Source organism: Vicia villosa, unplaced genomic scaffold (genome assembly GCF_029867415.1).
Source record: "Vicia villosa cultivar HV-30 ecotype Madison, WI unplaced genomic scaffold, Vvil1.0 ctg.000879F_1_1, whole genome shotgun sequence".
Classification (NCBI taxonomy): Eukaryota; Viridiplantae; Streptophyta; class Magnoliopsida; order Fabales; family Fabaceae; genus Vicia; species Vicia villosa.
Genome location: NW_026705396.1, coordinates 292,761 through 364,849, shown reverse-complemented (window position 1 = coordinate 364,849; position 72,089 = coordinate 292,761). Strand labels below are relative to the sequence as shown.

The 72,089-nt window shown below is 36.9% G+C and overlaps 3 protein-coding genes across 3 annotated transcripts; 1 reads left to right on the top strand and 2 right to left on the bottom strand.

The window, feature by feature from the left end:
• Positions 1–17,948: 17,948 nt before the first annotated feature.
• On the top strand, positions 17,949–22,659 carry LOC131631878 (homogentisate solanesyltransferase, chloroplastic-like). The gene is made up of 10 exons (XM_058902647.1): positions 17,949–18,282; positions 20,300–20,424; positions 20,524–20,670; positions 20,787–21,012; positions 21,173–21,246; positions 21,470–21,562; positions 21,661–21,778; positions 21,867–21,929; positions 22,012–22,044; positions 22,312–22,659. The coding sequence occupies exons 1-10, from the start codon at positions 18,052–18,054 to the stop codon at positions 22,384–22,386; spliced, it is 1,185 nt and encodes a 394-aa protein (XP_058758630.1). The 5' UTR covers positions 17,949–18,051; the 3' UTR covers positions 22,387–22,659.
• Positions 22,660–39,766: 17,107 nt separating this feature from the next.
• LOC131631876 (notchless protein homolog) lies at positions 39,767–45,743 on the bottom strand. Its single transcript, XM_058902646.1, has 13 exons — positions 45,471–45,743; positions 45,289–45,370; positions 45,095–45,184; positions 44,796–44,921; positions 43,920–44,047; positions 43,485–43,681; positions 43,099–43,162; positions 42,135–42,245; positions 41,369–41,506; positions 40,876–41,018; positions 40,724–40,778; positions 40,474–40,530; positions 39,767–40,378 (listed from the first exon to the last, which is right to left on the bottom strand). The coding sequence occupies exons 1-13, from the start codon at positions 45,633–45,635 to the stop codon at positions 40,295–40,297; spliced, it is 1,440 nt and encodes a 479-aa protein (XP_058758629.1). The 5' UTR covers positions 45,636–45,743; the 3' UTR covers positions 39,767–40,294.
• A 3,953-nt stretch (positions 45,744–49,696) lies between these two features.
• Positions 49,697–53,656, bottom strand: LOC131631874 (IQ domain-containing protein IQM6-like). Its single transcript, XM_058902645.1, has 9 exons — positions 53,508–53,656; positions 52,505–52,820; positions 52,167–52,281; positions 52,005–52,070; positions 51,788–51,876; positions 51,607–51,694; positions 51,121–51,351; positions 50,924–51,025; positions 49,697–50,832 (listed from the first exon to the last, which is right to left on the bottom strand). Exons 2-9 carry the CDS (start codon positions 52,807–52,809, stop codon positions 50,110–50,112), a joined length of 1,719 nt encoding a protein of 572 aa, XP_058758628.1. The 5' UTR covers positions 52,810–52,820; positions 53,508–53,656; the 3' UTR covers positions 49,697–50,109.
• Between the last annotated feature and the right edge of the window lie 18,433 nt (positions 53,657–72,089).

Sequence of the window (72,089 nt, the reverse complement as noted above, 5' to 3'; positions counted from 1 at the left end):
CAGGAAAATCTGCAGGTTGCTTGCGAATTTTCCTTTGAATTTTCCTACGGATTTTAATTTTAGAGACTAAAACCAAAAGGATTTTAACTTTCAGGGATCATTTTCAAAAAAAAAGATACAAGGACGAAAATCAAAAACACGTCAACTTACAGGGACCAAAAGACTATTTAAGCCTTTTAAAAATTTGATAAGAGTATCTTAAGTTTATACTTTAAAAAAATCAAAAGTAACTTTGAAAGTGTATAATTGAATTTAATGTGTTTGATTATTTTTGAAAATAGATTTGATTATTTGTTGTATAATTTGTTTTAATTATATTATATTTACCATTATTATTTTATTCAATATGTGTAACACCCGAGGCCGAAAAAGGAGAGGGGTGGTTGCACCACATGGAACACCTGAGGCCGAAGAAGACAATGGTGGTCGCCATATCGGAATGAGAGGAATCTTGAGGCCGTGCAGGTATGGGACTGCATGGTTGAAGGAAAGCATATAAGGATTGATGGGTACTACCTATACCAACAAGATGCATATTCTTTTCGGTAGCCCGTTCGATAAGAACTCCACAGTTAAGCGTGCTTGACTTGGAATAGTATTGGGATGAGTCACCTTCTGGGAAGTTTCCCGGAAAGCATGCGAGTGAGGTCAAAGCAAGCTGAAAAGACCCGTGTTGATTTGTGGGGTTAGTCGATCATCCCGAAAGCAGTTAGGGGTGTTACAATATGTTTAATTTGAAAATTTGATAAGAGTGTCTTTAGTTTCTTTTTTAAAAATCAAATATAATTTTAAAAATGTATAATTGAATTTAATTTGTTTGATTATTTTTGAAAATAGATTTGATTATGTCTCAAAAAAGAAATCTAAATTGAAATTTATATACGGAAACTACTGATTCAAATATATTTATAAATAATGTGAAACAAGAATAAGAAGCTCATTACAACACTTCCCGTCGTCACCTTTTCAATTTTCTTCCTCTCTCAAAACTTTCAATCCTTTCTGGTTCGCGTTTAATTCATCATATTCTTGATAGCTAATTTGTGAAAAATAATATCGATCTTTGTGTTGTGTTTCAGTTTTTGCCTAGTGATTCTAATATGAGATTTTTGGTAGCAAATTTGTGAAAAACAATATTGATTCTTTACAATTTTTGAACTAATCTGCTAAAATTTTGATAGAAAAGTCCTCTTATTGGACAACCATTGAGATTGACAATGCTTTATGTACTAAATGTTCTTTTAGATGAGAATGTTGCGTAATATAAGAATGTTGCGTAAAGTATAAAATTTGCAAGCAATGTATTTAAGTTAAACTAGTTAATGGTCGATGATTATTCTTTATGTTTATTATGCCTAATGCATTATTAAGAGTGTATAATTGAATTTAATGTGTTTGATTATTTTTGAAAATAGATTTGATTAAAAAATAGTTATATATATTAACAATCACATTTATATTTATTTGATATTTGCAATAATATTGGATAAATATTCATATTATGAATACAAATATATATGTCATTGAGATACATTAATTATATTTTAATATTATTATTTAAAGAACATACAAATATTTATTAAATAATTGTAAAATTTTATAATCAAGTAGAAATGTAACACCCCACACATATTTGTCTAGAATAATATGCATAAAGTACTATATATGGTTCATAAAGACAATGATTACATAATGTCGCAGCGGAAAGATAGAAATAAAAACGTCACAAGCACGAGGTACACGAGCCGAATGTATCATGGCCAAAATGATAATACATCCAGAATAATACAACATCCAACAAGGTACTACGAAAGCATAAAATGCGAACAAAAGATAATATCTAGCAATGACGCCAAAGAACTAATCCGCCTTGCCTTTGCCACGAACTTGCCTTGAACCACCTGAAAAAGATAGAATTGGAATGGGATGAGATTACTAAATCTCAGTGAGCCCGCCTATCCTATTAGTCCTCTCGGATCTAAAGGGTACATGCAAAACAAACGAATCCGCCATGGATTCGGGTAATCCTCACATCCGGTACAAGTACGGGGCAATCACATGATTTATCCACCATCGGACTCATCACATACAAACACACAAGTATAACACAAACAAGTATGCAAAACCCGTATCCTTATACGGGGAATCAAGAAGCGCGTTAATGCCTCGACTAGGTTATAGAACACACCCTCGATGAGTCACACCCACGTCTAATGTCAAGAGACTTGTACAAGCACACTGCAAGAATGGTTGAATGGGTTCGCACAAGCCTAATTGGCCGCGAGATGACCTTAGCCGAAAGGGCGTCATTGTCCCAATAGCCACCTTTACGCACGTGTGTTGACATCAAGTACAACACGCCATCTTAACACGTGAGCCCATCGGGCGAAAGCCTAGTGTGTAGTCTACTTGACCCCACTAGAGGTGAGTTACCGATTATGTGTTAACCTACGTGGTTACATAACCCCACCATACCGAGCACGCAAGTGTGTTAACACCAAGTGGGAAAGCCTCCAGACCCTCACAAGCACACTGCAACGGTAGCTCAGGTGTGAGCCCAAGATCGCACGATCGGGGCTGTCCCATTGATCACAAAGCCCGGGACGACTCATTGATCACAAAGCCCGAGTCATAAATCAACCTAGCCCCTGGCCCGCTTCGATTCATGCATACACACGCATAACAAGCATAAAGTCACACAAAGCAATTCAATCCGAATGTTTAACCGAAACATCGGACACCACACACATTGTATCATCTTATCATCATAATATTCATATCTAATCTCAAATGAATAAACAAAATTGTTGGGTAGCATATCTACGTTACGTATAATATTCATTCATGAGTAGCCAAACGGAAACAAGGTAAAAAGGTGCTATAAAATACTACTCATCAGACGTACGTATGCGTAATAATAATTAAGGAGGGGTCCGATTACGATTAGAATCAGAAACTGCCCTCAGGGGAAGGAAAAATAAAGTTCTGCCCAGCACTGGCCGCTTAGCGGCCTGTAAGCGGGCTTTCCAGTGGCGAACCACAATTGTTTTCCCGCTTAGCGGCCTCACGTCCGCTTAGCGGGCTCGCGATATTTATTTTTTTCTCACAACAGCATCCTCCGCTCAGCGGGAAGACTGGGCCCGCTCAGCGGAACCGCGAATTTCTGGAAAAAATGCCCAGTACCGCTTAGCGGTCTTAGCCCGTTTAGCGGCTCATAGCAGAAACAGAAAAATGCAGAACTCATCAGTTCTGTCCTGGGGTACTTTAACCCCTTGATTTCACCTGCATGTACAAATTAAGGGTATATCCAGCCAACATACAGTATAAACAAGCAATCAACAACATCAAAACATGTTATTAGCAAGGATCTAAGCCTAATTTCTCAAAACCCTTAAACCCCAAAAGTTCCCAAATGAGTCAAACCCCATTTTCTATCTATGGACTCACCTTAGATTGAGGAAAGACTGCGAAAATCAAGGTTCAGAGGTGGATTGAGCTTGATCAAGGTGCATGCAATGTTGAAGAATGACAAGCTTCTCTCTTCCTCCTTCTATTTCACGTTTCTTTGCCTTCCAACAACAAATTCTGGTTTTTTGCAAGAGTGGAGAGAGTGAGGGACCACAACCCAAGTCTTACATCTAATTTAGTGGGAAATGTCTAAACTACCCTCCCATGTCACTAATTGGCTCAATTATCATAACAAGCCTATTAGTAAGAATGTGTATTATGTTTATCCATCATTTATACCAAAACAAATTAGTAATAATAATAGGACAATTATAATACTGGGTATTACATTCTCCCCCCCTTAATTAGAATTCGTCCTCGAATTCGAAAACTTACCAGAACAAATGAGGATAGGATTCACGCATCTCTGACTCAAGCTCCCACGTAGCCTCCTCAGGACGCGCTTCGTCCCACAACACTTTCACGAGAGGTATCTCTTTGTTCCTTAGGGACTTGCTAGCATGCTCCAAAATACCGCAAGGTTGGGGATCATAGGAGAGATCTGGCTCTACTTCAACAGAATCTGGGAGGATAGGGTGAAAAACGTCAGGCACGAACCTTCGAAGTTGAGATACATGGAACACATCATGCAGCCCGGATAGTGAAGGTGGCAATGCCAACTGATAAGCCACTTCGCCCACCCGACTCAAAATCTGGTATGGTCCCACATATCTCGGACTAAGCTTACGCGTTCTGAACGGCCCTCCCAATCTCAATCTCGGGGTGACCTTCAAATACACGTGGTCTCCAACTTCAAATTCCAAAGGTCTTCTTCGTTTGTCCGCATAATTCTTCTGTCGGTCTTGGGCCTTCTTAAGGTTATCTTGAATCACTTTGACCTTCTCAGTGGTCTCTCGTATAATTTCCGGTCCAAGGATACCCTTTTCTCCCACTTCAGCCCAACACACCGGAGATCGACACTTTCTCCCATATAGAGCCTCATAGGGAGCCATACCCAAGCTGGCATGGTAACTGTTATTATATGCGAACTCTACCAAGGGTAAATGATCCTTCCAACTCCCACCTTCTTCCAGAATACAAGCTCTTAACATATCTTCTATCGTCTGAATGGTTCTTTCTGTTTTCCCGTCAGTTTGAGGATGGTTGGAAGTACTCATATCCAGTCTAGTCCCCATTTCCTTATGGAACGCCTTCCAGAATCTCGAAGTGAACTTTGGATCTCGATCAGACACTATACTGGATGGCACACCATGTAACCGCACAATCTCTGCTATGAAAAGTTTCACGAGATGTATCACCTTGTGGGTCGTCTTTACAGGCAAAAAGTGAGCAGACTTAGTCAATCTATCCACTATTACCCATATGGAGTCATATCCGCCTCGAGCACGAGGTAATCCCACAATGAAGTCCATAGAGATAGAATCCCACTTCCACACCGGTATCTCTAATGGTTGTAACATCCCGCCTGGTCGCTGATGTTCAATCTTAACCTGTTGGCAGATAGGACACCGTGCCACATATTCTGCAATCTCCTTCTTCATTCCTGACCACCAAAAGTCTTTCTTCAAATCTTGATACATTTTTGTCGATCCAGGATGAATAGAATATCTGCTCTTGTGCGCCTCATCGAGAATTAAGCGTTTCAGTTCATCATCATCCGGTATACACATTCTTCCCTTAAACAAAAGGATTCCGTCAGGTGCTCTAGTGATGTCGGGTAAGTTCTCACTTGCTTGTAATTGCTCGTCACATCCTTGAGTCACCCGAATCCTCTCTCTCAGTTCGTTCTGAATACTCAAGTTACTAATTAGTACACCATTGGGTGTCCAATCGAACTGGAGGTTGAGGTTCCGAAACTCCTCTAATAATCCATGTTCTAACATCATTAACTCTGCAACCCGAAATTCCTTCCTGCTTAAGGCATCCGCTACCTTATTAGCCTTTCCTGGATGGTATCTCAGTTCAAAGTCGAAATCTTTAAGATATTCCATCCATCTTCTTTGCCGCATGTTCAACTCCTTCTGATCGAAGAGGTACTTCAAGCTCTTATGATCACTGAACATCTCAAAGTGAACTCCATACAAGTAGTGACGCCATACCTTGAGTGCAAAGACTATTGCCGCAAGCTCAAGGTCATGAGTAGGGTAATTCTCTTCATGAGATTTCAACTGTCGAGACGCATAAGCCACGACTTTACCGTCTTGCATCAATACTCCGCCTAAACCTCTCTTAGAAGCATCACAGAACACTTCGTAAGATCGGTCCGGGTCTGGAATCACCAGTACAGGTGCAGTGGTCAACTTCTCCTTAAGTTTCTGAAAACTCTCCTCACATTCGGAGTCCCACTCAAATGCAACCTCCTTCCGGGTAAGTCTTGTCAATGGTAATGCTAATTTAGCGAATCCCATGATAAACCTCCGGTAATAACCTGCCAAACCCAGGAAACTTCTGACTTCTGTCACACTCTTCGGTCGATCTCAATTCACCACCGCTTCTACTTTAGAAGGATCCACTGCCACGCCTCCTCCTGAGATGACGTGACCAAGGAAACTTACTTCGGATAACCAAAACTCACACTTACTGAACTTGGCATACAATTGCTTCTCTCGAAGAGTAGACAACACAATCCGCAAATGCTCGACGTGTTCTTCCGGAGAACGTGAGTACACTAAGATGTCATCAATGAAGATCACTACAAACTGATCCAGGTACGGTTGAAAAATTCGATTCATATAATCCATGAAAACCGCCGGAGCATTAGTCACACTAAAAGGCATAACTAAAAACTCGTAATGACCATACCGAGTCCTGAATGCAGTCTTAGGTATATCTGAGCTCTTAACCCGAATCTGATGATATCCTGACCTGAGATCAATCTTCGAGAACACACTGGCTCCTTTCAACTGATCTAGGAGGTCATCAATCCGCGGTAAGGGGTATTTGTTCTTTATAGTGACCTTATTCAGCTGACGATAGTCGATGCACAAACGCATACTCCCATCCTTCTTTTTCACCAATAGAACAGGAGCTCCCCATGGAGAAACACTGGGCCGAATAAAATGCTTAGCTAGAAGTTCTTCCAGCTGGCTCTTCAGTTCTCTGAGTTCAATAGGAGACATCCTATATGGAGTGATAGAAACTGGGGCAGTGCCAGGAATAAGATCAATTGAGAATTCCGCTTCCCTTTCCGGAGGAAGAGAAGTGATATCCTCAGGAAAGACATCAGGATATTCGCACACTACAGGTATTTCCGACAATACCACCCTCACGGAGGGTTCTTCGGAAAGAATCAAAAGAAAAGATCTTTCTTGTGAAAAGAGATAATTGACCGCGCTGATCGTACCTTCAATCAACTTGGTAATTGCATCGTCGGAGGATGTTTCTTTAGCAGGAATGAATATGGCTTTTTCCTTGCAACCAATATACACCGAATTAGGAGACAACCAATCCATTCCAAGAATGACATCGAGTCTCTTAAGAGGTAAACAAATTAGATCAATCGGAAAGTCACGACCATTAAAAGATACTGAACAATCCTTACAAATCAGTCGAGCTTCCACTGTATCGTCCGTGGCTGAAGAAATGACCATAGGGTCGGGTAAGGGAGTAACCTCCAAACCAAGTCGGTAAGCACACTCGGTAGAGATAAAAGAATGCGTAGCTCCGCAATCAACTAACACACATAAGGGTTGATTGTTTACATAACAAGTACCTGCGATGAGATTGTTGTTCCCTTTGGCCTTTCTTGCATCCAAGGTATAGACGCGACCTGTGGTCTTCTCCTGAGTTTTCTTCTTGGGACAATACGTAGATATGTGACCTTGCTCGCCACACTCATAACAAGTCACTGAAGTGAGCTTGCAATCCCCAGGGTGTCTTCTTTTACACTTGTCACAATAAGGGTGTCGATTGGATTGGTCACCATAGCCTTGCTTCTTCTTTGATGGAGAATTACGGGGCTTTAGGTGCGGGGTAGATCTTCCTTGGTCTCTAAAGTTAACCCTGTTTTGATTCCTTTCTTCTTGAACTCTCTTCAAGCTGTTTTCGGCAACGTAGCACTGCCTCAAACATTCAGCATACGTGGTGAACTCCCTCTGGGACACACTATGAGCAATGTCGGCCCTCAAACCCATCAAGAATTGATCAATCTTCCATAGCTCATCAGGAGCATAAACAGCCTGTCGTGAGTAATCAGCCATATCTTCAAACTTTTCAGCATACTCGGAAACAGACAAATTGCCTTGCTTGAAATTCTGGAATTCTCTTTCTCTTTGGGTCCGAACACTGTTAGGGAAATACTTCTCTAGAAATGCCGCCTTGAAATGATGCCAGTCCTTAGGGATCTCCTGGGTAGTGAAATAGGTAGACGCAGTATTCCACCACCTAAGAGCTGGTCCTTTCATCTTCTGAGTAGCGAAGATCACCTTCTCTTCTTCGTTACACTGGATTGCCTGGAATATCCTCTCCATACTAGCCAACCAGTCATGAGCTATTATTGGGTCTAAGCCACCTGCAAACTCTGGGGGATCCATTCTGAAGAAGGCACGAAAATCTGGCCCTGCTGGAGCTTGGGGAACAGGAACCGGAGCAGGAGGTTGTTGTCCTTGCATACCCTGCATCATCTGCATCATCATCTGATTCTGCTGTTGCATCTGTTGCATTATCTGCTGCCAAGGTACGCCTGCATTCCCAGCTGCTTGCTCGGATTCCACATTCCTAGTTCTTGGCCTTCCGGGACCTCTGCGCTGCTCAGCCATCTCCCTGTCTGTCCTACACACAGAATTAAGTTGATCAGGCTCAATGCCATAGGTAAGACACACGGAATCATGCCGGCTATACACATATGAGGCAGAATTGTGCTGCATTATGATGTGTCTTTAGCAAAGCCGAGAATCGACCTGCTCTGATACCAACTGTAACACCCCACACATATTTGTCTAGAATAATATGCATAAAGTACTATATATGGTTCATAAAGACAATGATTACATAATGTCGCAGCGGAAAGATAGAAATAAAAACGTCACAAGCACGAGGTACACGAGCCGAATGTATCATGGCCAAAATGATAATACATCCAGAATAATACAACATCCAACAAGGTACTACGAAAGCATAAAATGCGAACAAAAGATAATATCTAGCAACGACGCCAAAGAACTAATCCGCCTTGCCTTTGCCACGAACTTGCCTTGAACCACCTGAAAAAGATAGAATTGGAATGGGATGAGATTACTAAATCTCAGTGAGCCCGCCTATCCTATTAGTCCTCTCGGATCTAAAGGGTACATGCAAAACAAACGAATCCGCCATGGATTCGGGTAATCCTCACATCCGGTACAAGTACGGGGCAATCACATGATTTATCCACCATCGGACTCATCACATACAAACACACAAGTATAACACAAACAAGTATGCAAAACCCGTATCCTTATACGGGGAATCAAGAAGCGCGTTAATGCCTCGACTAGGTTATAGAACACACCCTCGATGAGTCACACCCACGTCTAATGTCAAGAGACTTGTACAAGCACACTGCAAGAATGGTTGAATGGGTTCGCACAAGCCTAATTGGCCGCGAGATGACCTTAGCCGAAAGGGCGTCATTGTCCCAATAGCCACCTTTACGCACGTGTGTTGACATCAAGTACAACACGCCATCTTAACACGTGAGCCCATCGGGCGAAAGCCTAGTGTGTAGTCTACTTGACCCCACTAGAGGTGAGTTACCGATTATGTGTTAACCTACGTGGTTACATAACCCCACCATACCGAGCACGCAAGTGTGTTAACACCAAGTGGGAAAGCCTCCAGACCCTCACAAGCACACTGCAACGGTAGCTCAGGTGTGAGCCCAAGATCGCACGATCGGGGCTGTCCCATTGATCACAAAGCCCGGGACGACTCATTGATCACAAAGCCCGAGTCATAAATCAACCTAGCCCCTGGCCCGCTTCGATTCATGCATACACACGCATAACAAGCGTAAAGTCACACAAAGCAATTCAATCCGAATGTTTAACCGAAACATCGGACACCACACACATTGTATCATCTTATCATCATAATATTCATATCTAATCTCAAATGAATAAACAAAATTGTTGGGTAGCATATCTACGTTACGTATAATATTCATTCATGAGTAGCCAAACGGAAACAAGGTAAAAAGGTGCTATAAAATACTACTCATCAGACGTACGTATGCGTACTAATAATTAAGGAGGGGTCTGATTACGATTAGAATCAGAAACTGCCCTCAGGGGAAGGAAAAATAAAGTTCTGCCCAGCACTGGCCGCTTAGCGGCCTGTAAGCGGGCTTTCCAGTGGCGAACCACAATTGTTTTCCCGCTTAGCGGGCTCGCGATATTTATTTTTTTCTCACAACAGCATCCTCCGCTCAGCGGGAAGACTGGGCCCGCTCAGCGGAACCGCGAATTTCTGGAAAAAATGCCCAGTACCGCTTAGCGGTCTTAGCCCGCTTAGCGGCTCATAGCAGAAACAGAAAAATGCAGAACTCATCAGTTCTGTCCTGGGGTACTTTAACCCCTTGATTTCACCTGCATGTACAAATTAAGGGTATATCCAGCCAACATACAGTATAAACAAGCAATCAACAACATCAAAACATGTTATTAGCAAGGATCTAAGCCTAATTTCTCAAAACCCTTAAACCCCAAAAGTTCCCAAATGAGTCAAACCCCATTTTCTATCTATGGACTCACCTTAGATTGAGGAAAGACTGCGAAAATCAAGGTTCAGAGGTGGATTGAGCTTGATCAAGGTGCATGCAATGTTGAAGAATGACAAGCTTCTCTCTTCCTCCTTCTATTTCACGTTTCTTTGCCTTCCAACAACAAATTCTGGTTTTTTGCAAGAGTGGAGAGAGTGAGGGACCACAACCCAAGTCTTACATCTAATTTAGTGGGAAATGTCTAAACTACCCTCCCATGTCACTAATTGGCTCAATTATCATAACAAGCCTATTAGTAAGAATGTGTATTATGTTTATCCATCATTTATACCAAAACAAATTAGTAATAATAATAGGACAATTATAATACTGGGTATTACAAGAAATGTCTGAGTTGTCTTCACAAAACTAATCATTCTTTGATTTCAACTCTCACAGTATAAATGAATTTAATGTGTTTGATTATCTTTGATAATAGATTTGATTATATGTTGTGTAATTAATTTTAATTATATTTAATTATGTTATATTTATAATTATTTTTTTAAATATATAACACCCCAAATAAAATATGTAACACCTTAGACTGCTTTCGGATTGATCGACTGGCCCCACAAACCAACACAGTCATAATTGTTTCAAGTCAAGTACGCTTAACTGTAGAGTTCTTATGGAATGAGCTACCGAAAAGAAGATGTAGTCTTGGGTGTTACATTTTAAAATATGTATATTTTAAAAATTTGATAAAAGTATCTTTAGTTTCTACTTTAAAAAATCAAAAGTAGTTTTGAAAGTGTATAATTGAATTTAATGTGTTTGATTATTTTTGAAAATAGATTTGATTGTATGTTGTATAATTAATTTTAATTATATTTTTATATTATATTTACCATTATTATTTTATAAAATATGTATATTTTAAAAATTTGATAAAACTATCTTTAGTTTCTCCTTTAAAAAATCAAATATAATTTTAAAAATGTATAATTGAATTTAACGTGTTTGATTATTTTTTAAAATAAATTTGTTTATATATCTAAAAATAGAATTCTAAATTGAAATTTATATACGGAAACTATTGATTCAATTATATTAATAAATAATGTGAAACAAGAATAAGAAGCTCATTACAACACTTCTCGTCGTCACCTTTTCAATTCTCTTCCTCTCTCAAAACTTCCAATCCTTTCAGGTTCGAGCTTAATTCATCACGTTCTTGGTAGCTAATTTGTGAAAAACAATATCAATCTTTGTGTTGTGTTTTAGTTTTTGCTTAGTGATTCTACTATCAGATTTTTGGTAGCTAATTCGTGAAAAACAATATCGATTCTTTAAAAGTTTTGAACTTATCTGCTAAAATTTTGATAGAAAGTCCACTTATTGTACAACCATTAAGATTGACAATGCTTTATGTACTAAATGTTCTGTTAGATTAGAATGTTGTGCAATATGAGAATGTTGTGTAAAGTATAAAATTTGCAAGTAGTGTATTTAAGTGAAACTAGTTAATGATTTTTTATTATTCTTTATGTTTATTATGCCTAATGCATTTTTAAAAGTGTATAATTTAATTTAATGTGTTTGATTATTTTTTAAAATAGATTTGATTAAAAAATAATTATATATATTAACAATCACATTTATATTTATTTGATATTTGCAATAATATTGGATAAATATTCATATTATGAATACAAATATATTCTGCAATAAACCAGATGAAAAAGGAGGAGATGGACGTATGTCCTACCTTTTCCACGAGTATTTGAATGCTTGTTGCATAGCTTGTTGCTTGGATACTCGTCTACGCTCAAAGAATGTAATAAACACAATCGAATACCACGAGCCCTAAGTGGTGAGGAAGGAATAATTGGAAATATGTCCCTTTGTTCCGAGTACAAGGACGCATATTGTGTAGCTTTCCATTCAAATGCTCAACTTTATCCATGGACTTTAATTCGATTATATTCAAACACTTTTTGCAATAAAAGGGATGAAAAAGGACAAGATGGACGTATGTCCTACCTTTTCCACGAGTATTTGGATACCTGTTATATAACTTGCCTTTTGAATGCCCGTATCCTGCCTAAAATCAATCTCAACCATTCCAACTCAATTTTTGCCCAAGCGCGAGTATTTTTTCAAACAACTTTTTTCGCCCAGTCGCGAATCTTTTAATCAACGAGTTATTTATTGCCCAAGCGCGACCAGACTCATCTTCACAATTAAAATCATCCAACAAATTCGTGGTTTTCTACTACGAACTACGAGGCTCTGATTTTCCAATTGCACCTGGGAATACGTAGGAATATGATTTTAAAATCTTATCGAGCACATTAATAAAAAAAACCTAAAAAATATTTTCCCTTTCTTTTTTTCTTGTGAATATTCGCAATAAGTAGAAGATAACAAGTAAACATCATGCTGACACTCATTCACAAAACTAACTAAATGGACACGTTGGGGGGTACAACGAATGTGAGGGTGTTAATACATTCCCCTCACATAATCGACTCCCGAATCCTAATCTGGTTGCAATGACCATTTTGTTTTCTTCATGGGTTTTATCGATAGTTTCCCTTTCCTTTTGGAATAAATAAAGTTTGGTGGCGACTTTGTGTTGTATTTAGAGCGTTCACATCCTTGAGTATTTTTCGCGTCGCGACAACCATTTCCCATCCTATTCGAGGGGGATTAGTGCAAGTCTTAAGTGTCTCTAGGAACCGTCCCCAACCAAAGGTGGGAAGGTAGAGAAAAACACAAGAAAGGGGGGGGGGGTTAAACCGGGTTTTCAATAATTTCCCTTTCTTTTGAAACTCTCGCGCGAAATCTTAAGAGGTTGCTATTTATCAAAAGCTATAAGCTCTCACTTATCAGAAGCTTATCGTTTGTGATAACTGGAAAGCATTAAACATTAATAAATACATGAACACTAGATATATCCTAGTTCACTTAAGAAACCCTCAATCTAATCCAATCCACCCTTCCGAGGTGATTTCTCCTTGAGCACAAGGACTTAATCCACTATAACCAAACTGATTACAATTGCACGGGCAACAGCCGGTGACTAACATTGCAAAGACAACCCTGTGACTAACAACCTTGCACGGGCAACAACCAGTGACTAACATCCAATGACATGTTTAGTGATCTGAGTTAACATATATAACATTCATTGTTCCCTGCACAAACCACCGTTTGTGACTAACACCCTTGCACACGAACCAATTGTGACTAACCAATAATGAATTGTTCAGTGATCTGATCCACAGATATAACATTCATTGTTACCCGCACAAACTACCGTTTGTGACTAACACCATTGCATAAGAACCACTTGTGACTAACCAACAATGAACTGTTCAGTGATATGATCCACAGATATAACATTCATTGACCCCTTTAGATTCCTGACTTTCACTCGGTCTTCTAAGAGGATTTCCCACAATGACCATAACCACTATCTTCTTGAGCTTCTGACCTTCACTCGGTCACTCAAGGAACAATTAACATTCAATTGATAAACTTGTGTTTACATGAGTGCTTCTTCTAAGCAGATTACACAAAATATTAAGCACATATTGTTTAACACATTTCTGAGAAATAACTCATGTGTTAAAAAAATTTACATGGAGAATCCTAAACCTAAAACACTATACGAGCAACAACTCTAGTGTTCATTACATTTTTCTACAAAGCATCTTGTAGTGGTGTTCTTCATCTTCTTTGAGCAAGTTCCGAGCAACAACTCCTTGCTTCTTCTGATTTTTTCTAAGATGCATATGATGAAAGTTGAATGGCATCTTGAAGAATCTTCTTCTTCTGATCAGCTTCGGCATATCAGCTTAGGCTTTAGAAACAGCTAAATTGCCCAGCAACATGTTGATTGGCATGTGCTTCAGCTTCTCATTCTGACATATGCTTTTTGATATCAGCTTGTTAGCATAGTCATTTTCTTCATCAGTGTGTTCATGTTAATCTGTGATGGTTGAGTTCCATTTCAAACCGAAACACAATTAACAACTGCAATGATAACAACCGTTATAGCAGTATGAACATCAACTGTGACATCTATTTTTGTAGCGACACCAGCGGCATCAGAAGCTACTCATAGATGTGATATAAACAACATAAGCGATTCCAATGTCGTCACCTTTTGTTGGATGATTTGATCTTCTTATATAATTCTCAAAAGAGACGTTGAAGGTTAAGAAGGTCTTTTGAATTCCAACAGCTAGTTCCCAACAGATAGAATTAAGCTTTTTCCTATAGATGGTACTTTCTTTTGTCTTGTAGCTTGATACGTGGAAGACAACTTCAGAGAAATAGTACATACATCTGGTTGTAGACGTGTGATGTACAGTTGTACTAATTTCTTCTTTATTTGATCTTATCCTCAATTAATGTACTTTTGATTCTGAAGTAGTAATCTTGGAGGAGATCAACTTGTCTTCTTCTTCTTCATAATGATTCTGATGTGTAGTTCAGAAACTACTTTGAATGAAAAGTAGAATCATTATCTTATGAGAGTCAGAGTCTCGTTTATCAGAATTGATAGCAGCAGCTCTTCTGAAGGAACGATACATGACTTCTGATCTGGAGATGATTTGTGACGATGTAGCTTGTCCAGACTTTGTTTCAAATCCTTAAAGTTGGAACCTTGCTTTCCAGATATTTAGACAACAGCCAATCTGAAAATGAGTTCTTCCTTTGATGAAGGCACTTCTGATTCTTGAAACTTTGGCCTCTGATCTTCATCACATCCTTGAGTCCGATCTTCATATGCTTAACTTAACCTCTGATGTATCTGATCTGTATTCATAATCTTCGACTTTGTCTTCAGAGATATAAGCAGCAGCTTTTCTGATAGACAAATCCCAACTTCTGATTTATGCTTGAAAGCTCGATCTTGCATGCTGATTTCTGATATTGGAGTATTGGTTCTGACTTTGATTCCTTATAATTACTTGTGACTTCTGAAGCAACAACTTATTGAGAAGTGCACAATAACTTCTTCCGATGATCATTCAACATCAAATAGTATTTATGAGTTGCCTTACTTGTTTCTGATGATTCTTTGCGGACAACAATCCAGAATCTCCTTGAACATAATATCTACACACTCAAGAAAACCATTAGAAACTAAATTGTTGCATACAGAATATATGTGTTGTTATCGTCAAAACATAGATACTTATTTCCTAAAGAAATCTTGTTCTTACAAGGTGTGGTTCCTATCCTTTCCCCAGGTTTTACCTTTGTTTGCGGTGGACGTCTCATGGGCTCCACCGCCTATGCTCTTGGTGTGACTAGTTCCTAAGAAGGAGTGTGTCAGGTGTTCTTTAAGTGCATTCTTCCTAGTGGGATTTTGTTTCATAAATAGAATTTATGTCGTACTTTCGATGATTAAAATATTATTTATGTGTAAAACATTTCTTTTAGGTGAAAGATTTATCTATTTGAATTTTGAAGGATCTCGAGAGATGCATATCTTATGAAAAAATAGGATTGACAAACGTTTCTTGAATAATCAGCACTTAGAGGTTTGCGTGAGACCTCTACAAATCACTTTTATCTTTGAAGAGATATGAGCTAACAAACCTTATTTTTGTGTCTGCTTCTACTCTCTAGGATGAGTTGCGGGGCTCGGCCCTTGTATGTTTTCGTATTTGGCATTTCATTCAGAATCGCGGGCCGACATTTCTTCAGACTTCTGGCTCTCCTGGTGTGGAGGTGAGTTTCTTGAATGTTCGGAAACAGGTTCTGTACCAATGTTCAGTGTCGGTCGACCTCTTTGAGTGTGATATCCCTCACTACTTTGTCCTTTAGAAAAGGCACCTTGTTGGCTTGAGCTGCTGTGTATGTCAGTTCAGCTGGCCCAATGGTAAGGGTAAATTTGGCCGACATGTCTCCTTCCTTAGGCAATCGACAGATCTGCTAGATCTACAAGGTTTCCTTTCTTATTCTATTTTAGCCAATGTGTGGCTTATCTGTTTTCGTGTTCATCTCGAGCTATATTCGGACCCGTCAATTTCCAATGTAGATTGTGTTTTTCAATATGGTATAACATGTCAATATGATAAAGAAAGATCTTGAATTCGCAGCAGAGGTTTATTTTATCAACCGCAGTAGCGCTAATCTACAACTTCTTTCGACTCCCCTTTCAAATAAGGTGAGATATGGTGATAACAACGGGATCATCTTAGTCATAGAGTTTTTTTTGGATCTTCTTAATTACAATCATCAAAATCGACAGTTGGGTCAGGGAAGCTTAATGAAATTTATTTTACTTCAAGGTTGGGACCAAAATGGGCTTCAAATTTGATTTCTTCGTGATTTGGCTTTGGATCAAACGAGGTTTTATCTTGGAATTCGATGTCGATTTCCAAAGACGACGCCACTGTTCCGCGCGGGAACCATGATTGGTGTTGATTGATGATGTTGGACTACTGAAGTGGTAATGTTGATCTCCGATACAGTGGTGCGGGGGTGGACCTTCAAGGTTAACACTCTAACACCCAAATCAGTTATATAGTCCAAGGTGATTGAAGTGGAAAATGGAGATCAATAAAGTGTACCTTGAACCTCACGTGTATTGACTATATACGTTGAGTAAGAAAATTTTACCCCATACCCCAATTATCCCTCTACCCCTACAATTCATTTGATTTAACCAAAATACCTTTATATTATATATGAAAAAAAAATCTAAAAGAATTGCATTTCGGATGACTCATGTTAAGTTATCTGGTGTCTACAATAAAGATGACTTTAGGCAACCGTGAAATACTGCAGTCTAAAGTAAAAAAAACCGCTGCCTATTCTCCGAAAGTCTTTCTACAAAGTAATTTTGTTCGTATTATATTTAGAAAAAAATTGCATTTCGGATAACTTATAAGTAAGTTTTCGGTAATTATAATAAAAATGAGTTTTGGCAATCATGAAAAACTGTGGCCTAAAGTAACCGTTGTCTCATTTGGCGCGATTGGGTAATCTTACAACGTTTTTTAAGCATTGTCTGTTCACTTTTGACAACAGTTTAATGTATAATTGCCAAATGAAAAAATCCTATCGGAAAACTTATAACAAGTTATCCGGTGAACAAAAATTTCGTAAAAAAAATATAATATCGAAAAACTTATAACAAGTTATTTGGTGAAACAATTCTATTGGATTATATATGGTTGGGTTTTCGCATTGAGCCTCCAACACGAGACAAATATTACACAATAAAATTTTTTGGGTTAAATATTTTTTTGTCCTCTTAAATATCTCATATTTAACTTTTAGTTCCTCCAAAAAATTCCTTCAAAGAACGGTCATCTGAAAATTTTTAATTTTAACTTTTGGTCCCTCCTGCAACTTAGCAATAATTTTTACAATTTAGCGACAAAATTAGCGACGATTTTAGCAACAATTTTTTACATAACAAGTGAATTAGCGATGATTTTTGACATGAGAGACCAAAAGTTAAAAATAATATTTTTAAGAGTACTATTATTGTGGAGATAATTTTTGAAGAGACTAAAAGTTAAATATAAAATATTTAGGAAGAAAAACATATTTAACTTTTTTTTTAATTGTTGAAAATAAGATATAAATGCCATTTAGATGCATTAATTATAATTTAATATTATTATTTAAACAATATATAAATATTTATAAAGTGAGTATAAATTTTTATAATTATTAGTAATTTTTAAAAAAGAAATTGATTTTTTTAAATAAAAAAGCAAATAAATATTAAATATATTTTCATCAAAAACATAACATGATTTGAAGAAGTGGTAGAAGGATTTTGACCCCACATAAGCAAGAACACATTCTCCTCCTCCAGCAACATTTCTGTGTCTCAGATTGTGTGTAACTTCTGTCTTCAGCTCCTTATGGAGCTCTCTACTTCTTCTTCATATTCAACTCTTTTTCATTCACATTCTTCCATAATCCCCATACGGAATTCCACCTCCTACTACTCTTTCAAACCACCCACTTCTCTCAAGTCCACAACCTCCAAACACCTCCGTTCAATTGGGATTAACCATCATCATCATCATCACACAAGTTTCTCAACTCATGTTTCAAAATCAAAGAAACAACGTAGACCAAATTCTATCAGGGTATGGTGTGTTTTTTGTTTTCTCCAATAAAGGTTCAATTTTTATTTGTTTGCTTGTAATTCTTTGGGAATTATTTGGTGGGTTTTTAGTTTAGGACTTTCTTAGACTTTTAGAGGGTATATGTAGTGCTCCCAATTTAGCCATGGTTCATCTTTGGCAAAATGTACTGCCCCTATTTAGTGACGGTTTTACCCTATTTAGTGACGGTTTAAGTACAAATGTGTAATGATATAGCCATTGTTTAACTATGGTTAAATTGGAGGCTTTGAGGTGTAGCCCGCCTTGCAGTCCCTTATCACAGGGCCTAGATTGTGAATTTGTATATGTATGTGTGTGAGTGTGTTAATATATACATATTTCTATACTACAGCATCAATATTCTAGATTGAAGACTTGTCTGGATCTGATACGATACCAATATACGTGATTACATTCAACTATTTCATTTTCTCAATTGATTATCCGTGTAATAGCCGAGTCTGGAGAGTATGTTTCGTAGATACATATAGGTATACATGTGTTTTTCTTTTATGTATGAAGTATGTAATTGTATCTTTTGACAAGTTCATGTCATTGAATGCAAATAAGAATGTAGGTATGCCTCTATGGCATATGAACACAAAAAACTCTCAAGTTCTTCAAATGGCTCTGAATTTGGATTAGTTTTGGATATGGATTTTGGCTTGGAGTTTAGCTTAAAATGATACTGTTTTTTAGTTTTGTTTAGAAACCTCTGAATTCTATTTTTCGTTTGTTTCCATATTCATTATCAAATAACACTCATTGATCAAATTTCTTCTTTTATGCTCAATAATCGAAGTTTGATTATTGGTTAACTTATGAGTCTGTTAATTTCTTATACCATACTTTTAGTCCCACAACAATCTACAAATATTTCATTCTCTTTATATGTTGTATTTATGTCATGAATTTTGAATTTTGAATTTTAATTACTTTTATCTTTCATATGGTCTTGGCATCGAACCCGTATGCATGCAGCAGAGATGGATTTTAATCTTTTCTTAGTTTAGTCATAATTCCCAGCACAGAAGTTTAGTGTTGAAGTTTGAATTCTGGCTGTAAATATGTAGCAGTTATGAGAAGTTCGGAACTAAGTTATTAAAGTAAATCTTAATAAATCAAATTTGCAATAACTTGATTATGTATTTATTATCCCTCAACAAAAAGATTATGTATTGATTAAGATTGAAACTTAGTTGTCAATAGTGGCGCTATAGCGGGATAGTGGAGCGGAGCAGAGGCCGACCACCATGGGAAGACCCTTAGTGGTGCAGAACACAATAGCGGCCGTTATAGGGTAAATAGCGGGATAGCGGAGCAGAACAGTTCCTGACCTAGAGCGGTTTCTGACCCACTATCCATTTTCTCTCTAAAATAAAAAACCAAAATTTTCCCTTAATTTTTAGTACTTAGGTTTGAATTTTCGGATGTAATGTTTCGATTAAGACTTGTTGAGGTTGATTAAGAGTTTTGATTAAAACTTGTTGCTTTTTAAGTATTTTTTTTATTAAGTTTTGTGCTTTGATCTATGAGTTTTTTTGACATCAATAGTGGTAGAGTAGAATTGTTAAATATAAAAGATCAATGATAGTATAATGTGTTAATGGAACAATCAAAATAGTGATGAGTTGTAACGAAGGATCTGGTTTACTACCAGAGTCTAGCGCAAGTGGTTGGTGTGCAGTGAGTGTGAGTGTTTAAACCCCAGGGTACAAAGTTCGGTTCTTGATATTCTAATATCAAGGACCTGGTTATACTGTTTCGGGTTTTATGTAGGTGAGGCGGCAATGGTACTGATACAACGGGACAGAAATGACTCCTGCAATGGTGATAATTGTATCGAAAATTTCAATTTCAGCTACAATTGCTGCCACCGATTATTCAATTGGTTATTATAATTTTGTCATCTCTGAATGTATTTTGGTCAAGAAACATTTTTTTATCTCATTGTTGGTTTTGGTTTGTTATTTAACAATTTAAATTAAAACGCTGGCAGGCCTGCAGCGAAGTTGGAGCCGCTGGATCCGATCGTCCATTTGCTGACAAAGTTTTAGATTTGAAAGATGCGTTCTGGAGATTTTTAAGGCCACATACTATACGTGGTACAGCACTAGGATCTGCGTGAGTAGCTCTATAACCTTCATCCACGTGTTTCTTGCAGTTACATGCTGATTCTTACACTTTAACTTACTCTCATTTTATCTCTTGTTCGCATTACAGTGCTTTGGTGTCAAGAGCGTTGATCGAGAACTCAAATATGATAAAGTGGTCTCTTTTGCTTAAAGCATTCTCCGGTCTTTTTGCTCTGATTTGTGGGAACGGTTATATAGTTGGCATCAATCAAATATATGACATTAGCATTGACAAGTATGATGCCGACTTATATTGATAACTGTCTTTTCTCGTTCATTCTTTTCTCTTTCTTTCATCACCTTTAGCACATTTCTTGCCAAGTTTCAATATTCTTCTATTTCATTTTCCAGGGTAAACAAGCCTTATTTACCTATAGCCGCAGGAGATCTTTCTGTCCAATCTGCATGGTTCTTGGTTATATTTTTTGCAGCAGCTGGCCTATCGATTGTAGGATTGAACTTTGGACCCTTTATTTTTTCTCTTTACTCATTTGGCCTTTTTCTCGGTACTATCTATTCCGTTCCTCCACTTAGGATGAAACGCTTTCCTGTCGCAGCATTTCTTATTATTGCTACGGTATGATATAACCTCCTTTCCTCCAAATTTTAGTCCGTATACAAAAATAACTGCTTCCAGAATTAACTTGCATTTTTTTTTTGGATGAATCTAGTTGGATATTTAATTTAAAGTATTTGTTCATTTGGATGAACACGATTAACAAAAGAAACTTACACAGGTACGAGGTTTTCTACTTAACTTTGGCGTGTACTATGCTACTAGAGCTGCTCTTGGACTTGCTTTTGAGTGGAGGTGAGTAAGAGCTAATCGCCGCTGCTTCGTATTATGTAACTGATTAAGCTTTGAACAACTGAGATAACGGATGTCTATTGTTCGAATAAAGGCTCGTTAAAGCTCATACTAACTATGAATTATGATGTTTTTCCTATTATGATGAACAAAATTTGTAATGATGTTAGATTTTGATCCATTGTCTCCAACTTATGCATTTGTTCTTGTATATATCTACCTGCAGCTCTTCTGTGGTTTTTATCACAACTTTCGTAACATTTTTTGCATTGGTAATTGCTATAACAAAAGATCTGCCAGATGTTGAAGGAGATCGTAGGTACGTTTTGTGATCAAGTTGCGTTAACGGTTGCAAGTTCATTAATTTTATGTATGTAATGTAATATGGATTGCACGTCATAATTAACTACACTACAGGTATCAGATATCGACCTTCGCTACAAAACTAGGAGTTCGGAATATTTCTTTCCTTGGTGCTGGAATTTTGCTAATGAACTATGTTGTTAGCATAGCGGCAGCAATTTATATGCCACAGGTGAATAATAACTTATCTCATGTCCTAATCACTTATCATTATCTAAACATTCAAAAAAACTTTATGTAAGATGTGGCACTGTTAACAGGCTTTCAGGCGATGGTTACTGATTCCAGCTCATACAATTTTCGCATCAAGCTTGATTTACCAGGTTCGATGCGCAGATTAATACCGATTGTTGATTGTTTTATAATTGATGTAAAATGACATGATTTATTTTTCTTATATTTCAGGTGCAGATATTAGAAAAAGCAAATTATACAAAGGTAAATATGTTTTATATCTCCGGTATGAAATTAATGTTTTCAAAATTCAGAAGCTGAACCTTGATTTTCAACTTCACGACTACATGTGATATGGATCAGTTTGCTAAAATCTATCGTTACTTGTTCTGGAAGTTACATATTGATGCAATACCGGAATACAGAAACAGTAAATAGAAGAAAATAGATCATAAGCGTTGAACTTAACATCTACTATATCGTTTTCTCCAACCACTGTTGCTTGATTAAATGTCTGACAATATGTTGCAGGAAGCAATATCGGGATTCTATCGATTCATATGGAATCTGTTCTATGCTGAGTATGCATTATTTCCTTTCATCTAGCAAACTGTGCTACATTTTTCTTGGAAAAATTGCACGACTGCGTCCAAAAATGTGGCGGTTGCTGGGTCAAAGCCGATCAATAAGACATATCCGGATCCTAGTGCTTTAGAGACGGTTCGATAAGAAAGATCTTACTTGTATCGAGTATCTATTCGTAAATTATTAATATTTTTTTAAACAAGTTTTTGTATATAGTATAGTGTTTCTTTTTAATTTGATGTAATGCCATGAGAATTGTATACAACGGGCAGATTTCATAATGTTTCTGGACAATATTTTGCAGTGTTTTTACTTTTTTACATATGTATGCATGCCATAAACATGTGCTATTTATGTTCATAAATCGGAACAAGTTATCATTTTCAAAAACTGTCCTTTCTCACCAAACTGTCCTTTCGAACACATGTTGGTCCAGTTTGTACAAAAATTGCTCCATTAATCTTAGAAGGATATGAATTTAACTTTTGCTGAAGTTAAGGATTTTGGTGGATAATATGTAAATATCTCTAAGTTGAACTCTTAAAACCCAAATCACCTAAGATTTTTCATAGTAAGTTTTAGGGGTGAGATCACTACGTCTCATGTCATCCTATGGAAACTCAATAATGTCCATCGCTCGGAGATTGAAATCTAGACGTACTCTGATAGGTGGGTTCTACTACTACCAAGGAATTAGGGTTTAACCAAGAGGAAAAGACTACACAAAATAAGAAAGAAACTTCATTTAATTTCTGCATATCTCAAACAGCAACATTTAGAGTTTAAATACATAAGATTATGGGCCTAAAACACTGGGCCAAATGCCCACTTGAAGGAATTATAAAAGAAAAATATAAAATAACTACTTTAGTGCATAACGAAATCATTGTGCCAGCTGGGTTTGCTTTTAATTCTCGTGGACCTAATCAACACTCTATCACTACTTTCCGGCCCACTAAAAACCTTGTCCTCAAGGTTTGAGTTTGGGTTATGAAGTAATGGCCCACCGGTATTCTTATTAGGGATAACTTGTGTTGGAACAGAGTTAATAAGCTGGTGCTTTCCTTGATACAATGCGCTTGGAGCAGTGTGCCCAGGCTGTAACAATTTGTTGGGACACGCGATTGGACGCGTGGTATCTTGAGGAGAGGAAACAGAGAGACGTTGGGAATCCAACGGTGTGGGCGGAGTCACAGAGAACGAGGAAGGCAGATAGTTGGAACAAATAGTAGTGGTATTAGTGAAACCATGGGTGGAGTCCAGCTGGGAACTAGTTGGATTAGGTAAATCTGATGGAACCGCTGATGGGAGACACGTGGCAGGATCTAGCGGTGCCGATGAAAGATAAGGTTTGGAAATCTCATTTGTGTCTTCATTAGTACTTACACGCCTTGCAGTTTCATTTAAGAGATTTTTCTGTACTTGGGAAGAGAGTTCTTTGTTCTTTGGGTTCTTCTCAACACTACCCTCACAAACTCCCTCAAGTTTAGTTTCACTACTCTCTGTCAGATCCCCACTATTGTTGTCAAATAACCCTTCATCCACCAAAGTTACATTTTGCAAATCTTGAGGTAAGGGCACCATGTCTGTTCGAGGGTCATCACCGTGGTATCGGCGCAACTGGGAGACGTGGAACACCGGGTGGATCCGCGCAGAAGTGGGAAGGGCCAGTTCATAAGCGAGAGGACCGATTCTACGCAAAATCGGAAAAGGTCCAAAATAACGCTTAGAAAGCTTCTGAGATTGGCGCCTTTGGACGGAAGTTTGGCGGTACGGCTGGAGACGGAGCCAAACCAGGTCGTTATCGTTAAAGGTACAGTCTTGTCTCTTTTTGTTAGCTTGAGTTTGCATGAACTTCTGGCTTTGAAGAAGGTTTTGTTTCAGATGGTTAATAAGAAGCTGTCTATTTTGCAGGGATAGATCAATGGAAGTGATGTCTGTTTGACCTTTGATGTAATCGGAAACTGTTGGGGGTTTTCGTCCGTATAATGCTTCAAAGGGGGTCATGCGAATGGAGGAATGGAAAGTAGAGTTATGCCAATATTCTGCTAAATGAAGATAGCGAAACCATTGACGAGGATTGTCGCTGGTGAAACAACGAAGGTAAGTCTCCAAACTTTGATTTACGACTTCTGTTTGTCCGTCCGTTTCGGGATGATAAGCGGTGCTGTATTTCAGGGTGGTCCCTTGGACGCGAAAAATCTCCTTCCAGAAAGCGCTTAGGAACAAAGGGTCTCTATCCGAGACGATGGAGCGTGGCATTCCGTGGAGGCGGCAGATTTCCACTGAAAAGCGGCGTGCCAAATCCTGGGCTGAGAACCTTGTAGGTAAAGCGACGAAGTGTACAAACTTGCTCAACCTGTCACAGACAACCCATATGACTGTATGGCCAAAAGATGTTGGAAGGTGAGTTATGAAATCCATTGACAAATCTTCCCAAACTTGATTCGGTATTTCGAGAGGATGTAACAGACCCTGTTTTTTGGTGGGGAGGTATTTATTCTGTTGGCAGGTGAGGCAGCGGAGAACCAAGTTTTTGACATCCTTATACAACCCAGGCCAGAGGAAGGATGCTGAGATGCGAGAGATGGTGGGTTTAAGACCGGAGTGGCCGGAGGATGGTGTCTCATGGAACTCATTCATGACGTTGGAGCGAAAATCCAAAGCATCGGGTAAGAAAATTTTGTTCTTGAAATAGACCAAACCGTTATTGACATGATACAACATTCTCAACTTAGGGTCATTCTGGATTTTCTGATCAGAGTTTGTCCCTCTGTATTGTTCTTGTAGTACTGGCTAAGGCGTGATAATAGGGTCGGTGTGTTGGAGGAACGGGAAAGCATAAACAGACTTCCTTCTTTATCTTTTCTGCTCAAAGCGTCTGCGACTTTGTTGGAAGATCCAGGTTTGTAATAAATCTCGAAACTGAACCCTTTCAACTTTGTGGTCCATTTTTGTTGTTCCGGCGTTTGGATCGTTTGATCAACCAAGTTTTTTAAGCTTTTCTGATCTGTGAATATATGAAAATGTTGCCCAATAAGATACTGACGCCACTTCTTAACAGATTCAGTGATCGCGTACATTTCCCTAACGTAGACGGACGAGGATTGCATCCTGGGGCACATCTTCTTACTGAAAAAGGCCAGGGGGTGTCCAGCCTGGGATAATACAGCTCCGATGGCTACAGTCGAGGCGTCAGTTTCGACGACGAAGGTCTTGGTGAAATCTGGGAGCGCAAGCACGGGAGTTTCAGTCATTTTTGTTTTTAATGTTGTAAAAGCTGTTTGTGCTTCTGTACTCCACTTAAAATTAGTGAATCGCAATAAATCGGTGAGGGGAGCGGCGAGAGTGGCATAGTGTTGGACGAAACGTCTATAGAACCCTGTGAGACCCAAAAATCCCCTGAGCATCGTGAGTGAACGTGGCACCGGCCAATCAATTATTGCTTTAATTTTCTCAGGATCAGGGGTAACACCATTAGAAGAGATGACATGACCCAGATAATCCACACTTGAAACTGCAAAAACACACTTAGACAATTTTGCCACAAACTGATTGTTAGCTAGTAAGCCTAAAATCAACTTCAAATGGTGTAAATGATCAGATAAACAACTACTATAAATAAGAATATCATCGAAAAAAACAAGAACAAATTTGCGTAAGTAAGGGCATAAGAGGTCATTCATAGCAGATTGGAAGGAACTAGGAGCATTAGTCAGCCCGAAGGGCATAACCAAAAATTCATAGTGTCCGTCGAAAGTTCTGAAAGCGGTTTTGTGTGTGTCCTCTGGTATAACTCTAATTTGATGGTAGCCTGACCTGAGGTCAATCTTTGTAAACAAAGAAGCAGAACCCAGCTCATCAAAGAGCTCATCAATTGTGGGTATGGGAAAACGGTCACGAATAGTGACAGCATTTAGGGCGCGATAATCGACACAAAATCTCCAAGATCCGTCTTTCTTCCGGACAAGGAGGACCGGGGATGAAAACGGGCTAGTGCTGGGTTTTATTATTCCTTCCGAGAGCATTTCACTAATGAGTTTTGTCATTGCCTCTTTTTGAGAATGGAGGTAACGGTAAGGTTTTACGTTAACAGGGTTAGTGTTAGGACAGAGTGGAATATGGTGATCATGGGGGCGTTTAGGAGGTAGGCCGTGAGGGGGTTGAAAGACGTGTGGGAAAGCATTTAAAATTTCTTTAATTTGGATTGGTGTAGATTTTGGAAGGTTATGGAAAGGGTCCGGTGGAAAGGAAGAATTTGGTGGGTCGGTGGCAGCAGTTGGGTTGAATAATAGGAGGTGGAAAGAGGCAATCGAGTCTGATTTCATTAAGTGGCAGATTTGGGTAAAGGTAGAAGGTGAAGGTGTGATGGGGTTTTCACCGGTTATAGTGATTTCTGTTTGGTTGTGGTGGAAAGCAATTTTGGGGATAGAAAAATCAGCTGAAAGTGGTCCAAGTGTTCGTAACCACTCCATTCCGAGGACGACATCTGCCCCTTCGATGGGAAGTAAGTAAAAAGGGATAAAGAATAAGTGATTTTGTAACGTGATAGGAACTTGGGGGCAGAGGCCAGAACATTGCAGTTGGGAACCATCACCCACCATAACCGAAAAATTAGGGATTGGTTTAGTTGGGATTTTGAGGTGATGGGCAATTCGGGGTTGAAGAATGTTGTGGGTACTCCCTGTATCGATTAGGACTGTCACCGAGAGGCCATCGATAATGCCTTTGAACTTGAGAGTTTTAGGAGAGTAAGTACCGCTAACTGCTTGAGAGGAGAGTTGGAAATACGTGTCGTCTCGGGTTGTCTCATCAACCTCTGTGTCAATCACTTCAGTGTCATCAGTAATGGAGGAAACAGAATTGTCCTCAACCAAGAGGAGTATAAATTTCCCTGCACACTTGTGACCGGGTATAAATTTTTCATCGCAGTTGAAACATAGGCCTTGTGCTCTGCGTTCTTCTTGTTGTGCAGGAGTGATACGCCGTATAGGAAAACGTGGCGAAACGGAGCTAGTTTGGGACTGTAGTATGGGCTTAGCGGGATTAGGTGACGGTTCAGTGGGGTTAAAGTGTTTGGAAAGGGAAAGGTGTGACGTGGTAGGGTTAGGATTGTAGGTTGATTTGGACGGTTTGGTCTTAGAATCCTTAAGTTTGGATTCTATTAGTTTAGCTAATCCAACAGCATGGGAAATAGTTTGGGGACGTTGAATGGCTAATTCGTTTCGAATTTCTGGAATGAGGCCTGAAATAAAACAGTTTAACATCGCGTCAGGAGGGAGTCCGATCACACGATTTCCCAATTTTTCGAATTTCGCTTGGTATTCAGAAACAGTACCATATTGCCTGAGTTTAAACAATTGGGCCTGGTGATTTTCGAATGTAGAGGGCCCAAAACGAAGTTCTAGCGCTCTTGCAAATGCTTGCCAGTCGGTGAGCTCATTCATTTGGTACATCCATTTGTACCAGCCCAAGGCGTCTCCCTTCATGTAGAAAGCTGCGATAGGCAGTCGGTTTTCATAGGGAATATTATAGAAGGCGAAAAACTGTTCTGCCTGGAACAGCCATTCCAGAGCATCGGCACCATCAAAGACTCCCAAATCAATCTTAGGGTTACGAAAAGAGGGTTGGCCGAAGTTGTTGTAGGTCTGGGGAAAAGATGGAAATGTATGGGTCACTTGTTGGGTGGGTGGAAAAAACGGGTAGGTTAAAGGGTGGGTAAAACCCGAAAGAGAAGAATGAGAAACAACCGGGTTAGAAGTGGTGGCAGGCGGCGTGGAAAAACTAGTAGTGTAAAGGGGGATGGTTGGTTGGTAGGTGAGGACAGGAAGAGACGTGTAGGGTTGAAAAGTTGTGTGGGTCGAATGAAAAGAGGGGACGGATGGTTGGGTGTGGCCGAAAATTAGGTTGGGTAAGGGAGGGAGAGGTGAGCGGAGCTGAGTGGTGTGAGGGATGCTGCGGTTGGGGGTAGAAGATGGTGGTAATGAGGTGTTACGGAAAGGGATAGAGGTTGCTGAATGGGTAAGGTCAGGGGTGGTTGTTAGAGAGGAAACCAGAGATGTACCTGAGGTAGATCTGGATGTAGAAGAAGAAGCAACATCGTGAGGTTTTTCACCTTGTGCTACCAACTTCGTGAGGATGCTCATGATAGATTCATACCGGGAATCTGAAATGTGTTTCTCATTGTCCATACGAGTTTGGATTTGCGCTAGATCTGCGTTCGTTTTGCCGAAGCGCTCATCCAGCTGCTGCTGTGTCTCGTTGAGGGCAAGATCAAGATGAGTGTGGGCTGTTTGAACAGCTTCATCCACAATCTCTCGATGGGAAGGTTGGGGAGGTTTGGCAGGAGCCATGAGGTCAAGTGATGAAAGCACCAATGATAAGTGGGTTCTACTACTACCAAGGAATTAGGGTTTAACCAAGAGGAAAAGACTACACAAAATAAGAAAGAAACTTCATTTAATTTCTGCATATCTCAAACAGCAACATTTAGAGTTTAAATACATAAGATTATGGGCCTAAAACACTGGGCCAAATGCCCACTTGAAGGAATTATAAAAGAAAAATATAAAATAACTACTTTAGTGCATAACGAAATCATTGTGCCAGCTGGGTTTGCTTTTAATTCTCGTGGGCCTAATCAACACTCTATCATACTCATTTTACAATAAAATAATTTCATTAAAGAGATACCTTCATATTTGCAACAAAAAAAACTCCGAATGCATCCCTATTAAAATTCGGATTTCAATCTTTGGATAAACCCCGTTGACTTGGATAATGATTAAAATGGAGTGAATATGGATTTCAAAAACTAGACTAATCCCAAGACATTATTTGCATCCTTTGACAATAACTTACAAGAAAATTTTCATTATTAATAAATTATACATTATAAGTCATTTTTAAATCACATCCACAATAAATCATACACATTAGTCATTCATTAATAAGATCGAATTGTCAGATAAAATATTGGTAAACCATACAATAAGGTTCATAAAATATAACAAACCATACAAATTCTCAAATTTTAATATCAAAATAGAAATTAAAATATCACTATTGGGTAAATATGTCACTCTTGTTTCTCCTCTATCTTCTATACTCATGCCTTTGCTAAGATTACCTGTAGAGTGACCCTCTCAGGCGTGCTTTCTTGAAACTCACTCCTAGCTATGGCCTTTCTTCAAATAACAATTATACGATGACATATCAACAGTACATCCATGACATGATTCACTCTCGCTTGTTCCTCCTCCAGTATCTCTTAATGAGTTGGCCTAAGGAGACCTCCTTATGCATCTGATGTCATGTAAGGATGAGACACTATAAAATCATTGGATCTAATTATACATTGTACTCCATGGACTAGGAAAATGGTAGGAGTATCAACTGCGAGGTCCTTGAGTAGATGTGGGTACATGAGTTGATACCTATATCCCAACCATCAAGAGTACCATGATATTATCTCCTAGGACCGTGTTTGACTGTGCTCACCATACAACATGAAAAATTTGTCATCTGACACGATGCCATTGTACAATCTTGAACGACTTAGTCGCTTGAATCCCCCTGAATGGGAAAGTGGAGCATTCATGTTGCCATTCTTTAGAGTAATCTTCAACATATTCCTAATTGAATAGACGTGGAAAATGTTGATGGACCCATGCCTGAAAATGATTCAGATAAAATATCAATGACGGTCTAGCACATGTATTATGAAATTAATATAAAAAATGGAAAAAACCGTAAATAGACACTTGTTTGCTGTTAACTGTCTCGTCTTCCAATGACTACCTTAAACTAATTTGGAATAAAGGTAAACCAAACAAGATGCCCCCAATCATACTGGTGAATTCTCTCTAAGTCAGTGAAGTATTTAATGTACACAACACCGACATAGGTAGCACTTTTATCCACAAAAATGCCCATGCCAACCAAGATTAAGAAATATGTCCTCAATGCACATACTCTATGATAGGCAAGTCGTGCCTCATCATAATTTGTCATGGAGAAAGAAAATATGGCGTGACATCCTCTGGTGGCATCTATCTCTTTTTGGGCTTTACCCTGGCGAACTCCTAGATGGGTCACCATTAGGTTCAATGCCTTAGGTATATTGATTCTAGAGTGATCTAATAATCTTCACGTGATCGAAAGATATAAGAGACGTGATAAATCATCAAGTGTGATGGTCATCTCACTGATTGTAAGATTAAATGATGACGTCTCTGCGTGTTATCTCTCAAAAAACACAAACAATAAATCATGGTTAATATAACCATATTCAGTTTTGCAAAATCCTCTTGCACAAATAATTGCAACAAATCCTGAAATCATGGTTCATCGGACTACAAAAACTTTTCTACCTTCCTACCACCGCTGATCCATTTTAGCATCTCCTATTACTACAGAAATAAATATATTATCGTCAACCAATTCGATCATTATAACACAAATGTTTAACACATACAATTTAATTATTTATGTTACCTCTCCCCCTCACGCTTGCTAACAGCGTGGTGTGCATATGTAGGAAGTAATGAAAGGTTTGAAGGGCTTCCCGAAAAACTATCAAGCACGACATCAGATACAACAACATGTACTAAAGCAGCAGGGGCTTCCTAATGAGTTGGAGATATATGACCATAGGAAGACGATCCATCAGTAGCAAAGGACGATTCTCCAGCCGCGGGTCGCAATAGTCTAACTTTCTCCTTGCACATTGAGGCATATTGGATCATTCTACCATATCTCAATCTCTTTCTTGGTTGTGAAGCAATTTTCCTAAAATCAAACAATAAAATGCATATCATAATCAACGAAGCAGAAACAATGTATTAACAAACCAAAATTCAAAACAATCCAAAACAGAGAAATTTGAATTTTGTTATCCAGACTTCAAAATCCTGACTGCATAAAATCAGAAAATAAAGCATTCAACAAACCCTAAGCTCTAAAACTCAAAAATTCTAACCAAATCTAATCAGACAAAACAAATAAAACATTTCTATTGCATGTGACCTAATGCAGTATAACTATAACCTATCTAGAAAATGCGAGCACGACAAATAAAAAAAAGGGTAAGGAAATGAAAAACTTACCAAATGTGAGAGATGTATCATCTTGATTTGAATGTAGTAGATTAGAACTTGACAAATATGCCAAATTTGAATTTACTAAAAATTATTAAAAAGATTGAATTTTTGGGTGCAGGAGTAGACAATGGTGAACTTTATTTCTCTGATTCAAATTTTATAAAATGAAGGAAAAGGAAGAAGGAAAGGTGTGAGCGTGAATATTTAAAAGAACCTATTTAAATTTTAATCTCTTTAAGGTAAATCCAAATATTAAAATTCACACATTGAATATTTAAATGAACCTATTTAAATTTGGGTTAAGTATGTTTTTTAGAAAAAAAAATTAAATATACAAGTTTTAAAAAAAATACAAAAAAAACTAGTTTTTCAGAAAATTTACCAAAATGTCTAGGTTTGGCAGCAGATAGGGGTGGAAATAGGCTAGGCTAGGCTTTAGAAGGTCTGAGCCTGGCCTACGATAAACTTAAAAGGCCTAAGCCTGACCTAAGGCCTATCATAGGCTCAGTTTTTTGGCCTGGCCTGACCTTTTTAAAAGTCTGGCCTGGCCTAAAAGTCTATTTAAAAAGCCTGTATCTCATTAAAGTTTTCAATTAATCTATATAACTTAAGAAGTCTTGTAGGTCGACCTATATATACATATATAGTGAACCTATTTAGCATTTGTTATATATATATATATATATATATATATATATATATATATATATATATATATATATATAGGGTAGCCTATTTAGTTTTTTTTCTAATATATATGCATACATGAACCAACTTATTTAACATATCTCTAATAAATATGAAAATATAGGCCGACCTATAAGGCTTCATAGGCTTTTTTAATAGCCTAAGCCTGGCCTATTTAATAAAATAGGTTTTTAAAAAAGCCTAAGCCTGACCTCTTTATTAAATAGGTCTGGCCTAGCCTAGGTCTATGTAGGCTGGACCGTAGGCCCTATAAGTCGGCCTGACCTATTCCCACCCCTAACAGCAGACCCTGGGGTATGCGCCAAACCAAATGACGCAAAGTTAAAAGGTGGGGTGAATGTGCCATTCCATTTTGCACAAATGTAGAGCCCACATAGGTTAGCCATTTCAAATGGCGCCTACGTGGGTTTTGTATTTTTTTATTTGTTTTTGTTTTGTTACAATTAATAATTGGAGACCCATTTGGACTACCGGAAGCAAATATTGAAACAACGATTGAAATAAATAAAGTCGGAAGTAAATAATTTTATTAATTTTCATGGAAAGATACACCGGAAACAACAATTGATATATTTAATTCCTAAAAAACCCTTGTGTCCTTCATCATAATAACGCCCTTTTGTTCTACATCTAGGTGCTTGTATATTACACTGAGGATGTGCGTTGCCGCCGCGAACCCTAGGGCCACCCCTTCCCCTTCCCCCTCCTCTTTGTGGTTCATGTTGCGTTTGTGTAGATGGCCCTGGAATTGTGTTGTCCCGGATGTCACTGTCCAGGAATTCGTCAAGGCCACCATAATGTCCCGGAAGCCGACAATCGTAAAGTCGGTTACCCAAGCCCTCAAATGTGCTAAACGGTGGGGGGGGAGTAGGGTGAGATACGAACTCCGGTTGGTAGCACTCAGTCGCACTTGAACTACCTTGATAGAACCCAAACTAATTGCTTGATGTTCCAAACCCAAGCGGGGTACGGTGGTGAGATGATTGTGATATTAAAGGGTCTCGGGGGTCATATTCATCAGGTGGACCCTCGTCTGGACTGAGTTGGAGACTTAATAAACCAGCCTCGTTGTGTTGACTGAATGACCTTGAGGACCCTGCCTCTTGGTAGTGGGAGGGGAGTCTAAGGCTTTGGCGAGGCGGTTGGCTACAAGGTTGAAAAAATGGTCGGGAATGGGTCTGATATTGGTTGTCATGTTGGTGTTGGTTGTCATGTTGATAGAGTGGTTGAGACTGAGTTTGGAACGAGTTAAATTGGCGGTAGTTTTGTTAGTCGGAGTGGTATTTGTATTGGGGGTATTGTTGTTGTTGTGTGTATTGTTGTTGTTGTTGGGTGTATTGTTGTTGTTGGGTTTGTTGTTTTTGTTGAGGTTGTTGTTGTGGGATGATATAATTTTGACGATGGGGGTCTATTAGGTAGAAGGGATCAGCCACAAATAAATTTGGGGTGGTAACAGTTATGTACCAACTCATGTATTGTGGTGATGGTTTCATTTCATGATCACTTACAGGGAAGTCGAGGACATATTGGGCACGATCTTTCCACATCTGGCGCCATACGGGAGAGAAATTCTTCCAATGTTGGACATCCCATTGATGTTTGACTCGTTTAAGGTGCAATTCGCCCAAATCAGTTGGAGGATCAGGGATACCTTGCTGCATTCTGAACTGGAGTTTCACCCGGTCACTTTGATGCATCTCGATGATGTTGTACTGAATGATGGTCGTCTTTGCAGTCCAAACAGCAGCATCTTCAGCTCTAGGTTCATGATCGCATTCCAAATATGGTCTCCATATAAACTGCATGTATAAAAGTTATAAATTATTTCGGTCTTACGTTAAAAAAATTGTGATTGATAAAAGAGGAAATGATTAGAGATTATACCCCCAGCTATATTGACCTACTATATTAATGTCCATAATTTCCAGTTGATGTTGTTGCACAAGATGGAAACAACAACATATTTCCGGTAGCATTCTCAATAGTGGAAGGTGAATCTGCCGCGGCTTGGAGTTTCTTTCTAAGGAATCTCCGAGAATATGTTGCTCCTCAACCTGATATTTGTTTAATCTCTGATAGACATGCTTTTCCATTGAAAGTGCTTACAACAATCCAACAAACGGATGGCAGCACCCACCATCAACACATGTATACTGTATTCGCCATATTGTCCAGAATTTCATGCGGGAGATTAAGGATAGGCACCACCGGAAAACACTGGTCAATGCAGGATATGCATTAACTCATCCTACATTCCAACATTATCGGAGTGAAATTATATTGTCAAATTCGGAGGCGGGAAGTTGGATTGATAACCTATCTAGGGAGAAATGGACCAGGACTTACGACAACGGCGTGCGATGGGGCCACATGACAACAAATCTAGCAGAATCCATGAATGGTGTTTTTAAAGGCATTCGAAACCTTCCTATCACTGTACTGGTGGAGTCAACCTACTTTAGGATGGCTTCGCTATTCTCAACAAGAGGTAAGAGGTGGAGTGCGGTTAGAGAATCGGGTCAACTGTTCAGCGAGAGTTGCATGAAATTTATGAAAGAACGGTCAATGAAGGCCAACAGTCATCATGTAACTTCTTTCGATCTATTCAACTGCACCTTCAGTGTTCGAGAAACAATTGACCACAACGAAGGATTGCCGAGACAACAATATAGGGTTCTTCTTGATGATCATTGGTGCGACTGTGAAAAGTTCCAAGCATTTCGTATGCCTTGCTCACATGTTATAGCAGCATGTGCATATGCGCACCGAGATGCATTGTCACTACTTTCTCCAATTTACAATATTGACACCTTGCTCGAGGTATACAATGTCGCATTTCCAATGGTAGCGAAAGAGGATTACTAGCCTGAGTATGATGGGGAGGTAGTTTGGCATAATGACACGATGCGACGAAATAAAAAGGGCCGCCCCAACAGTACTCGTATTCGAACCGAAATGGACGTGCATGACAAAATGGAAAGAAAATGTAGCATTTGTCGTCAACTAGGCCACAATAAAAAGAAATGTCCTACTCGTGGAACAACCTCATCGCATGTTTAATCAAGTTTGTAGTACCATATTTTTTTGATAATGTATCGGCTTTGTGTATCGACTTTGTAACATATTTTTAATCAATGAACTCTACTTTATTAAGTGGCGTAATCGACAACACGAATATTAAATAACATAATTAGGGTTAATAACAATTTTACGAAATCGGCTTATCGGCCAATTTTACGAAAATCGAAGTCCGGAACCGAAAACTTTGCGCGAAATAAAACAAAATGGGGTATTTTTAAAAAAAAAAAACTAACACATAGGAGCCATTTCATATGGCGCCTATGTGTCAACAATAATGTTTGCGCCATTTGATTTGGCTATTTCACAACCAATGTGCCATTTGGTTTGGCGCATACCCATGGGTCTGCTGCCAAACCTAGACACTTTGGTAAATTTTCTGAAAAATGGGTTTTTTTGGTTTTTTTTTTAAACATGTATATTTAAATTTTTTTCTGTTTTTTATCCCTATAAATATCTCAAATTTTATTTTTAGTCCTATTAAAAAAATAACATATTTTAGTCCATATAAAAATTTTATGCATGCAGTTTTAGTACTTGCTATTTTTTAAAATTTTGAAAATTGTTTAATTACCCTTAAACTTTAAAAATTTTAAATAATTTTTTGTATACCTGTTTAGAATATTATAAAATATTTCTTTGCCAAATTATAGAATATTTTAAAATGAGAAGAATTAAATATGAATTTTTAAAATTTTAAAAGATAATGATAAAAGTAATGCAAATCTCAACTTATAAATTAAATTTTGAGTTTTTTTTCCGAGGAACTTTTTATAACTGTTAAGATACGAAAGACTAAGAGGCATTTGAATAAACCGTGTGTCTTGTAAAGCACTACGGAGACTTTATTATATATAGAGAGATTACAACTAATTACATAATATAGTCGATGTGGGACTATTCTATATACAAATATTCTTAACACTATATTTACAAATATCAACACTCCCCCTCAAGCTTGAGCATATAAGTCAAATGCACCAAGCTTGCCACATATATAATTAGTTCTGGGACTTCGCAGGGATTTTGTAAACACATCTGCTAATTGATCATTGGAGTTGACAAAACTTGTAACAATTTCGCCTGATTCAATCTTCTCTCTGACAAAGTGACAGTCTATCTCAATATGTTTGGTTCTTTCATGGAAGACTGGATTTGAAGCAATGTGCAATGCAGCTTGATTATCACAAATAAGTGTCATTGATCTTGCTTCTTCAATTTGAAGTTCTTTGAGTAACTGTTTTAACCAAATGAGTTCGCATGTTGCCATTGCCATGGCCCTATACTCTGCCTCGGCACTTGATCTTGCAACTACATTTTGTTTCTTACTTTTCCAGGATATAAGGTTTCCTCCAACAAGTACACAATACCCAGAAGTGGATCGTCTATCAATGGGTGACCCTGCCCAATCAGCATCAGAGTATCCAACTATCTGAGTATGTCCTTTATCTTCATACACGAGACCTTTTCCTGGAGCACACTTGATGTATCTCAGAATCCGGACAACAGCATCCATGTGTTCTTGGCAAGGAGAATTTAAGAATTGGCTTACCACACTAACTGCAAAAGAGATGTCCGAACGAGTGACTGTGAGATAATTCAACTTTCCAACCAATCTCCTATACCTACCTGGATCAGATAGAGGCTCCCCCTGATTGGGTAGCAATTTGACACTTGGATCCATAGGAGTATCAGCTGGTTTAGCGTTCAACAACCCTGTTTCTTGCAAAATATCCATAGCATATTTCCGCTGGGATATCACCAAGCCATCTTTAGATTGGGCCACCTCAATTCCCAAGAAATAACGGAGTTTACCAAGATCTTTTGTTTGAAATTGATTCGAGAGATGTTGTTTCAACTGGAGTATTCCTTGATGATCACTGCCAGTTATCACAATATCATCCACATATACAATAAGATAGATACACCCTTGGGCAGAGTGACGATAAAACACAGAGTGATCAGCTTCACTACGGACCATACTAAACTATTGTACTACAGTGCTGAATCTGCCAAACCAAGCTCTCGGAGACTGTTTAAGACCATAAAGAGACCTGTGTAGCCTACAAACCATTTGTGAGGACTCCCCCTGAGCAACAAACCCAGGTGGTTGCTCCATATATACTTCCTCTTCAAGATCACCATGTAAAAAGGCATTTTTGATGTCAAGTTGATGAAGAGGCCAATGTCGAATGGCTGCAATGGCTAGAAGAAGTCGAACAGATGCCATCTTGGCTACAGGCGAAAAAGTATCACTATAATCCAACCCAAAAATCTGAGTGTATCCTTTGGCTACCAAACGAGCTTTAAAACGATCAATCTTACCATCTGGACCAACCTTCACTGTGTAAAGCCAACGACAACCTACTAACGATTTCCCAGGGGGTAGATGAACCAGTTCCCAAGTACCACTGCTTTGAAGAGCACACATTTCGTCAATCATTGCTTGCCTCCACTCAGGGTGAGATAATGCTTCACCTGGAGTGTTAGGAATAGAAACAGAAGACAAAGAAGACAAGCAAGTATACTGCAAAGGAGAAAGACGATGATAACATAAATCAATATAATGTGGAGAAGGATTTCGTGTTTGACGTATACCTTTTCGAAGAGCAATCGGAAGATCGGACTCAGGTTGCGGGATCGGATCCGGTGATGGCGAAGGCGTCGGAGGAGAGTCTGCAATGACCTCAGGGACAGGTACTGCCTCAGGAATAGGTACGACAGAAGTGGGTTGGCGACGCTGATATGTTTGAAATGGGCGAGTAGTGGGAGGGTCAACCGTAAGGCTTGAATGGTGGGGGATAAGGGGAAATGAGACTTCCGGAAGAGGTGTAGGAGTACTTTCCTGAAGGGGTTCCGGAGTTACTTGGCTGGACTCGAAGTATGGAATTGACTCGAAGAAGGTAACATCGGCAGATACGAGGTATCGTTGTAGAGTATGTGAGTAGCAACGATATCCCTTTTGGGATCGATGATAACCAAGAAAGATACACTTTAGTGATCGAGCTGATAGTTTATCAAGACCAGGGGAGAGATTGTGTACAAAACACGTAGACCCGAAAACTCGAGGAGGAACTGGGTGAAGAGGAGAGTTTGGAAACAGGATTGAGTGAGGGATTTTATTATTAAGGACAGATGAGGGCATGCGATTAATGAGGTAACATGCCGTGAGCACCGCATCCCCCCAAAACCGGAGAGGAACATTACCATGGAGAAGTAGGGTCCGAGTGGTTTCTACGAGATGCCGATTTTTACGTTCGGCTACCCCATTTTGTTGAGGTGTATGGGGACAAGATGTTTGGTGCAGAATACCATTGGATGACATAAAAATTTGAAATTGTTGAGATAAATATTCGCGTGCATTGTCACTTCTTAAGGTACGGATAGACAAGCCAAATTGGGTTCTTATTTCTTGATAAAATTTTTCAAAAATAGAAAACAATTCTGATCTGTTCTTCATTAAAAATAGCCACGTGCAACGTGAAAAATCATCAATAAAAGTGACAAAATACCTAGACCCAAAAGTAGACTCAGTACGCGAAGGACCCCAAACATCGGAGTGAACTAAAGCAAAAGGGGACGCAGCCCGTTTATTGACTCGATTGGGAAAGTGACTACGAGTATGTTTCCCTAACTGACAAGACTCACAATGTAAACTAGATAATTTAGATAAGCTGGACACCATCTTTTGGAGCTTGGGGAGACCTGGATGACCTAACTGCGCATGTATAATGAGTGGAGAATCTGTGGCAGAGCATGTGGTGGATGACGCAGAGAAGTAGTAGAGGCCTTGAGACTCACATCCGACGCCAATCGTCTTCCCCGAACTCCGATCCTGCAAAGTAACAGCACTATTAGTAAAGGTGATAGAACAATTAAGGGCACGAGTTAAACGACTGACTGACCGACTGACTGACAATAACGTTCTAAACATGTCTGCAAAATAATTATTCAAAAATACACATCGTTTAATAATATGGACTATAATTTTGTAAGGACCAAAATATGTCTTTTTTTAATAAGAACCAAAAACAAAATTTGATAATTTTATAGGGACCAAAAACATATTTAACCCTTTAAATTTTAATCTCTTTAAGGTAAATCCAAATATTAAAATTCAGACATTTTAACAACTTTGTTTTATCAGAAAATCTTAATTCTGAGATGGTTTGGGATGGTGTGTTAAAAAGCGTCTGAAGTCCAAAATTAAGACTTTTTTTTAACTTAGACTTGGCTTCATTCGAAGTGGTACTTGTAGTGTATTTGATGCGTCCAAAGATTAGACTCTTTTGAGGATAATTTTAGAGTTTCGCTAAGGTGTGAGAAAGACATGAGATATGTAATGAATAATCCACAATATCCCCAAAATATATCATATAAAATTAGCTGAACTTTCCTAAGATTTTTCATAGCAAAACTTCTTAGATTAAAATTTTAGAAGGCTTTTACGCTCAGAATTTGTCTGTTTAAATTTAAAAACGGATTTATATTTTAAAAAAGCACCTTAGAATCTCTAAGCAAAAGTATAAAAATATAAGATTTGAATTTGAATACACGAAAATAAAATATACCTGTATACAGTCGTCACATTCAAATTTTAAATATAGAAGTACTCCATTCGAAGACTTACTCTAACACTAGTGTAGTGTCAAGGCAAACAAAATGCCATATTAGGGCTAGCCTTGCATACTCAGTTTATAATTACCAACAAAAAACAAAATTGACATAGTTGTCATTCAGAAACAATATCCTAACTACGGTTAAAATAGGACAAAATACCAACAAAAAAAAAGACGACGAAGTATATTCTCGCAAGCGGATAATAGACCTCCAAGCAATTCAAGCAGCTTCTTTACCTGAGACTCAACTTGAGCAACTTGTTCTTCGACTGCCTAATCTCAATGGCAATATAATATGTGGAATAGACATTCATATCCTATAGTTTAAAGATGATCTTGCATCCACAGAATAGCCAGCCATTGATTTCCATGCAGTGGCAATAGCATCGAGAATAGATTCTCAATGTTGATCCAAAAACTAGCTTAACCCATCCACAACTTCAACACTTTATCTTTACCCCCAGAAGCCACCTTCTCTCCATCTGGACTCCAATCAACAGAAAACACCTTCATAACAAGAATATAAACTTAGGTTAGCAACCAGAGTGGGAATTTTATATATTTTTTTAAGTCACTCAAATGATTTTGCATCTATAACATACTTCATCGGCATGGCCCGGAAGGTCTTGCTTCAACTTGCGAGTCCGAATATCCCAAACCTTGAAAATCAAACACAATGTAAGGTCAGAGTTCTTGTTTCGCAAATGATAGGTTCTACTATTTTGGTCGGAAACCACCGTAATTAGGGTCTTCAGATCTGCTTAACCGACTGAGTCACACTCATTGGTTTGATAGATTCTACTATACAAACCAAATAAAAAAATATCAACAAAAAATAAACAAAATGGTTACCTTAAGTGTAGAATCTTTGCTTCCACTTAAAAGAAGTCTACTGTCTGCAGACCAGCTGTATAGTAAAAGTCAATATGGTTGGTTAGTTGCTGTTTGCAAAGAAATACCTTTGGCTAAAAGTTTGAAATAAGATTGAATCACCCATGCAATACCTGATCTGATAAACAGGCCCAACATGGCCACGAAAGACAGTGACAAATGCCCCTGTAGTTCCATTCCATATCTTGACAGATTTATCAAAAGATGCACTCGCTATCCATTGCCCATCAGGCGAAAAATAGACATGGTTCACAAGCTGTCAAAATACAAATATAACTTGTGTATCGTTATGCATATAAAGAAAATTATAACTTGAAAAATTGTGATTTAATCTGTAAGACAATAGTAAATTCATACTAAGACGCAACAACAAATAATAAGCGATAGACATGTGCAAATACTTAAATATCTCAATAGATTTAGTAGAACTTATTATTTAACCATTTTATGTGTATCAAGAACTGCTATATATTAGATAATTCTTTCAAATCCTAATTTTCTAATCAATAATACTGATGCTAACTAAAGTCACATTGCAATTTGAAGAAAGAATAACTTTGGTTTGTTCTTATCGACATATTTTAAATTGTAAGAAAAAATAAATACCTGCTGATGACCTGTCATGCGAGTTTTGGGGTGCTTGTTGGTGAAGGGTTCCCAAAGGAACATTGTGAAATCATCAGACCCAGAGACCAATCTCTCAGGAGCATTACCTCTCGTTGATTTGTACCTTTCAAGAGCAACCTACGTACATTAGCAGCATAAACTGGTATTAGTAAAACAGGGATGAAAAAAGTAGTTTCTTGAGAAAGGAGCTTGTAAAGTAGAGAAACAAAATATTTTATGGACTAAAAGTTACAACATTCAAAGAATAATTAAAAATATTTTAGCCAATTGATTGGAATTTGAATACATAGTTCTTCAAAATAACAAAATAGTATGAGGGAACAAATTGTTCTGGACATTATGTCATTTAATATCTGGTTTGACATGAAAATGTTGGAAACAATTGAAAATTTTAAAACTTCTAGATTAAGATCTGAACTATAATTTCTTAGCTTAATAATCCTTGCAGACCTCATGCTTGAGGGACTATGAACTATAGTGTCTTAGCTTAATCATATCGACCCTCCAGGCCTCATGCTTGAGGGACTGTGAATTGGACTGACTTTGCTTGGGGCCCGAAAGAAGTTAGCCCATACCACACACAGCCCAGAAATATAACGCAGGTAGGATTCACACTATTGTATTTATCACAAGTACAAGATCCAATCCAAAAATCAGGGTTTATTATGGACAACCGGGTTTTGCATCTAAAAACACAATTATGGTTCAAAGGTCTAACATTCTTGTTAAGAAAACTACTAGTTACCTTTTTCATTTCCTCTGGAGATGAATAATGTTTTGCAGTATGATCAAAAGCTCCAGTGCGAAGAACATACTCGGTGCTCAATGCTAAAGAATTGACCCAATGAGCATGTCCCTAAAATAAATACAAAATATGAAGAGAGCAAATAGTATGGAAAAGCAAAAAAAGATTAAAAAATGAGGCCATCACAAACAAAACATGAATTTTATATACAATATAAGCAAAGCATCTGATGCATAAATAAGTATAGAAAAACTCATTGTTAGAATTGTGCTTTTTGTGTTTTGTGATAAACTTTCTCTTAAATAAGAAAAATCCATTGAGACAGAAAATAATACAAGGCAAATGAGATATAAGAAATCCTCCTAAAGAAGAGATTAAAACAAAAAACAATAAAAAAGTAAGAGAAACTCGATGGAACAAAGTTTTCCAATCCAATCTATTAACATTAGTTTAGATGAAAATCCAACATTTTTCCCAAGATAACAACCTCTAATTAATGTTTTAAATAAAAAATAAATTACATAATAGATTTATTTCTTAAAATGTAATTAATAAATAAAGTTCCTCCAGTTATAAGGCAACATGGTTGAACATAAAACCAAAGTATTAGTATTCGTGTACAAATTAACAATAAAGAAGTTTGATCCTCATACCAGGAACCGTAAAAGAGTTTGATCCTCATGCCAGGAAAGTCAATTTCTTAAATGGTAGTTTGATCCACAAGACATTGCCATTGGATGATAGTATTAAAAGTTAACAGTTACATTCAAACAATAAATCAAAATTAAACACGTCGCTGAGGATTTAGATAATACACATTAAATACATAGGAAAGATAACATAAAAATAACTAAAGTGAAGAAAAAGTTGGCACCAAAAAGTAACAGTAGATGTACAAAACACTAATCAAATCAAATTTTAAACAAGCACATAAAAAGTTCAATTGTGAAGGGATGAGGCCTACCTTCAGTTCCCGAATTAGCTTCCCTTGTGTAGTTTCCCAAACTTTGATTGTACAATCTTGGGACCTGTAACACAACAGCATAGTCAGGACCTGGGTAGTAATACGGAAATAGTGATAATAAGGCATTGTTTTATGCTTAAAAAATGAAAAACACTGCAGCATACCATCAGTTAACATCGGGATCAGTTGAATTTTAAGAGTAAAAATAAGACCTTTTAACTAAGATAAGCATGAGTTTAAATCATTAATTGGAAATTTTAACAAAAATGGGATTTTACTTCCCACAGGGGGTGTGCAGGAAAAATTCGCCTAAAGATCAAATTGGGTGAAGAGAAAAATTCAGACTAAATTTTTTTGAGAAATTGGAAGGAAAGAAGGAGAAATACCCAGTATAAATAACACCATCTCCACCCCATTTTACGCATGTTACTGCAAGTGTGTGGCCACTGAGTACGATACATTTCTTCAAAGAAACATCCCAAATACGAGCATCCCCATCTTTGCTGGAACTTACAAAGCGGCGGCAAGGAGCATTCAGATGGACAGGTTCCCAAGAGATACCGGTAATCCATTTCTTATGGCCCTACAATTTGTATAAGCATACTTCAATTTTTATTGTCCAAAGAAACAATATGATGAACAAAATTCTTCAAACAACAAATGTTCTTAAACCGATTCTTAACCAAACTGGTTGTTTCAAGTATGAATGTATCCCAATGTTACTGACTGCGGTTGGCTGACCACGACAGAAAGCCAAAAATACGCCATTATAAGCCGCCATGCTTCACAAGTTGGGCATGGCGGGGTTGTCAAAGACTTACAGTTAAAGCATTTCCTGATTGCTTTCCAGTATGTGGGTCCCAACATATAAGTTCTCCTGACTTGCTCCCACTTACAAGATACTTGCCATCGGGTGACCATCCAATACAAAGGACCCAGTTCTTGTGTCCTGCATAAAATGTAAGCAACTATATATGACATATTCTGATTAAAGATACAAAGGAATGTGTGTTGTTAACAAATAGGATGTGTATCAACCGATACTGAAGAGAATCCCTAAAAGTCTCAGTCGCAAGCAACCTAAATATGGCACCTGTCGCAGGGCCCCACTCGGATGACTGACTCTTCTCACATATACATTTCTAATAAGCAGCCTCCTATCAAAACTATGTAAGAAACAATAGCTCCAAATAGCAGAGGTGGACCTAATCCTTCAAATCGGTATAAGAAGAAAAATAACTGCAGGACATTCAAGAGACATGCAAGTTGCAACCTCCCTCCCAATCATAAATCCTTGCTCGGAAATTGATTATGTTCATACTTCTAAAGTTCTAAGCCTTCCCCTAAACTAATTTCCACTTCCCATTTTTCATAGCCAGCTCAACATACAGTTATTCTCTAGACTCAACTGCGTGACTATCACATTTCTTCCTCCTGGTTTCGTGCCACTACTTCCCATCCCCTTCCCCGTAGCATACTCCTTTGGTATTAGGCATCAATTTGAAACGGGTTTAAACTACACAATATATCAAGAAGTTCTCTATCAATGGAATCGTGTGAAATCCAACTATTCAAATTGATTACTTTCGCTATTCAGAGAAAAGAATGCCAAAATATGAATGTTTCTTGCTTTAATTAAAATGAATAAATCATGTTTTGCAGACACAAAAATGGCTTATCATCTTTAAATATCACACCTGTGCATGTGTACATCGGTGTCTGAGTGCCAAGGTCCCAAAATCGAACAGTGGTATCACCAGAACCACTTGCCAGCTGCCGCCCATCAGGACTAAATGCAACACTCAATACAGCTTCGCCATGACCTACAAAAAATCTCAACAACATGAATTCCAAAGAAAATGACAACAATACACTATTAATCTAAAATCTTCAAAAGCCAAAAAATACAATTTAACTTTTAGAATATTTCTACAGGCAACATTGTGCCATTACAATGATTGGGAGAACAAAATTCATATTCATCACATCTTCGTACCAGAAATTGTTGCGGAACATCGACTCACAGGACGAATCCGGAAAACAGCCTGAGGTTGACAAACTATAGGCAACGCTTTCTCCACCGACACTGAAACAATGTTAAATTAACATCACAAAGAAAAAAAAAAAAAACATTAGTAAGAATATAACAAGTGAACAAATTTAACAACAACTTTGTATGAAACCGACTACCTTTATGTTTCTGCAAGTATGTTTCAAGTGGTACAAGTAGCTCCTCATCTGATATATAAAACGCATAAGGCAATTTCTCCTCCTAAATTGAAAATATAGACAGAAATTCCATCAAACGAATGTTAATACATATAATTTATGAAAAACGGTAATAAAAAGTAAGAGTAGGAAATTAGGGTTACATTTTGTAGAAGCTGATTGACGATGAGTTGGAGCTGTTGTGGACCTATGTTCTGAGGCAGGTACATAGGAGCACCAAGAGGAGCTCCGTCTTGGTGCGTCAAAAGGCACATCACGTTGTTGACCACAGTCCTCTGCTCCATTATTGCCTCTGTTTCACCTTCCATTCTTCAACTTTTCACCGTCTCTGATTCTTCTCTATTATCGGCTAGTTTTCGTTCCCCTTTGTTCAGTTCTATAATTCTAGCTTGATTTGTGCGTCTGTAGGGAGTGGAGTAGGGTTTTAAACAGATACACCGTAGGTGCTAAAGGTATATTATAACTTTGGTTCAAGTTTAACCGTCAGATGAATCTTGAATATTAACTAATGCCACGTGTCATTTTTTTTTTACCAAAACAAAATTAACTCATATCATTAAATAAATAAGTGTCAATACAATACAAGGAGGAACAACATTAACGTATATGCGTCGAGGCAACCATATTCGTTTGACGCTTAATAAACTTAACCTCAAAATTTGTAACAAGCCTCGACAATCTCTGAATAGAAATAATAATAGTATTAAACTCCGAATTACCGGTAACTACAGAATTAATTCCGTGAATCACTACTTGAGAGTCGCTTCCAAAAATCACATTATTCAAATTCATGGTGATAGCAATATGAATGGCCTCTTTCAGAGCCAAAGCTTCAGTTTCTATGGGAGACGTAATACCTTTATCCCATGTTACACCTGCAATGATAAATCTACCCAAATTATCTCGAAGACACCAAGCCCTATTCGTAGTTTGGTAATGACTATTAAAACCGACATCAACGTTACACTTCATCTAACCTTCAGCTGGGGGATCCAAACCAGCGGGAGCTTAAGATCAATATTTGAAACTTGAATATTACGGGCATCAAACCAATCAAACCAATTATAACAAGCTTGAATACCAATTCTACCAAGATCCTGCCTATTATTATTCTAAACAATATTATTACGGTTCTTCCAAAGACTTTCTAAAACCATAGCAAATCTTCCGGCATCTTTCTTATCCTCCCTACTACAAATATCTAGGATAATAGACTTAGCATCACTAAAGTTTTGTAAACGGTGATCAACAATGGTAGACAAAAATGTTGTCTGCCAACAAAAGCTAGTAGATTGACATCCAAAGAGTGCATGCCAGTCATCTTCCACTTCCAGATCACAAACCGGGCACAACAATGGACATTGAACATAATGATTCCTAAGTATTTGACCTAACGGTAAGCACCCTCGACAAATTCTCCAAAGAAGGTGCTTGACTCTAGGAGGCACCAAGATATTTCATAAACTATCCCAATTACCATCCATTCTCCAATTAGGTTGAAACGAGCGAGAAATCATCCAAAGTTTATACCCCGTACGAACACTATAATCCCCACTTCTCTCCTCATTCCAGATAGGGACATCATCTACTACCTCCTCAATCAAAGGAATGTTCAAGATCTCTTTAGCAACTAACTGATTAAATAAGGAGTTAACAACTTCAATGTTCCAGCACTTAATATTGGGTAAGAGGAGATCTTGAACCGTAAGATTATACACACCTTGGGGGAATGGACCACTGATATGGAAATCTTTACTACCACTAAGCCAAGGCCCATGTAAGACCTTGATCTTGCTTCCAGTTCCAATACTCCACCTACACCCCAAACACAGAACATCCTTAGCTTTCCAGAGACTTCTCCACAAAAAACTCGGATTAGAACCTATTTTAGCATCCAAAAAACGAGGAATTAGGAAAGCACCTTGCTTTGAAGAATCTGGAAACTAAAGAGGCGGGTTTAGACAACAACTTTCATCCCTGTTTAGCTACCATAGCCAAGTTAAAGGCCTGAAAATCCCTAAATCCCAACCATCCGTCTCTCTTCAGACACACCATATTCTCCCATGCCAACCAATAAATACCTTTGTTACCACCATCACCTCCCCACCAAAAAGAATTCAACATCTTCTCAGTATCATTCACCACCCCATCAGGAATAACATACACACTCATAATATAAGAAGGAATAGACTATAGAACTGATTTTATCATCACCTCTTTACCCGCCTTTGACAACGATCGACCCCTCCAAGAGTTAATTCTCTTCCAAATGTGATCCTTTATAAAAGCAAAAGTCTCCTTCTTGTTACGACCTATCATCAGGGACGGAGCTAGCTTAGCCAAAGTGTGGGCTGAAGCCCCCACTATGTTTAAAACCACTACCACTGCATAGATAAATGATAAAATTGCTCCCACTAAAAAAAGTAACAATCATTTTAATTTTGACGAGCATTAATGCAGTCACTCAATAGATCGAAACTACAAAGACATCAACAGTGTATTCTCATTAATTATTTTGGTCCTTAAATTTGTGTTTAAATAGTTACTTAATTTATTAAAGGTATTTTTTACTGATCAATTTATTTCATAAAAATTAATAATAAAGGATACATTAGAATGGTGTTTGTGATTTTTTTACATACTTTTATTTACATTAAAAGTAAAAAACCTATTAATTTTTTCAAACTACAAAAATCGTAAAAAATATTTATAATTTATATTATGATTTAAAAAATAAAGGTATATATATATATATATATATATATATATATATATATATATATTTTGCCCCCACAATTCAATTTTCCTAGCTCCGTGCCTGCCTATCATCGAGGGTAAATCCAACTAAACACCTGTACCAAGCACATGACGGACACCCATCATATTAGCAATATCCTCCTGAGCTAAAATACTAAGATTACAGCTGAAGAAAACCTCTGACTTTGTCATATTAATTTCTTGACCGGAAGCAATGGCATAGATTTTAAGTAATTGCATAAGGTGAGACACCTCTGCAATATTAGCCTTGGAAAATAAAAAATAATCGTGAGCAAAAAGTAGATGGGACACACTAGGTGCCCCTCTGCATATCTGAACACCGTGAATGTCTTCTCGAGCTACAACATCTTTGATAAGAGCTGAGAGGCCTTCAACAATGAGAATAAAGAGATAAGGTGACAGCGGGTCACCTTGTCTCAACCCTCTTCCTGGTTTGATTGGTCCAACTCTATCTGAATTCACTAGAACCGAAAAACAAATCATACATGTTTCACTTAGGCTATGTTTGGGAGTTTAGAAGGGAGGACTTCAAAATTTTATTTTTTTTTAAATATATAAATTTTTAACATTTTTTGAAAAAAAAAATTTATTTAGAATGATAAAATAATGTTTATCATTAATGTATTTTTACTTTTTGGAAAAAAAATTGTTTAGAATGATAAAATAATGTTTATCATTAATGTATTTTTATTTTTTGAAATACTATAGCAACAAATACTATATCAAAATGGAAATGATGTTAAAAGATAAAGTAACGTTATGAAATGTCCACGCTAGCGAATCAGACAAAAACAAATCCACGTTAGCAACTTAAGTTTATCTCACGTAAGCCTTCGTTAGTGGACTAAAATTGAACAATAATATTACGAAAACTATTATTTGATTTTTTTTAGGAACTAAAATTGAATAATAATATATTTATAAGGACTAAAAATTTACTTAACCCTTTAAGAATCTTAAGAAACAAAAACTAATAAGTAAACACGAACTAACATTGACCATTTAAAAGAAAAACTAAGAAAGCTTAAATCATAAATATAAATCATAGATATTAAATCATATTCATAAAAAAAAATTAATTGGAATACACAAAGCGTAATCGTCAAATCTTAAATCATATTTATTTTTATTTTAATTATATATAAAATAATAATTATAATGTACAGTGCATTGATCCTTATAAAAGAACTTACTTATTTTTACATAAATGTATCATTGATAGATTGAACTTTAGATAATCAATTTATACTTATTTAACTATATTAATACATTAATACATATCGGTTGAATTACCACCACCTATTTTTAAATTATTTAATAAATTTAAAAGTTAAATTTATACTTATAATAATAATGATCTGAATAAGGATGCATGCCACTAATATTTTATTTTCTGTTTAACTTTTTCTACTTATACATGCTCATAAAATTTGGGTCCATTATGCAGATTTATATAGTCAATTGTTAAAATGCATTGAATTGTTTTCTCTATCAGTTGTAGTTGTTAAACTCTATAACTTTGTAAGTGGTTGATTCAATGTGCTAAAATATATACACTAAATGCATTGCGTGTCATGTGTTTGATAAAATGTTACAATGAAAAATAGCAGAGTTTGATTCATTTTTATTGCTGTAGACCACTGCTTTTCACAAGTTTTTCTTCAACTACTTATGTACAACTACTTCAACACCATATCATTGTAGGTATGAATATAAGATTAATAAAATACATATTTGAAAGAAGGGATATATAAAAAACCAGCAATTCTCAAAGGAATTTGCTCCATAACTATAGCACATGTCATATATGACTTGCATGTTGCTTGCTATTGTTTCAAATCTAGATTGTAAACTTCTCAGCATTTTGGAACTAGAATAATATGCATGCAAAGTTCTTTTGTTTCCCTCACTCACCACCTCAAGACCTACAAAAACTGTATATTGGGTTAAAAGAGCGGCATCAAAATACGAAAAATTCTATTCGGTTAACAGAAGTAACATCCCTTAGTTAATTGATGATACTTCATCTGCTAAAGGAACTGAAAAAGAACGGACGTGTGGACTGAATCGAGACAACAACGGTATCCGAGGCGATGGCGCTGTTGCTCTTGCCCTTGGAGACAAATTTTGTTGTTCCAAGATGAAAAACTGAAGCTCTGCTGGATAGTCTCGCATACAACCAATTCTAGGACCAGCACCTGTTGACCATTTCGTCGATAAATGATTCGCCAGTTGATACGATTTCATTCCTTTATGTGAATCTATTCTCTTCATTATCTTTTCCTTTGGAATAGGATTTTCTTCTTCGTTGTCTTGATCCTCAACAAACAAGTTTGATTTTGAAACCATGAAGTCTTCTTCTTGGATAAGCGATTCTTCTGCTGTCTCGTAACCGCAATCTGATTCTGAGTCTGAATGTGGTGAATATAGTTTTCTAGTTGGACGATGTACTGCCAATACTGACTCGAAAATGTCAGTCACGTTGTCTCTTTTCGGTATTTCGAGTCTAGATATTTTTGTTCCTAGCCGTTTCGACAATCTAGATAATGGTGGATCGGTGTTTGAATCAGCAGATGGATCCTCATTTATGTCCTCGGTTTTCTCTTCGGATAATGCACTACTTGAACTTTCGGTTTCGATGTTAGATGGTAACTTCTCTGAAGATTTTGCTCTAAAATGATATTCCTGGTTCGTTTTCACTGGTTCGTCATCTTCTTCGGGGTTTTTCTGATATAAGAAAAATGACAATTAAAGAGTGAATCAAAGTATGCATTAGATTGATATATTCTACACTATATGCCACTGTCATTCTTTTTACCTGTACATCTGTAAGGTCGACATTATTCTCCTTAAGAAATGACACGAATTCCTGGAAATTTTCTTCGGTTGGGAGATAATGTCCACTGTGAGGCCAAACAGCCTTTGGAATTGAAAAAGTTTACTGTCAGTATGCGAAATAGGGCCAAGGACAAAACAGAAAGAAAAAGACTTAATATATTTCGCTTTCGTTCATACCTTAAGAACACCGTCTTCGGCTACTAATCTACCAGCAGATAATGTGGCTCCGCCTGCTAGGAAGCTTGAATGTTGAAATGTGCCCTTGTTTTTTTGCCCAACATACAAAGTCTTGGAAGTGCTAAGTACAAATATCCACTTAGCATCTTTTGTACTTTCAACTGGAATCCCCGTGTGTTTGTAAAAGAGCCTCCCATTCTCAATAACCACTTCATAAGCCTTTCTTTCCTCCTTCAAAAATAATTTTACGAGTTATTACTTGACGATTAAGTTATCTAATACTTCGGAGCTACAAAACATTGACATAAACACTAGACATGACACGGACACATGGACTTTATATTTGTTTGATAAATTTATATAATTGAGTGTAACCATATGCATCGTGTCGGTGTCGGATACCAGACACCTTCAATTTAAAGTGTCGGTGCTACATAGACTCTAGATGAAAGAAAAATTGATATGAAAGAGAAGTAGGAAACTCACTGGACCCAGATATTTGATGCATTGTTGCTGAAGCTTTGATCTAGAACATCTCTCCGAGCCGAATTCCCTGCCACCTCCAATATCAAGCCTACATTTGCATATAGGTTTAAATTTCATTAGCTTGGTTAGAATTTCCTTTTTGAAAGGAAAAAAAGCTGAATTCTTTAATCTCTAATCTTACCAATAGAAGAAAGGTTGGTAACTATCACAATGTAGCCATTGAACATAATAAAATTGGAGGTTATGGCCATAGCGATGTCGAGGGTCAATCTGCACAAGTCGAAAACCAATTAGAGAGACCAATAGATTAAAGTCCTACTTCATAAACAACTTAATTAAGCGTTCACAACATAAGTGCTTATGCGTAAGCCATTTATATAGTTTCGAGAGTGACTTACTGCCTCGAGCCAGTGCTGCAAAGCAAGTTTACGAGCCTTCCTATCCTTAGATAGACCTTTTCCAACCTGTTATTTAAGGGAAAACAAAAGGTGAGACCAAAAAAAATTACTAGTCTTTTAACCAGTAACATTAATAATACAAAATGATATGAAAAAATTTACCTTGGCAGCTCTCTTTCTAGCCCTTGACCAACGTGAAATCGCAGTCTCAGGTTTTGCAATGTCGAAAAATGATATAGAACTGCGCTTAAGTTCGGCAAAATCCAAAGCCCTCCACCTGTTCCATATGAATGTAATTAGTCTAATAACTTAAACATCATTGCGATTTTACGCTATAATTTGATGGAGATTCCTCACATCACAATTCTTAAAAACGTTCTATCTAAATTTATCCACCAAGATGGAAAAAACACCGTCTTGTGATAGTGTGTTTTTTTTGCATCATGGTCGATAAATCTACAAGGGTGCAATCTTGGAGAAAATGAGTCGAATCAACTAACCATCTTTGTTCTGCAAGAACTGCACAATCTGCAAGTTGTCTTCTAGTTCGAAAACTTTTGTAAACTTTCTGCAATTTAAGTGCAGCAAGGTCTCTATGACCATGTGGCTCCAACTTTTTCGGGGAATAGAAGCTCTTCTCAGAAGAGTTACTGTATGAACTTGAAAAATCATCTAAACTTTCGATACTCTTTGTGCTTAAATGTTTACCAAATAAGTCATTTTCCATATCTGCTGTTGGAGTTCTAAAAGAAAGCATTGTCTCCAACTCTCGGCCATTAATGCTAACAGATCCTTCAAGCATCATCTTCCCTGAAACTGAATTTGTCAATGAAAAAATGTTCATCAACATCTTCACAAAACTATTACAATATAAGCATTTTTTTGTTATTAGACGAAATTGTAATAACCACTAGAAACATGCACTCAAAACCCTAATATCGGTTTCTGTTGGTTGAGTTACGATTTGTGGATAAATTTAGCATTCTTTAGTTGTTGATGGAAATATATTTGAAACATTCTCTTGTACTTAACATAGCATTTCATAAATAAGCATTGCAAAGAGAAGAAGGATCATTAAACAAATATTACTCGTTGTCGGAATAGATTAATTAATAATATTAATAACCAACATATTGTCGCTTTAATTTAGAGTTAATTTTTTTTAAAATTTAACCAGCCCTTCTATTGAGCGCAGAGATTAGTCTTTGCAGTTGCGCGAAAAAATAACCGATTTCTAAAAAAATATTAACCTAGGAAACAAGTTACCAACAATGCACATTCTAAAAAAGTAATATGTCACGAACAACATTACTCTAGATTACCAGGCTTCTTTTCTTCAAAAAAAAGAAAGGTTAAGACCAAAAAAGAACATGAAAACATTGTTGAATTTTACAAATTAATATTCAAGATAAACAATAAAGACAATGTTAATAATAATAATACTAATAATAATGTAATGTGATTTAGTTAGCATTAATAGTGATGATTATAAATGCATGATACCTTGTGTTAATTAATATGAGACATGCAGGGGAGAAGAAAAGCTGAAGGAGATAGATGTAATGTTGGGCAGAGAGAGAGAACGACAAGAAGGAAAGAAAAATGAAAGAAAGAAAGAATGGGGTGGAGAGAGAATGAAACTTAGAGGGAAATGTAAGAGAGACCGAACAATGTGGAAGAGAGATGGTTTTTAAATTTAAACACATAAAAATACCAGTAACAAATTTGTAATTACATAAAATAAACTAATTAAGTTATAGTAATTGCATAATATAAAATTAGAGCATTGTATACATGAGAAAATAACGAAATATTAATACCAAAACAAATTTAGATTGTTTAAGAAACAAAAAGAAGAAGTAACCATTACATAAACAGAACTTGAACTATTTATGAGTTTGAAATGTTTTTTCATAGTAAACAAGTTTTATAACAACATAGAAAAACATTACATCGGATACAAAATAAATCTATGACTATAAATAAAAAAAAATCAAATAGATTATGGTAACTATATTGTATATAATGACATGCATGAAAAGAAAAGATAAATAATTATAAAATAAAAATGAAAGTATTTTTTTTTACAAGTGGGTAAAGAAAAAGAAAAGAAATTATTAAAAAATAAAGTCCTTGCTAGCATTAGCTAGTAAAAAAGTGATGATTTTTACAGAAGGTTTCAGCAAAACACCGGTACACCGCATCATTATCAGCCCATATATTGCTAGATAATAAGTACAAGCATTCCTTCTTCTAAGAGTATGGAATATTTGAACTCGTCATTTCTTAGATAGAATCTCTTTAATATTGTGAAGTTCGCGACATAGTGATGCCAGACATTAACAGACTCAGAGATAAGCTTGATAGTAGAGTTGGAGTCACAATGATACATCAGGTCTTTGATGCCAAGTTCACATGCCATACATAAACCAAGTTATAGCATCATCAGATCAACATGAAGGATGTTGGAATAACCAATATTACCTGCAAAATCGTGAACCCAAGCACCATCAACATTTCGAATCAAACCACCAAAATCAAAGACGTCAGCATTATCGGAGCTACTGCCATCAATATTAATCATATTACTAACTTTGTGGGCATTCCACGTGATCATTAGATGGTGTTGATCTAGAGGGGTTCGATAGGTTTGAGGGAATACAGACATATGCTTATATAATAAATCACTACAAGCATGACCTAGCATATATGACATCTAAATTATGATATGATTTAACTTTTATATGATGAATGAAGAAATTAAAGAGAGATAGAGATGAAGGAAAGTAAAAAAAAGATATATAGTGGTTCAAAAACTGTTCTCACTATACTTACTCCACTCTTCAATGGTTTGAAACCATTGGGGGAAAATAATCAAGGTTTCCACTATTTTTAAGAGTTAATATACAAGTATTTTAATACAACGAACTATCATCAATCTGAACGCTAATAGCCTCACTGCATTAGCCTACACGCATATTCAATGATAATTCCTTTTATTGATGTAGATACTCAACTGCTACATAGAAGGTCCTCAATGATCTTGATCCAATAATCTTGATATCCATAATAATTTGCTCCAAGCTACCTTTGTGCAGCATTATTTCCTCCAATCTAACAAAGACTTGTTTGAGCGATTGCCATTAGCCTCAAATAATTGGACAACTCTTTTGTTTTGAGACAATCTTCGCAAGGTTTCTCCAAAGTTTTCAATGGAGTACAGAGACACTTGTCTCTCTTTCTAAAAAACACACAACCAAAACTCATATCCAAGAAACAATTCTTTCACCTAATATACAAAAACACAACTTCAAGGAAAGACATTAGATTCCTTAATGTACCTTTAGTCTACCTCTCATACTCAATCTTTAGAGTTGAAGGTCCATACCAATTGTTCTTGACAAAGTTTAAAGATGATGAATAGTATCTAAAAAATCACACACACACACACACACACACATATCTAAAATTCACAAGATCCACATTCTAGGAGGTTAATCACAAGGTATCAACAAAGAGTTAGGTATTGGTGAATGAAGAACACATACTAGGTTTTCTCATGGTCCTTAGTAAAAATAAATTGATTTCTAGGTTCTGGGTGATTGTTCAGAGTTTGATTAATTCTATTACTTGATTGGTCAATTTTGTCAATTTCTCTAGATTTTTGTTCTACAACAAGAATACATAATGATGATTCAAAAGATGTGATTCATCACACTTCTTCTAAGTTTTTCTCTCATGGGTGACACACTCTCATTCATTGACAAAAAGGAGAAAATAATTAATTGGTGCAAGAGGGTAGACACACACTCACATGATGCTACTTCCACAAAAAGACCAAGACAATTGGTTTATATCAAATCATAAAAGTAATTATTCGAATCAAAGAAACAATAACTTAATGTGTTTTTAAATATAATATATGTCTAAATTGTATAAAATAATACTTGAATATTTAACATAAGAGAAAAACTAATATATACGATGAAAAAATATCGATTATATTAATGCATAATTTAAAAGAGAAAGATTGAATAGAATAGAGATAAAATACATTGAGATGAGAAAAATCAATGTACTATTTTGGAGTAAGAGAATAGAAGTATTAATAAATATTTTTTAAAAATTAAAATTCTGGGACCTAATGGGCTACCTACGACCCATATGAGCTAGTTGTGATGGGTAACAAGCTTTTTATGGTTGGGCTAAAAAAACCTACAAAGTATGAGCTCAAATTTTAAGACCCAAGCCTTATAATTTTTCGTGTCAGACGGATCAGCCCATATGGATTCGTCCATTTTGACATCTCTAAATAATGAATATATATACAGTAAAAAAAGATTTATCTATTTATATATTATATTACTTGTTTAAAGATAAAACCCAATAATAACCTAACATAACAAAAAATCACATATCTCATTGTGTTTTTTCTAATAAAGTACAAATTATAGAGGATTGTTTATCACTACACCATGTAATATAGGAAATAGAGGAAATAAAACAATTAACATTTTTTTCAAGAGTCCCCATTCACCGGATATGGCATCCCAGAATACGTCATCCGGTTCCATACTCAACTGAAGTGTCACGCCTATAAACCCTGGAATCAAAATGTTTGATGGCTTCAGAAGAAGATAAGTATTCTTTCACCAAACTCTTGGAGTAATGTGTACCTATGATGGCTTTTTCTTTTGCAAACCCTAAGTATAAGTTGCAAAATGTAAGATAGTTTTTGGCAGATGTTGTTTGATAATCACCTTTGAGAAGTTTCAAGCAATGTTGTTGAGCCTCCTTTGTTGGTGACATAGCATGAGAAGTAAAAATCAATGAAATGGTGAGTAACAAGAAGAGAAGTGGTGAATGTTCCATTCTTTGGTTTATGATGGATGATGCAAATTACTTAAGGGTGGCATTATTTATTTATAGACTTGGAAAATCCACAATGGGTATCATTAATTTATGAAAATCCATAATGGGTATCAATAATGACAATTTTCACAAATCTTGCAAGAGAGGTACAACGAGGCAGCCTCCAAGAATTGAGGCGAAATATTAATCCCTATCAACTTGCTTTTGTGAAAATTGATGCCAAGATCCAAGACTATCTCAAAAGCTCTCAACACAATTTTTAAAGCCTTTATATGCTTCCAAGACCCTTGGCCTACCATTAAAGTATCATATGCAAATTGGAGAATATTAACACTACAACTCCGCTTTATCACTAAATTCTCATATTCTCCAATTTCAATTGATTTCCTTACCAACCTAGAAAGAGCCTCTGCCACTATAACAGAAAGAAAGGGCGATAATGGATCTCCTTGTCTTAAACCTCTCTTAACAACAAACTCTTTGGTGGGACTCCCATTAACCACAACCGACATGTCACTTTTAAAGACCAATAATTCCATCCATTTTCTCCATTTATCTCCAAACCCCATCTTAACCAACATACAACTTCATAATGTGTTTTTAAATACAATATATGTCTAAATTATATAAAATAATACTTGAATATTTAACATAAGAGAAAAACTAATATATACGATGAAAAAATATTGATTATACTAATGCATAATTTAAAAGAGAAAGATTGAATATAATAGAGATAAAATACAGTGAGGTGAGAAAAATCAATATACTATTTTGGAGTAAGAAAATAGAAATATTAATAAATATTTTTTAAAATTTAAAATTATGGGACCTAATGGGCTACCTACGACCCATATGAGCTAGCTGTGATCAGGGACGGACCCAGAAATTTTAAATAGTGGGGGCATTATATATTTCTTTCAGTGGTTTTCAAATGTATAATATGAAAATTAAAAAATAATAATTATATTAATATTTAAAATATATAATTTACTATTCTAATAATATTTAGATTTATCAAAATTACTATTTATAATTTACTATTAAATATATAACATATTCTTTTATTGTCTTAACTTTATTGAAAGATTGTATATCCCTTATAATTCTAAGTTTTAAAATTTTACTATATAATATAATCGTTTTATGATTATATTACAGTAACTCAATCAAATGCAATGCACAATATGAAACATGTTTTCAAGGTGGGTCACATAATACCTTAACAAAACTTGTATTTCAGTGGATAATAGTGTGTAATAACATACTTGAATAATTACTCAAAATTTAGTGGGGTCACCAGCCCACACTTCCTTCAACCTAGGTCCGTCCATGGCTGTGACGGGTAACAAGCTTTTTATAGCTGGGCTAAAAAACCTACAAAATATGACATCTAATTTTAAGACCCAAACCTTATAATTTTCGTGCCTGACGGACCAGCCCATATGGATTCGTCCATTTTGACATCTCTATATAGTAAAAAGATTTACATATTTATATATATTTATATATTATGTTAATTGTTTAAAGATAAAACCCAATAATAACCTAACATAGCAAAAAAAATCACATATCTCATTGTGTTTTTTTTCTAATAAAGTACAAATTATAGAGGATTGTTTATCACTACACCATGTAATATAGGAAATAAAACAATTAACATTTTTTTCAAGAGTCCCCATTCACCGGATATGGCATCCCAAAATACGTCATTTGGTTCCATACTCAACTGAGATGTCACGCCTATAAACCCTAGAATCAAAACTTCATAATATTTGATGGCTTCAGAAGAAGATAAGTATTCTTTCACCAAACTCTTGGAGTAATGTATACCTATGATGGCTTTTTCTTTTGCAAACCCTAAATATAAGTTGCAGAATGTAAGATAGTTTTTGGCTGATGTTTGATAATCACCTTTGAGAAGTTTCAAGCAATGTTGTTGAGCCTCATTTGTTGGTGACATAGCATGAGAAGTAAAAATCAATGCAATGGTGAGTAACAAGAAGAAAAGTGGTGAATGTTCCATTCTTTGATTTATGATGGATGATGCAAATGACTTGAGGGTGGGAATTTTTTTTGAATATCCAGATTTTTAAAAAAAATTTCAAAAATAACAAGTTTTTCAAAAAAATTACCAAAATGTCTTTTTTTTTAAAAAAATAACACGTTGTCGCCGGGGGGTGGCGACAACACTAAGCCCAACACGTTGTCGCCAATGGGCCTGGCGCATGCGTTCAAAAAACAGGTGTTGTCGCCACTAGAGCCGTCAAAATGGGCCGAAGCCCATGGGCCGGCCCGCGGGGCCCGAAAAATGTTAGGGCTTGGGCCTAATTTTTTGAGCCCATTTTGTTTCGGGCCTTTTTGAGCCCGGCCCGAAAAAGCCCGGCCTTAAATGGGCCAGCCCGTATGGGCTCCGGGTAGCCCATGGGCCCGATAAATAGTAAAATTTAATATTTAATTAATAAAATTTAATATTTAATACTAATTAAAAAATTCAAATTTTTTTATTTCTTTAAAATATATTTTATAATAGTGAAATATAAAAACAAATTTTAATATTTTTTTAAAAATTAAGCTTAATATAATTTATTTTTTTAAATTAAAGAGAATATTTAATATATATTTTGGAAATGGGCTTTTTGGGTCCGGCCCGAAAAAGCCCGAGGCCCGAACAGGGCTGGGCCTGGGTAGTAAAAATAGAGCCCATATAAAAATGGGCTTTTTAGGCCCGGCCCGAAAAAGCCCGAGGCCCACTAGGGCCGGCCCGTTTAGGGCCGGGTAGCCCGTTTGGACAGCTATAGTCGCCACCCCCCTGGCGACAACACCCCCCCTTATTTTTTTTTCAATTTTTTTTATATTATTTTTTTACTTACTATTTTTTTTTCATTATTTTTTTCCATTATTATTTTCCATTATTTTTTTATTTACTATTTATTTTTCATTATTTTTTTATATTATTTTGTTTAACTATTTTTTATTATTTTTTATATTATTTTTTTAGTTGCATCCAGCTGTCCCGGTCGCCTCCTTGGGTGGCGACAACACTTAATATTTTGGCCTATATATAGCAGCTCATCATGAAATCAATCTTCATTATTTTCTCCTTCAATTTTTCCATATTCACTTCACATTATTGATCATGTCTCGCATAAGGCCGCAGTCATGGGAACGAACATCATCCAGCCGTCCTGTGCCGGCGCCGGAATACAAGAGATGTTATGGTCATGTAATTTTTTCCCCAGTCAAACCTCCTATGGCGGTGACGTTTTGAAACATCCGCGACTTCAACAACCTAAAGCGGACTCTGATGGCACAGTTAGAAGGGGAGTACAGTCCCGGAGAAGAAATAAAAAGGATTCAGAGGCTTAGAACAAGGGTGTCGCTTAGGACCGGAGAGACGATCCGTTGGTGGGTTGATGTGAAAACCGACCATGATACTGAACAAATAATGGACGGAACAGACGACATTGTTTTAACCGCTATAATTTCATAGATTTTAATTGTTTTTTGTGTTGTTGTGTTATTAGGTAAAAATTTATTTCTAGGCCTAATGTTTGTTGTTTGTTGTGTTGTTTGTTGTGTTGTTGTAATCCATCTAATTAATGAAAAAAAGTCCATTTCATTGAAAAAGTAAATCACAAATATCATTGCAACTAAAAACTATGTTGTGGAGCTAGATCCACGATTAGGACATTTGTTCCTATTATGTCCTACCTCACGACATATACTACACTTCCTATGCATTTTTTTAGTGGAGTCCATCTCGGTTATAATACGCCTGCTGTTTGGTCGACCGCTTTTATTACGACACATTAAATCGTTATGCCAAACTGTTTCCCCCTCGTACACAGGCCAATATGCCTCCATTACTATCACCGGAAAGTAATTGTCGTATACGTTGAGCAACGTTGATACCTTGTAAATTTCTGATACCAAAGATAATGCATCAAAGTGAGTATGTGAACATGCTGCAATGACATGGGAGCAAGGCATGCGATATGCTTGAAATTGGCCACAGTCGCACCAACGATCTGGGATCGAGACGCGATACTCTTGTCGTGGAAGCCCCTGGTTGTGGTCAATTGTTTCTATTACACTGAAGGTGTGGCCATGACGGTCGAACTCGGTCACTCGATGAGTGTTACCCTTGGCAGATTCTTGTTGTATATATTTCATGCAGACATCGCTGTATACCTGTTGTGTTTGTAATACTAAATTCCACCGCTTACCTCTTGTGGCGAACAAAGTTGTCATCCGAAAATACGTAGCACTGACCAAAGCAGTTACAGGTAGGTTTCGTATGCCTTTGATAACCCCGTTCATTGATTCCACAAGATTTGTAGTCATGTGGCCCCACCTAGCCCCATCGTCGTATGACCTAGTCCATCTCGCTCTGTCAATGCTGTCAATCCACCTCCCTGCATCTGGATTTGTCAACGCTATTTCTCGGCGGTAGTATTGAAATCCAGGTTGGTTTAAGGCATACCCCGCGTTCACCAAGTGGTTCTTCAAAAATTTATCTTTGATCTCTCTTATAAAATTTTGTGCTATATGCCTAATACAGTAGACATGCTTAGACGGGGGGTTGTGCCAACCATTTGCCGGATTGTTGTATGCGCTGTCAATAGAAGCATGCCTGTCCGAAATCAAACAAAGATTAGATTGTGGAGCAACTCTAGCTCGGAGATTCTTCAGAAAGAAACTACAAGCAACAACTGTTTCTCCTTCTACTAGAGCAAAGGCTATTGGAAAAATGTTGCTGTTTCCATCCTGTGCGACCGCCATCAGCAATGTTCCCTTGTATTTCCCATACAACCAGGTTCCATCAATTTGAATAATCGGCTTGCAAAAACCATAACCGATGATGCATGGTCAAAACGCCCAGAACAGTCTATGGAAGATTCCATTACCTTCGAGAGGGGTTCCGTCTTGGGATTGTGCCGGCAGTGTCTCCAATATAGTAACAGTCCCAGGTGAATACAATTGCAGTGCAGCCAGGTAGCGAGGAAGTTGTTGGTATGATTCCTCCCAGTTGCCGTAGACTTTTTCAATTACTTTATGCTTCGCTAACCAAGCCTTTCTGTACGAAGGTCTGTACTTGAACACAGAAACGCAATGGGAAATAATCGTCTTCACCTTCAGTGATGGGTCAGTTTCGACGAGAGGAATGATGGTATGACATATCATGTCATGACTGAGTTTCCGATGATCTTGCGCCATATTTGTGTTGACGCAAGTGTGGCCTTGAGAAATCAAATGTATCACCCACGCATTAAATTTCTTTCTGAATGATGCCTTCAACATGTATCCACACTCCGGGTTTCTGCACAAAATAGTGACTCTCTCTGGATTTGAGCATTCAGCTTTAAAATCAACACAATTTGCTAAGTTCCAGTTTTTTATAGCTAACATACAATCATCCTTCGAATGAAACGTGTCACCCTCTTTTAACTCCTCGTCTGACCTCATATATGAATTGTAGAACATATCAGACGATGGCTCATCCTCTCCCAAATTAAGTGTTGTGAAATGTGCTGGAGGTGAATATGCATGTGTATCCGGTACTGGAACTTGTTCGTCATCTTCGGAATCACGGTTCACCAACTCATCAACGACATCTTTTATTTCAGTTTCTTCATCAATGACATCTTCGGGCTGTTGTTTGTCATCAACAACATGATCAATAACCTGTGACTGGATATTTTGCGAAGGAACAATTTGTTCAACCACTATGTACAGTTCCAGATAATCATAACCAAAATACTCATGGGTAAGGAACATGTTTTGAACCTCTATGTCAGTTGTGATCTGTGATTGATAAAACTTGACCGAGTTGTTAGGTTCAACTAAGGGTTGTTGGTAAAATATTTGAGAGACTGGTTCTCTAATTTTGGATTCGATTTTCCTTTTTAGATAAGAGAAATCCGCTTTTCTATTTAGAGCAAAACGTGTTGAGTTAGTGTTTCTAAATAGAAAACCGTTTGTGTCGCAGTGGTAAGTCTCACCGTTCATATGAACACGAACTTTGTATTGTGAGGTGGATGCCATAACTTTAATAGGTATTTGTGAGAAATATCTGGGAGAAATGTTTGTGAAGTTTATATGTGAACGAAAAAATGTTTGGGAGAAATGTGTTGTAAAAAATTTGTGAAGTGGTTCATATAATACATGCAAGAATACATGCAATAATGCAAGAATCAAACATGATAAGACTAATGCATGCCTCAATAGAATCTCGTACCCACCTCTTACACAAGGATGCATGCAAGAATACATGCAATAATACATGCAAGAATCAAACATGACAAGACTAATGCATGCCACAATGGAATCTCGTCCCCACCTCTTACACAAGCATGCATGCAAGAATACATGCAATAATACATGCAAGAATCAAACATGACAAGACTAATGCATTCCACAATAGAATCTCGTGCCCACCTCTTACACAAGGATGCATGCAAGAATACATGCAATAATACATGACAGAATCAAACATGACAAGACTAATGCATGCCACAATAGAATCTCTTGCCCACCTCTTACACAAGGATGCATGCAAGAATACATGCAATAATACATGCAAGAATCAAACATGACAAGACTAATGCATGCCACAATGGAATCTCGTCCCCACCTCTTACACAAGCATGCATGCAGGCTAGGGAATCTCTTACACACCTATGCATTTATGGCGGTCGCCAATGGGGGTGGCGACAACATTGATTTTTAAGAGTTGTCGCCAATGAGGGTGGCGACAACATAGATTTTTAAGAGTTGTCGCCAGTGGGAGTGGCGACAACATTGATTTTTAAGAGTTGTCGCCAATGGGGGTGGCGACTTGCTTCGAGTTAAGTGTTCAACCGTTGCATGCACTTGTCTTGTCACATTTATTTATGTGGTTTAATTGTGTTTCGTTTGGCTATAAATAGGTTCCCAAACTTGTTCATTTTCTTCATCACCAAACAACTTTCATCAGAGCAACTTTCATCAGAACAACTAGTTTTCATCATCAACAAACATGTCTCTCCTAACAATGGGTCAAGAGCATCGAGGAGCCATTGCAAACATCACCGATTATGTAAGTTTGAGTAAATTCAATTTATTTATGGTCTAAACACTTAATTTTTTAAATTAAATTTACTAATTTCAAACATTCAAATACTTATGGTTCATCGTTTTTTATAGGATTTCACGAGATTTAGGACCCGTGCGGGACCGATGAATGCTCCCGACCCTTGAATTGTGCCTTATGTTGACCGTGCGGGGTTTGGGAAGGTAATGAACTTAATACGTACCTCAATCGATACTAAGTTTATATTAGCATTGTGTGAGCGCTGGAGGCCTGAGACTCATACTTTTCACCTTCCAATGGGTGAATGTACCGTCACTCTAGAGGACGTGTACATGTTATTGGGTCTCAACGCAAATGGAAAAGCTGTGTTTGGAAATGTCCAACAACCAAACACTCTATGCCTCGAATTGTTGGGTGTAGATTTAATAGAGGGTGAGGGGCGACAAAGAGGTAGGGGCCAAGGTATAAAGCTTGCTGGCCTTCAACAAGCTTATGAAGGCCTTCAGTTGAATCAATTTTCTAGTGAAGAAAGTAAACTACAAAAAACTAGAATGTATATTATGTTGTTATTTGGTAGGTTTCTATTTCCCGAAGGCACGGGGAATAGTGTTAATTTTATGTACTTGTGTCTACTTGAGGACATTGATGCCATTAAGACGTATAATTGGGGTTCGGCGGTGTTGGGATACCTCTATAGCTCCTTGTGCAAATGTGCAAAAAGGGATAGTTGTACATTTAATGGATGTGCATTCTTGCTACAAACATGGGGATGGTGGAGAATGCCGGTATTAGCCCCTGAAAATCCGCACATTTACGTCTTCCCTTACGCGTCAAGGTAACTTAATGATCTTATTTTAATTAGTGCATTTTTTTCTATTATTAATTGTAACTATATTGATTTTTATTTTTGAATGTGTTTAGGTTTAATGCAACCGGGTTGGATTACACCAATACGCCTGTAAACAAAATCATTTTTTACCGCCAACTATTGGATCGACTTCGACCCCAAGATGTAATACCACTAAAAATTTCCATCTTCTAAATATATTTGTAAAATAAACTATCTTTATAATTTGAAATTAATATTTTTTTCGTTGCAGTTTATTTGGAGACCGTACTTGGGACTGGACCACGTACCCGACCCTAAAGAGGCGGCTGTTTGGACGGCAAAACCACCCATCATACAGTTCACCACTGTGGAGATGCACCAAAGTGACCGTGTGAAGCTCCAATTCGGCATGCATCAAGGTATCCCTGACCCCCCTGAGCCTGACTCTTTGGGACGTTGGCATCTGGCGAAGGTTAGCGAACAGTGGTACGTAGAAAATTGGAAGACGTTTGCTAAAGAGCAGCGTACAATATGGGCTCGTCGTTCCACCACTGTTCTACAATTTCCTGTGGCGCCGGAAGAAATGAAACCAACGGCTGAATATGTCAACTGGTACAGATCTATCACAAATCCCGAAATGATTGTGTCTGCCCCTTTCTATTTGGCAGACCCGCGAGCATAACAACCATATTTTGGAGGACAACAACAACAACCACATATTTTCCAACAACAATAACAACAACAACAACAAAATTTTCAGCAAGAACAACCACCACCATATTTCCAACATCATCAACCACCACCAAATTTCCAACAACAAAATTACCCACCACAACAACAACAACAACAAAATTACCACCAACAACCAATAAACCAACAAACACCTATTTACCAACAACAACAACAACAATCCCAACAATACCACCACCAACAACCATTCCAAACTCAACCACAAACTCAACCCCACCACCTACACTTCCAAGAACTCCATGTGGGGAGCTCTTACAGATCACACTTCCAAGAACTCCATGTGGGGAGCTCTTCCAGATCACCACCACTTACCCCCGACATAGGCATACAAGAAGAATACCCGCCATACAACACATTCGACCAACCAACATCACAATACCCCAACCAACCATTGAACTTCAATACACCACCACAACCAATCTATTTTAACCAAACCGAATCCACCACCAACTTCCAAAGACTAAACTTCGAGGCCGCACCCACTAGGAGAAATTTCAACCCACCTAGACAAAGCTTTGACGGCGCCGCGGGCACCCGCCTTTCCTATAGCGGGAATTCTAGAGGTCAAGGAAGGCTCACAGATTTTGTAGACCCGGAATGCATTGAGGGGCCGTCGACTCAAACACAAGATGAACCAAATAGAGGGGGGCGTTGCAGGAATAGGGGAGTACTACCAACTCGTGACCCTTCTACACGACTTACTAGACAACCTGATTGCGGATCGTATCATGGTCCACGTGGCGCTCAATAGGAATTTTATTATTATCGTTAATGTATTTTGTGTTGTTTTTAATTTTAATGTACTTTTTTAATTATGATTAATGGCTAATGTATTTGGTAATTTTTAATTTATTGATATTATTTTTCCAAACTAAAAAAAAAGCTAAAAAAATAATATAAAAAAAATTGAAAAAAAAAATAAGGGGGGGTGTTGTCGCCGGGGGGTGGCGACAACACCAAGCACTTGCACATAGTCGCCAGGCCCAATGGCGATTTCTTTGTAAAAGGAGTGTTGTCGCCACCCCCTGGCGACAACGTGGTATTTTTTTAAAAAAATGACATTTTGGGAATTTTTTTAAAAAACTTGTTATTTTTGAAATTTTTTTTAAAAATCTGGATATTCAAAAAAAAAAAATTCTGAGGGTGGCATTATTTATTTATAGACTTGGAAATCCACAATTGGTATCATTAATTTATGATTAATGCTAACTTATAACTTATGGCATAAGTTAAGAACTAATTGTAAAAAAAATTATTTTAAAATTCAAAATATTATATTATTCAATAATAAATTTTCTTTTTTATATTACTTAACTTGTACCCTAACAAGATTTTTTATATATTGAATGTTAACAAAAACAATAGGTGTCTTTAATACGAGGGATATTTTAAGCTTTAAATTATCATGTTTTTATAAATTTTTAAGATTTTAAAAATTTTAATTATATTTGGAATTAGTAAAATATTTGTAGAAATAAATTTCGTGATAATAAGATATAATTTTTGATGAGATTCATTTAAAAAAATATGTTAAGGAACTATGATAGGGATTGTGTATTTTTGAAAAATAATGTTGAAAAAATATAAAATAAATTACTGATACGTATAAGACTCACTTAAACATGTTGTGATACTCTTGTGTGTACTATTTTATATCCTGTTATATAAAAATTAAAACTGATGATATATTTTAAATAAATACCATTAAAAAATATTGACCGATATTTTATGATCAAAGAACGCGTTTTCTTGATTCTTTGGGTACAAATATTAAAGCGTTTATATTAGTGCAATCAACACAGTGACGGAGCCAGAAAAATTATAAAGTCTGGGCAAAATTATAGAAACCGCAAATCAACCAACGATTGATTTATATATAAAAAATTACATAATTTATACATTTAGAGTAAAACCTATTGTAAAAAACTATCCATATAATAAAAACATCCTTTCAAACCAATGATTGATTTATGTATCAAAAAGATTAACTGAATTAATTTCTAAAGAATTAATGTTGTGCCAACAAAAAAGACATTATAAATTAATTTTTATACCACATATACATTATAGTAATATTTTGTTATCATTCTTAAACTTGAATTATTCATATGACAGAAGCAACACCAAAGTGTATTATTGAAAATATGATATTAGAAATTGTGACTTTTCATGGTCGTTATAGAAATATAGACTTAAAAAATCCAACAACATCTAAAAACATGTTGACAACATCTAGAAACATGTAATTTTTCATTGATGCTTTCTTATGGTGTAGATTATATAAAAGTCTCAGTCATGAAAATGGTGGTAGAGAAATTAGTCTTGTGCACGATAATCAAATCAATGAGTAATGATTTGAAATTTAACAATATTATGAGTAGTATAATATACAGTCAATTGATCAAACACTTTGTGTGCATACCATTATAACCAAATTTCACAATTTTGTAACTCAAATTTCACAGAAAAATAAGCAGAACAAACATGATAGGCATAATTTCTTGTTCAAACAGAGGAAAACTAAACGTAAAAACCCGAAAGAGATAGGAAGAGCGGGCCTCAATCATCGATGACGGAGCGGAGCTGTGGCCGAAAGAGAGGGAGTTTCGACGGCGAGTCTATGGTGATGCTGCGGAGCAATTCTCGGCGGCATCGGCGTTGTCGCGTTCCGAAGTGTCGACGGTGTTGGTGTTGTCTTGTTCTGAAGTCTCGACGGTGTTGTATCTTGTATCTGTTCACTTCGTTCTTCTCCCTTTCTTGGAGAAATATGCCGATACACCGATTTAAAGGGGGCTCTTCCACTCTTTTATATTATTCTTCTTGTAGAATCGAGCGTATTATTCATTCCTAAACATGCTAATCCTTTTGAAGTTAAAGATGTGGTATTATATGGGTCTGATCAAAAGAATAGCGTCACCTCTATCACCTAAATGCAACACGTACGTTATCCTTTCTTGTAGATACTTGCGGTACAAGGTTAATTTCTCAGCATAATGAATCAACAACACACATCAAATCAAATAAACAAATAAAAGATAGATATTTTCAAGTACATCATATCAGCAAGAATAGAGCTTCATGTTCCAATATCATGTTCCAAATCCTCTTCTTTTACGTATAATTTGCCCTTTTTTAACATATAATTTGCCCATTTTATTTTTGTTTTACTTCTGATTTCAAAAGATAATTGGGCCAGAGCCTAGGCAGTTGCCAGGGTAGCCGGGCCTTAAAACCGCCCAAGAATCAATATGTGATACAATTAATCATTAACTTAGTATTATAAATATATAAGTATATTGTCAAAAACAAAACAATTATTGTCTAAAATTGTGTATATGTCGGTCGTTTTTGGTTTCTTTAGTCACTCTTGTCTCTTGCCAATTGCCATGTTTAAAATTGATATATGTTCCGAATAAAATTAAGAAATGTCATTCACTTAAATTTGGATTTTCTTCCACCATTTCTCTCATGTTCATTTTTTTTAATAGGCAATGTTATCGATTAATAGGAGTATAAGGGATACTCTGTTCGAAAATTACAAATGAAAAACCTCTACTCTCTAAAATAAAGGAGTGGTAGAGTATTCTAAGTCAAGAAATTACAACCATCGGGGATTTTACATATTAGACCCAACCAACACCACGATCTATAGATAATTGTCGACATACAATCATCAAAATTAAAGCTTCCTCCTTTAAAAATGATAGCATTACGCATAAGCCAAATGCTCCATATCATCACTAACCATGCAATGGCTACAATTGTCTTCTTAGACTTGCTTTCCACCTTACTAAAGTAAGTGAAGAACTCCACAAATTCTTCTTTAGTCATCAACAAATGAATGCCTAGCCAGTTCACAACCTTGTTCCAAATACTATCCGCTATCGTGCAATTACCAAACAGGTATTCGATTGATTCATCCAAATTACGACAGAAAACACAAGATAAATAGCTACTTACCGCTGAAATTTCGTGTTTCAAAAGCTGGTCCTTGGTGGGAATCCGATTGAGAATAAGCCTCCATGCAAAAATTGAAACTTTTGAAGGAGATTTTATAGCCCAAAGGTTGTTTAACACCTTCTGAACCTCTACTGACCGAGTCTGGGCCGAAGTTTCAAGTAGCATGTTGGTGCAAGATTTGATAGAAAATCTACCATCTTCCTCTTTCAGCCACAAATACTCATCTTTATTCATATTGTCCAACCCAAGGTTGTTAAAATCTCGATTTAAAACCTAAACTCCTAGATTTTACGTTTCTAGGTCGGCATTTGATGTTAAATCGCAGGTAAAATCGTTTTTAAGTAAAATCGTATACTGTAACGATTTTACACGATTTAAATCGCTCTAAAATCTGTAAACTCGTGTAAAATCGTTGGATTTTACTCTTTAACTTGATTTTACCTCTCTTTTTTTCTTGAAATTTTAAAAATCCCAGCCCAATAAAATTTCTCCCACTTTAATATTTTATTCACTTTAAATAACCTTATTTTATGCATGAACATAGACAGACTTATTTCAGTTTCTGATATTGGGTTTAGCAAATAGGTTAATAGCAAAGTTTTATTTAAAATTTCAAATGTATTGTAGAACCAAAAGAAATATTAAAGTTTATTCTCTTCAAATAACCTTATTTCGTGCATAAACATAGACAGACTTATTTCAGTTTCTGATGTTGGGTTTAGAAAATAAGTTAATAGCAAGGTTTTATTTCAAATTTCAAATGTATTGTAGCAAATAGGTAAACTCAACGATTTTACGTTTCGATTTTACCTAGTCAAAACGAGTCAAACTTCAATCCTCCAATAAATTAACAAACTCAACACAAACTTCACTGTCGCCATTTTCTGCATAATTCACCAGCTCCAAAAAGTTCAACGACCAGTTATCTTCGTGCCAATGGCCAGCATCAGCGACACTACAATCTTTGCAAATTGTTAGCTCGTAAACTTCTGGGAAAGCCTCCTTCAAAGACTGCTTAATCATCCACATGGAATGCCAAAATGCCGTTCCTTCGCCATTATTAGTGTTGCACCGGACAATAGAAGTGAAATTATGTCCAGAAGCTACAAAACTATCAGCTGTAACTATATCGCGCCACCAAATGGAATCTCGACTATTAAGAATGCTATTGTCTCCAATCATCACTTTAACCTCAAAATTCCTGTATATACTCCTTAGAATTTTATTCCACATCGCATCTTGATCCCTTAATAATCTCCATTTCCACTTATTAAGAAGAGCAATGTTCTAACACTTCTACGTCTTTTATGCCAAGACTACCTTGATTGAGAGGCTTACACACATCTAACCATTTCACCCAATGTATCGTTCTCTTATTTTCGCAACCTCGCCACAAATAATTACTTTGGATACGACGAAACTCTAGCAATACTTTTGAGGGAGCCTTGTAAAAAGATAGAGAATAAATGGGAATGGCATTTAAAACCGAATTTATTAAGATAACCCGACCCGCAATAGAAAGATTCTTTCCTTTCCAAACAACCAGCTTGCTCTTCATATACTTTATCAAATCACTCCACATTGATATTCTCCTTGGACTATCCCCAACTTTATCCCCAAGGAACTTGAACGAAAGTTTACCAACATTACACGATAGGAAAGTAGATGCCGCTTCCATAAGCCAATCCCTTACATGAATCCCATACGGCTTGCTTTTATGGAAGTTCACTCTCAAGCCCGACATTAATTCAAATCCCCTTAAAATGGCTTTCAAACTCTATAGATTCTCGCAACTACCATCCACACTATCAATATTGTGTCGTCTGTAAATTGCAATATGTTAATTGCAATTACTTCATTGAAACTAAATCCCCTAAGTCCACTGCTTACTGCTTTGTTCATAAGCCCTGAAAGTACCTCCATTACCATCACAAAAAGGAAAGGTGAAAGGGGATCACGCTAACGCAAACTCCTTTCCACCTTAAAATTCCTAGTTGTACTACCATTAACAATCACAGACATCGAGCTAGTGAACGCACATCCATCCATCCATCCATTTAATACACCTACCTCTGAACCCCATCTTTGAAAACAAGAATCTTAGAAAATTCCAACTCACTCAATCATAAGCTTTCTCGAAATCTACATTCAACAACATGCAACTCTTCTTTACTCTTTTTACCAAATCCATAACTTCGTTAACTAATAGGATTCTATCCGTAATATTTCTTCCCGAAATGAAAGCCGATTGATTGCCCAAAATTAAACTTCATATCACCTTTCTAAGCCTAGCTTCCAAAATCTTGGATAATACCTTGTACAAGCTTCCCACTAAACAAATAGGCATACACTCCGATAGGTGTTGAGGGTTGAGGATCTTAGGAATAACGATTAGAAAAAAAGAAGTACAACATTTGGATAATTTGGCCTTCGAATAGAAATCCATCACAAATCTCAAAATGTCAACCTTTAGGATATCCCAATTTTGTTTGAAGAAATCAATAGAATAGCCATCAGGACCACTACTTTTATTACCGTCACACGAACAAATAGCCTCCTTCACTTCCTCTTCTAAGAAAGGTCTCTAGATCCATCACCT

Coding starts and splice junctions, on each gene's coding strand:
- LOC131631878 (XM_058902647.1), top strand. CDS start 18,052: ATGGAGCTCTCTACTTCTTCTTCATATTCAACTCTTTTTCATTCACAT. Junction 18,283..20,299: donor GTAGACCAAATTCTATCAGG/GTATGGTGTGTT, acceptor AAACGCTGGCAG/GCCTGCAGCGAAGTTGGAGC. Junction 20,425..20,523: donor GGTACAGCACTAGGATCTGC/GTGAGTAGCTCT, acceptor TTCGCATTACAG/TGCTTTGGTGTCAAGAGCGT.
- LOC131631876 (XM_058902646.1), bottom strand. CDS start 45,635: ATGGAAGGTGAAACAGAGGCAATAATGGAGCAGAGGACTGTGGTCAAC. Junction 44,922..45,094: donor ATGTTCCGCAACAATTTCTG/GTACGAAGATGT, acceptor GATTTTTTGTAG/GTCATGGCGAAGCTGTATTG. Junction 41,019..41,368: donor GCATGACAGGTCATCAGCAG/GTATTTATTTTT, acceptor GTATTTTGACAG/CTTGTGAACCATGTCTATTT.
- LOC131631874 (XM_058902645.1), bottom strand. CDS start 52,809: ATGATGCTTGAAGGATCTGTTAGCATTAATGGCCGAGAGTTGGAGACA. Junction 51,877..52,004: donor TGCAGCACTGGCTCGAGGCA/GTAAGTCACTCT, acceptor CGACTTGTGCAG/ATTGACCCTCGACATCGCTA. Junction 50,833..50,923: donor TCGACCTTACAGATGTACAG/GTAAAAAGAATG, acceptor TTCTTATATCAG/AAAAACCCCGAAGAAGATGA.